Source organism: Lycium barbarum, chromosome 1 (assembly GCF_019175385.1).
Source record: "Lycium barbarum isolate Lr01 chromosome 1, ASM1917538v2, whole genome shotgun sequence".
NCBI lineage: Eukaryota > Viridiplantae > Streptophyta > Magnoliopsida > Solanales > Solanaceae > Lycium > Lycium barbarum.
Window position 1 is genome coordinate 125,024,909 of NC_083337.1, and position 72,089 is coordinate 125,096,997.

At 37.6% G+C, this 72,089-nt stretch overlaps 2 protein-coding genes, 1 long non-coding RNA gene and 1 pseudogene across 3 annotated transcripts in view; 1 reads left to right on the plus strand and 3 right to left on the minus strand.

The window, feature by feature from the left end:
* Positions 1 to 14,796: 14,796 nt before the first annotated feature.
* Positions 14,797 to 22,659, minus strand: LOC132613692 (pentatricopeptide repeat-containing protein At5g02860-like; annotated as a pseudogene).
* Positions 22,660 to 50,382: 27,723 nt separating this feature from the next.
* LOC132613699 (uncharacterized) lies at positions 50,383 to 53,433 on the minus strand. The gene is made up of 2 exons (XM_060327879.1): positions 50,977 to 53,433; positions 50,383 to 50,868 (listed from the first exon to the last, which is right to left on the minus strand). The coding sequence occupies exons 1-2, from the start codon at positions 53,431 to 53,433 to the stop codon at positions 50,383 to 50,385; spliced, it is 2,943 nt and encodes a 980-aa protein (XP_060183862.1).
* Positions 53,434 to 57,822: 4,389 nt separating this feature from the next.
* On the minus strand, positions 57,823 to 59,417 carry LOC132637429 (beta-D-glucosyl crocetin beta-1,6-glucosyltransferase-like). The gene has a single exon (XM_060354519.1). The coding sequence runs from the start codon at positions 59,335 to 59,337 to the stop codon at positions 57,973 to 57,975; it is 1,365 nt and encodes a 454-aa protein (XP_060210502.1). The 5' UTR covers positions 59,338 to 59,417; the 3' UTR covers positions 57,823 to 57,972.
* Positions 59,418 to 71,903: 12,486 nt separating this feature from the next.
* The window catches only part of LOC132598908 (uncharacterized), a 1,762-nt gene continuing 1,576 nt past the window's right edge, over positions 71,904 to 72,089 (plus strand). The window contains exon 1 of the long non-coding RNA XR_009566735.1: positions 71,904 to 72,089. This exon is cut by the window's right edge and continues 455 nt beyond it. This is a non-coding gene — a long non-coding RNA (uncharacterized LOC132598908).

A 72,089-nucleotide genomic window follows, 5' to 3' on the forward strand; every position in this document is an offset into this window, starting at 1 on the left:
CTTAGTAGCACCAGGACTGGCGGGTTGAACATACCTTTTAATTGTGTCGAATGCCTCTTGGCATTCCTCCATCCATTTTGTAGGAACGTCTTTTTTTAAAAGCTTGAGAATGGGCTCCACAATGATGGTGGATTGAGCTATGAACCGCCCGATGTAATTTAGCCTTTCCAGGAAACTCATGACCTCTTTCTTAGTTTTGGGAGGAGGCAACTCTTGGATTGCTTTGATCTTTGCTGGGTCTAGCTCTATGCCCCTTCGGCTGACTATGAATCCCAGTAATTTTCCAGCCTATACTCCAAACGCACATTTGGCCCGGTTCAATTTCAAATTAAACTTTCGGAGTTTGTTGAAGAATTTCCTCAAATGTGTGGTATGCTCCAAACTTTCTCTTGACTTGATAATAACGCCGTCCATATAGACTTCAATCTCTCTATGGATCATGTCGTGGAAAATGGTAGTCATTGCGTTGACATTTTTTAGAATGAAGGGCATTACCCTGTAATGGTACACTCCCCATGGGGTGATGAAAGTTGTCTTCTCGGCGTTCTCTCTATCCATTAAGATCTGGTGGTAGCCGGCAAAACGATCTACAAATGATTGTAGCTCATGCTTGGTACAATTATATATGAGTATAAGGATGTTCGGGAGTGAAAAATTGTCCTTAGGGATAGCCTTATTTAGATCTCGATAATCCACGCAGATTCTTACTTTACCGTCTTTTTGGCACTGGGACTATATTGGCTAGCCATGTGGGGTAGGATTTCACTTCCACTACTCCATACTCAATCTGTTTTTCCACCTCATCTTTGATTCGAATACTAAGATCCGGTTTGAATTTTTGGGTTTTCTACTTTATTGGAGCAAAACCCTCATTGATGGGCAGCCTGTGAGACACTATGCTGATACTTAGCCCTGGCATGTCGGCGTATGACCATGCGAAGACGTCCACGTACTCCCTTAGCAAACTTATCAATTCCTCTTTGAGAGGGGTATCTAGGTATGCACTTATCGTCGTCTCTTTGACATCCTCTTCATCACCTAGATTTACGGCTTCTGTTTCGTCCATGTTCGGCTTCTGCTCATTCTCTAATTGTTATACTTTCTCTGTGAGACCCTCGGGTAGAATTGTTGTTTCGTCGTATTCCTCATATTCTTCTTCATTTACGCTGTCCGACTCATTCGTTTCGCAACATGTCATGATGTTTAAGGTTACTTTATTATTTTTATTACTGAAAATAAATTCAAGGTGAGCTTCACTGTTTGTTCCAGCTGGGGCATGAGCTTCCTCCAATACCTTCATCAGATCCAAGGGGTGTTGAGGTGAACTTTGCAGCAATGCCAGCATCGATATTTAGGCCGGCGTTTTCTTTAGATGCTCAACAATGGAGTATTCTTTCGGCTGCCTTCTGCTCCAAAAATCTTCGGCTTCACCTTCAATGATAGTCCTTTTCTGGTTACCCTCCCTTCGGGGGGCCACTTGGGCTAGGTCTTCAGGAGTATAGCATCTCCCTAATCTTGTAATACCACGCGCGGCGGCCACTTGGACTACAAACTCCTTTCGAGGCGACGTCGGAGTTACCTGAGCAATGTGTGTTGTCACTAGTGCAGGGATCAATACCTTGAATTGCGAGCATTCCTATAGGGACAGTGATGCTACTATACGTTCAAGTTCTTTCACAGAATCGCGGATTAGGGGTCTTCCTATGACCCAGTCTTCTTCTCCCTCAATTATGTGAATTACATTGTTGCCATGGTTCTGTAACGGATTGGTGTTCATATTCGGAGGGGCCGTTTAGAGCACAATTTCTTTCCGGTTAATCAGATCCTGTATTTTGTACTTGAGATTAATGCAATATTCAGTACTGTGCCCTATGCCATTGGAGTGATAGGCACATGTTTGGTCATCTCGATAAAATCGGTTCTTTGGATCAACTGCCTTTGGCGGAAGTACTTGAATCATTCCAGTCGCGCTTAACCTTTTGAAAAAATTGATCCGAGATTTCATTAGTGGAGTGAACACCCAAGGGGGTTTCTTCTCAAAATTTGGTCGTGGCGCATTATAGGCATTTGGTGGGGGTTGATTCTGGTAGGCATTGGGCTAGTTATTTTATGGGGTACAGTAGATGGGTGGGGGAGTCTGATAATTTGGCTGTGGAGCTTGGTAATTTGGTGGGGGTGATTGGAAGGCATTCGGTGGAGCTTGGTAGTTTTGGGGTGGTGATTTGAGGGTTAATTGCGCGTAATATATGGGCACCGTGTTGTATGGGGTGGGTACGTAGGTATTTGGAGGAGGTGAAGCATATGCTTCCATCGGGAAATCTTCCCTTCTTTTGGGCTTAGGGGTATGGGATATGCTAGCCACGTCTTCTTTCTTCTTGCACATAAACCCGGTTGAACCTGAACCAACGGATTTTCCAGTCATGCTTATGATTCGGCCAGTTTTAAAAACGTCTTCTATGGCCTCGCCCATTTTGACCAATTCAAAGAAAGGTCTCCCTGCCATTGAAAGCATTCTATCATAGAAGTCTGTCTCTTGCGACAGGAAAAAATCTGACATAAGTTCTTCTATGCCTATAGGAGGTTGTACTCGGGCGGCCTCCGTTCTCCACCTGCTTGCATATTCACGAAAGTTCTCGGTGGATTTTTGTTTCGCTTTCTCCAGATAATACCTATCTGGCACTGTCTCGATATTAAAACGAAATCTTTCCATGAAAGTAGTGGCCATGTCTTCCCATGTGACCCAACGACGTATATCTTGTGCTGTGAATCATTCAGAGGCTTCCCCGATCAAAATCCGGCTGAACAATCTTATGATGAGCACTTGATTGTCTCGGACACTGACCAACTGGTCGCAGTAGGCCCGCAGGTGCACTTTAGGATTGCCCGTCCTGTTGAACAATTCGAATCGGGGTACTTTGAAGCCTTCGGGTAAATTCAAATTGGGATGTATGCATAAATACTAATAGCTAGACCTGTCCCAGTGAGTGTAGTCTTCATAGATCGTTCTAACATTGCGGTCATCTTCCGCTCAAGCCTTTCTTCCTGTTTTTCCTGTTCGGCCTTCCACGCCTTTTCCATCTCTTCAGAGTGGACAATTTCTTGCTCAGGCGAGAAGGTACCCAGTGTGACAGACGTGTGGAAATAAACAACAGGACGAATTCAGGTAATCAGGGTGCTTTTGTCAGTGGAGAGTGGGGTGATACTTAGTTGTATAGTGATACCGGGGTGGGTATCTTGTGGTGCTGGGGAAGAGGGGATAGAGTGGACGGTCCCGGGAATTTGGTTGGTGTTAAGTGGTGGTGGGATATGGCTTGAAGCACCAATGTGTCCATCAATCAGGGTAAATGGCATGATGGTCACAGCGGACCTAGTGGGAGAGTGGTCTGGTAATGGTGAATTCAGAGATGTAAAAAATGGTGGAGGCCTTCTTTCCTCAGCAGGGGGCCTCTTTGCTTCGTGCCACCTCCTCTTGAAGGTGGGCGACCTTTTCAAACATCATTTTCCTGACGTCTTCAGTAGGTGATGACTCAGGTAACTCTCGCAGAGGTGATTCTCTGAGAGTGATATCAGTAGGGGTAGTTTCGTTCCCTGAAGTACCAGTCATTTTCTCTTTGCCTTTGTTTTATAGGGATAAGGATGCTATTGCAGCTTTAGACCTTGTGAAGTATGCCAGTGTGAACATGAATCAACTTCTCTTTCTATAAGAAAAGAATCACAAAAAGGCAAAAAAAGTTAGTTTCGTCAGAACAAAAGAAAGAAAAGCAAGATATCACATATAAATGGCAGTTTAAACACTTAGCACAGAAAGGATCATATGTTTGATTCAAATGCTCAATTGATCTCTTGTACTGAGTTTGGGGGTACTTGGGCTTTTGTTTGAGTGAGGGGATATAATATTTATAATATATAGGGATCGAGTCTTACGTAGACTGCCTACGTATCCCTCCGTGGGAAATCAAGCCCTTCCGTAGTTCGGCTTACATCCAAATAATCCTAAACCTACACTTGATCAGGTATGATAGAGGCTTCTTGCGTATCACTCCTTGGGACATCAGGTTGGCGCATTTCCATTTACACAAAATAGGGGGGACAAATCCGTGTTAAATACAAAAAATGGGATCCCCTAAAACTACCCAAAAAGCGACCTTTCTTCTGAGGTCAATATAGGTTGTTTATCTGTTCAGCCTTTCCCTAGCCCTAAGGCTCCCAAATCCTAATATTGAGAAGGGAGTACCAACCAAAGGGCGCCCTTGTGGACCAAATTTTTTAACTCAAATTTGAACGCATCACATTTTTCTATGTCATTCTCTAAAGCTCCAGAATGGTGCAGACACATTTTGTGGCGGCCAACTCCTTCAGTTTGGGCTCTTCTGGTTTTGATGGGGCGAATCTTCCCAATACTGACCAATTTCTGGAAGATGCTAGCATAAGAATCTCTGAATATAGTGAAATCGTAAGGCCAAATACAAGTGTTCCGAGTAATCCTTTCCGTTGGGATGATGTTGTCATGGATCAATAGTGAATACGAGCCCCACATCTTGGTGATACTTTTCTCATCTATCAGTCTGATGAGTCTCCTTTTGAAGGTTAAACACTGATTGAGGGTATGCCCTACCTGCTCCTGATGATAAGGGCATCTCTTATGTGCGAAAGTCGGAGGGAAAGATGGAAACCTATTGAAGCAGACGCTGACTATTCCTTTGCTTCGGAATTTGATCATCATCTCCTCATTCGTGACCTACTGAGGCGAGACTCGGTAGGGACAATCCAACACTTTGATCGCAATATCCCACCATTCAGGTGAAGCTGGCCAAGCATACTCTATTTCCTCTATGGGCTCCTCCCTAGGGCTTGATAACGCAACAGAAGCTCCTTCTCCTTTAGGGCTTGAAGGTGCAACAGAGGTTTCTTCACTTTTTATGCTGGAAGGCGCAGCGGAGGCAGCCCCCTTTGATGGCCATGCGGGCTCCTGTGGGTCTGACTCCATTTCTCCCTTCTCAAACTCTTCCATTATCGGGTTGTAGTCGTGAAGAATCCCTTTTCCTTTGTTAAGGACGTTTTCTCCCTGAGCTTCGACAGATTTTTCGAGCGAGCTTTCCACCGAATCTAACAATTCATCCGCCTTCTTGATTTTGGACTTTACTATACGGATCTGCTTCTTAAGATCTTGAATCTTTCATCGGAGCGAAATCTCATTCGTTTTCATGACCTCGAGCTCGGGCGCAGTCTTGTTGTTCATTTTCAGATTTTGAGAAAATTGTTAGGCTTAGCGCAGGTATTTTGTTCATTATTTTTCTTTGGGAGAGAGGACAGTTTTCGAGATCAATTGAGCATTTAATAAGAAACATATGGAAGCAAATAGAGTCAAACAAAACAATTTATAAGATTACTACGCGCGTTCTTAAGCATACTAAACGTTTGAAACATAAATGTGCCATTTGAATTAAACCATTGCCCCATAATCATTAATAATAATATTCTTCCCTGCAGGGGTATAAAAGATAAAGTAAAGACAGTGCACAAAAATAAATCAGCAAAAATGTCCTCCAGTAGTGGATGATGAAGCTCAATCTCTATCAGTCTTGGCTTTATTTACCTTTCGGAGGGTAGTCTGGATGTGAAGATGGGCTGACGTCAAAGTCGCCTCCATAAGAAACCCTTTCTGTGGGAAGGTCAGTGGAGCAATGATGTGGCGTGATTTTACGCCACAAATCGATGCTTTTCTGCTATAAGTTTTACTTGTTTTTAAGCAAGTCTATATGATTTTACGTGGTTTTTAGTGTTTTTCAGGAAACGGAACAGATTTGGAATGAAAACAGTTGAAAGTGCAGAAGTGGTCGTAAACTCAGTTTACGGTCTGTATTCTAAAATATGGGTCGTATTCCATGGGCGTATTAAAGAATAACAGAACCAGAACGGCAGGCTGAGGACATGGTGATTTACGAACTCAGTTTACGGACCGTATTTCAGTGTACAGTCCGTATTTCACAGCGTATTTAACCATTCGAGCATTTGGCAGAAAGTCGGAGTTTTGGAAGTTGAAAGACAACTGGTCAGTTTACGGGCCGTAAACCACTTTACGGTCCGTATTTCAAAAGGTTGAAGTTGCTCACAACTGGAAGGACGACTTGGTCGTAAACTGGTTTACGGTCCGTATTTTACTTTACGGACCGTATTTCGTATCGACGGGACCACAGTGCAAATCTGCAACTTTCACGTTTTCAAAACCTATAAATAGTCATTGTAGGGTTTTAATAGTCAGCAGTTATTATACTTTTGTCTCTTGACTTAGAACATAAAATACTCTAGTTTTTGAAGGTTCAAACATCAATTCAAGTATTATCAATTCCTCTTTTCTTCCAAAGTAAGCAATTATGAATTCTTTAATTTCTTATTTCTTGTTCTTTGTCATGAGTAGCTAAATTCCCTTACTAGGGTTGTGAACCCAATGATGGGTCTTTTGTGATTGGGTTTGTGATTGATATACACATAATGGATTATTAGGGTTTAGTTATTCTTCATTCTTCATTCATAATTAATGGTTGAAAACATTGATTAAAGCCATAAACCTTGATTTATTTGGGAAAATAATTAGGGTTGGTAAGAATAACTAACAAGGACTCAAAGATTTAAACTATGTTTAATAAATTCACTTAGGAATATGAACAATTTACTTGGCATGATTAATCGTTCTTCATAGTTACTTTCTTATATTTGGGAAAATCATAGAAAGACATAATCTTTATTTATTGGGAAATAGTAGAGATTCATATAGAGATTAAGTGCATTCATATAATAATCCATTAGAAGTATATCAAGATCAATACCCATGATCATACACCCTATCTAACGGGGACACAACCTTAGTTTCTTTTACCATAAATTTCCACCAAAGCAAGTAGATAGCAATTAGTTATAGAAAAACCAACTATTACCAAAATCATCGGATTAAGAAATTAGACCTAAGCTTAGCATCCTACGACTTTAGTAACCTTTTCACACCATATTCCCAGTGGGATTCGACCCCAACCTTGTTGGGTTACTATATTTGACAACGTCCGCGTTATACCATTAATAGGTGTAATTTGAGCGTATCAAGCAACATCGTCTAGAATTTTCTTCATTCGGTCGTCTAACTCAACCAAACAATCATTGGTAAGCTCCAACTCATGCCTCAGAATCTTTATGACGGCCTTATCATGCTCAATTTTCTCCAAATATTTAGCATCTCTGTCGTCAGCTCTTCTCTGAATCAGATGGGATCGGATCTCGGCTTGCGAATCCTTCTCTTGAACACAGCTATAGAGAATAGGCCTAGGAGGAAGTGTGCCTTGCAAGTCGGCCCTCAACCAATCCTTATATTCTACGACACAACCCGAGCGGAACCTATCTTCAGCTAAGGTACCGGGACCCCAAATCATGCGACCCTTCCATTCTCGGACATAATCCAATGCCCTTGGTGGTCTATCAATGTCGTAGTCGATGATGAAATCTCCCATGCCTCCAATCTGGGGTACGACTTGGATTCTCCCAAACTGTCTTAGAACCCGGGCAGAAGCATAAGGGCGAATCCCTCGAGTTCCCATAAACGGCACAAATGGACACTTTCTTCCTTTAACTATAACGTCGGTGGATACGAATTCATGGAACATCCATTGAATGCTTTCTTCCTTTAAACTAGAGAAGGTGAATGTCCAACTTTGCCTGTTTTGTTCTACCAAGTTCAGGCGAAAATCCTGAAGACTGTCCCTTCAGCAGGCCTACTCAGGTATTGTTCACCCCTAACCTTGACCATATGCTTGAGTATCCACCATTGCAAGAGTATATTACAACCTTGGAACTATTTGTAATGATTCCAGCAGAGACTCGGGGCTCGATACAAATCGGCTAATATGATTGGAGTTATGTCAAAGTATTTGGTTTTTTTCTATTTGAGTTATGTCGTAAAAGATGGCATGAGTGACTGAAATGACTCGGGTATCTATGGCTAAGGACCAATACTTAGGAAAGACCATAGTTCCCAAAAAGCAAATGACGAAGACCAAGGGTTTGGTCGCCAAGTTTTGAATTCTCCGGGATGTTCCACAAATCCATCCGGACTTCCAAACCTTCTGTACAACTCTCTAAAGGGTATGGTGGGGCCATGGGCCCAATTGGCGTAATTTAGGAAAAGCATCCTACAAATTTGGGAGTAGATAGGTTTTTCTAGGATCAAAGCATTTTGGTCGGGTTTCTTTCTTTTTTTCAACCCTGAGCCCACGCTAGTTAACACGTCCCTAAACTCTTTCAATGTTGGTGTCATTTCAATGTCATCCCCAAATCTGAAAACCATCCGGTCTTTGTCTTAAAATCCGATAATTACTTCTATCAAATCCTTACAACCGGTCATAGTCAGGATGGATGTCAAATTTCCTAAACGGCATGAGATTCCTCTTTTCTCTTCCGAGGACATTTGGCCCCACCAAATCCGTAGCAGCTCAGGTGTGGTCAGAACCATATCAAAGTTCAAATTGATTGACATCTACAAAATAAAATCCAATTTTAATCCCCCCCCCCCCCCCCCCACTAGGCAATGGTTTCATTCATAGGCATATTTAACGTTTCCAAATAGCACATAATATGATATGCGGTGTTTTTCGAGTTGTAGACCGTCATTGACATGGGGTAGTCTCCTTATCGGGTTTGGATACGTCTAAAATATCCAAACCACCCAGTATACTTCTCATTTGGATTTGTTTTAGCTCTAACCTAGGCTTATGCAAGAGTAGGTTTTTCGAATCGACCTTGGACCTAAACGGAGTACTCGGGGTGAACCGTTGTCGGCCATTGGGTGACCACACACCAACTTAACGTTCAACATGTTCCAAAAGGAAGGGTATGTCGAATTTTTTAGTGAATATTGGACCGCGATCCCGCGTGTTCCCTTTGAAACTATGCTTTTTGCCAAAAGTGGCGGAGTTTTATGATATGATGCATGCTAATTTAAATTGTGTAAAGTAACACATAAATAGATATTTGTAACATAAACCTTATTATAGTAAACCCTTATGGTTAGAACCTAGATTATCCCCAGCAGAGTCGCCATCTGTTACGGTTCGCTTTTATGCGGCCCAATTGGAATATACCCCTCTCAATCCCAAAACATGCTACTTTGGTCAAATTTTAGCAGACTTCCGGGTCTTAATCAGTGTTAACACAATTTTGCTCCTTATTTTCAAGTGGGGTTTTATTAACATGCTGCTTCTCCTTTTTTTTTTTATCACTTCTTTAGATTGGGTTTGCTCATAAAAATTTACCAGATTCTATGATGACCAAATTGTATGAAAAGCCGCGTTTTTAAATTTTAACAACTTAATGTTTTAAAATATCATGGCTATCCCGCATAAAATCAGTCCATTACTTGATCCAAAATCCACCTTTTTCTTAAATACATGTCTAATTTTTCGTAAAATTGGTTTAAACTCAAAAGTTTTGAAAAGCTTTTCACTTCTTTTATCTTAACTACCAAATTAACTAGGTGATAATCCTAGTATCTACATCCCATAGGGTTCCACTAATAATGAAGTTTAACTTTACAAGAAATTAAACATAAAAGTAAGTAAACATAGGAGAAAAGGGAGAAGAATTTAGAATACTAATGGGCTACCCGCCCCATTAGTGCTATTTTTACCCATAGCTGGGCCTTCAGTAAATATTTGCTTCCATTTCCAATACATGAAAATCAAACCCAAAACAGAGTTAGGACTGGACCTTGGCCCTGTCCTTATGCTTGATGCAGGGGAGTCCAAATGCAAAGGGTGTATCATCACAAAAGAAAAATAAGGATTAATATCTCATATAGGCCCATTTTCAAAAATACACAAACTTGATAATTCCGTTCATGACAAGAATTGGTTAAGGCCCAGTAACAGAGCAGTTTCAAAATTCAAAACAAACAAATGGCTTGTGTATACTTCATGTATATTTTGAGTATACCTCGTGCATATACATCCACAAGGATATTTGGAGGGTTAATTTTGGAAAGTTTTTACCCTCGTCTTCCCGATGTTGCAAAAGTTCCAAGGGATTTCCAAGCATGGCTAACATCGGGGAGGGTTTAAACTTGATCCATAATAACCCAACTAACCTCCCCACAAGTGTACTAACCAAAGCATACTCTAGATATACACATGTATACATAATCAAGACACAGTATGCTCGCAACCCAACCAAACAAGCAAAGAAGCCAAACATCATAACTAAACATGGTGATCTAAACAAACGAATAGGACCAGCTAACATTTCTAATTAGCGTGGCGAACTTGAACTGAGCCATTTAACACTGTAATCAAACAAGATGATCCAAAACTAAACCCATAAATAAGAGTCTAAATCACCATATACTAAACATGATAGGATATATCTTTCACAGAACAAAGAAGCTCAGAACTCAAAAGTCCTGTTGAATAGAGACAGTGCATCAAATCCCTTTCACTGGGCAAAACAAACTAATCGAACAAGAAACCAGAGATCAAGTATCATGAATAACAGGAAAAACTCAAATTAAACCAAAAAGGGAAACAAAACATGATAGCAGCCGAGCCTAAACAGGGAATAAGCACTTGAAGATCATAACTAGCATGATGACACTAACTACATACAACATCAAATACCACAATTAGCAGGGTAAGACTGGCCAAACGAGAAAGGGAAATCAAACACCAATGTTGAACATAATGTTAACTAAAATAGGAATTTGAGTACTGTCACTAACAAGATGGCACTAAACTACGCAAACATCAAAACACCACAACCAACAAGGTAGGATCAACTAAACAAGAAAGGGAAATCAAACAACATTGTTGATCATAGTATCAGCTAGACAGGAAACAAAAAATTTAGGCCTATAACTAATAGGGTGACACAAAACTCAACAGACCAACAAGGGTAAAACTAGCTAAACAAGCAAGAGGGAAAATCAAACACTAATAATGAATAGAAATTTGGGTACTATAACTAACTAAACAAAAATTAACACCATAAGAAAATAAGAGAACCAAACAATATGAAAACAAAGAGGCTATGAAATACATAAAAAAAAAAAGGATATGGGATTACCTCTTTTGAGTGCAGCCCTTAGTCGAGATTTGAACTCGAAGAACCTTTTCTTCCTCATTTCCCAACTCAGTCAACACAAAAGAAAATCAAACACTTAAAATTTTTAAACTAAACCTAAAATTAAAGGTCTCGAGTGTAAAACACTTAAAAACCCGTAGGTATTCATTTTTTTTTTTGCAAGTGAGATTCAGTTCTTCAGTGCCTAACAAATGAAAATAGAGACCCTATTTGTAGAATCCCCCAGGTTTCCCAAACCCTAGAGTTTCGATGTGGGATGAACCTCAAATTTGAGGTTCCCTTCTCACAATTCCATATTGTAGGGTTGAGATTTCATTAAAAAAACATCAACGGTCCAGTTTGAGTCAACAATAGATCGATCCAAAGGTTTTACCAAGAACCAAGGTATGTCTCTCTTTTGAAAATTGGTTTTGGATGAATGTCTCTTTTAAAAATCTCTTTATTGAATAAAAAGGTGAACTTTTCACGAATTGAAACTTTACTTCTTGCTTTAATTAAGGTTAATGTGTGTGAGGGGAAAAGCCCACATTAAACCTAGTTTGTATCATATTCTAAGTGCACATACAATTTTATACACGTTTTCTTCTATAAGAGATGATCAATAATGATCGCTAAGGATTGATAATAATATTTTCATGTTGAATTATGACATTGAAATCTTGGTTAAAGAAGTATAAACGTTTTCAAGACATTCTTTGAAATGATTTATCTTTACGATATGGCATAATGAGCTTTAATGCTAATTGATGATGTGACTACCTTGAGACAAATTTTGAATCGGCTTCTATGTTATGAACTTTATTGTTGTGTTGTCCTAGCTACTCGAGACGAAAGGTAGTTATTATGGATACTAGTGTGGTAATTCCTAGATATTCGGGAAGAAGAGTGGCCACTGCCGGGTTCGCCACCCGGAGTGCGGTTAATGCCTAGCTATTCGGGAGGAAGGATAGCCATAGGGAATCACATATTTCGGTGTGGTGCGCTGTGATTAGGGAACCTCTACGGTCATCCCTTTGATGTGATTGATTCTTGGGCTTGTATTGGCAAGTGTGATATTCCTTATTCTTTCTTGGAATTGTTATTGACAATCATGATCAAATTGAAATGCATATTTGAAAGTTGTAACTTAACAAGAGGCTTTATAATCAGTTTTGATAATTCTTACTGAGATACAGAAGTTGAATAACTGCTTTTACATTGATTTCACATGGTTTTCAGAACTGATTTCTTTAAGCATCATTGCACTTGATTTTCTTATTACTTGTTGTCTCCGAGGCACTCAATGAGTATGAAGTACTCAGGCATACCATTGTTGTTTTTTATGGTATGTTAGGAAATGGAGAAAGAGCAGGTTCTTGATACTTCAGGCTCTTAAAAAGGATTTGTTGTTGCTGCTGACTTGGTGAGCCCACATGTTCATTCGTGGGACACCCCTTAGCATATTCATTTATTATTCTATTCTTAGCGTGCTCCGTCCCGATGTGTCAGACAGTTACTATTTATCTTAGAAGCTCCATAGCATACATTCTTGTGGATAGATATTGAGTTTTGTTTAACTCTTGGGCATGTGACACGCTTGATTAAGGTTTATGTTATTAAAGACTTCCGCTGATTTAATTCATGTATCATGCTTTCGTTTGAATTTATTCTATAAACTGTTGGAGGTGAATATTGAACCTAGCAAGTTCAATTGTTATTATTGCATATCTTAGGTTCTTCCAATTTTGTTCATGACGTCGGATGCCGGTCACATCTAGGGTGGGTTTTAGGGTATGACACCCAAGCCCAGTCCCTTTCATGTTGGTAGCTCCATTCGTGTATAGGGTCCAAATCCCTGAGGTTCTACTTGAGGTTAAAATAAATTCTTTCTCTACCTCGGGCACCATTGCAGGGGTAAAATCTGCTACAAAGTTTGCCAAAATCTGAGTCTTTATAGTCATTCATTCGGGGCTTATGTTCGATATCATATCCGCTGACTTTGACTGCCCACTTGCCCAACCTACCGGATAATTTTGGTTTGTGCATAACATTTTTAACGGATATGTCGTTACCACACATATACGATGACATTGAAAGTAAAGCTTTAACTTCTTAGATGCACTCAATAAAGCTAGGGCCAGTTTTTCTAGGTGGGGGTAGCGTCTCTCCGCATCCTCTAAATTTCTACTAACATAATAAATTGAAAATTGCGTACCTTGTTCTTCTCGGACCAGCATTCCGCTTACCGCGACTTCGAACACTGCCAGATATAGGTACAACTGCTCGTCTGCCTTCGGGCAATACAATAGAGGTGGGCTCGATAAATACTTTTTCAATTCTTCTAGGGCCAGCTGACACTCCAGTGTCCATACGAAGTCTTTTTTCTTAAGCAACGAGAAAAAGTGGTGGCTTTTATCTAAAGACCGAGAAATGAAATTTGCTTAAGGCTGCAATTCTTCCGGTCAACCTCTGCACACTTTTTACATTCTCACTACCCGGATATCCTCAATGGCCTTGATCTTATCTGGGTTGATTTTGATGCCTCGATTCGACACCATGAAACCCAGGAACTTACCCGAACCTACTCTGAAGGCGCACTTCTCCGAGTTAAGCTTTATGTTGCATTTGTGTAGTTTGTCGAAGGTCTCCTGCAAATGCTTCAAAAGGTCTCTGTTTCCAGGGACTTAACTAGCATATCATCAATATAAACTTCCATTGTTTTACCTACTTATTTTTTGAACATTTTGTTTACTAGGCATTGGTAGCTAGCACCGGCATTTTTTAACCCGAAAGGAATTACATTATAACAGTAAGTTCCGTGCTTGGTTGTGTTTGGTTATGAAAGAAGTCTTTTCCTGATTTTCCGGGTTCATCCGAATTTGGTTGTACCCAAAATAAGCGACAAGAAAACTTAATATTGTGTGGCCAGTCATCGCATCAATCATGCGATCAATGTTAGGCAAAGGAAAAGAATCCTTTGGGCATGCTTTATTCAAATCTTTGTAGTCTACACACATTCTAAATTTGTTACCCTTTTTGGGTACAACCACTACGTTAGCTAACCAATCCGGGTACTTAACCTTCCGGATGGATCCTATTTTTAATAACTTTGTTACCTCTTCCTTGACGAATTTATGTTTGACCTCGGCCATTAGTCTCTGCTTTTGCTTTACCGGGGCAAATTTCTAATCAAGGCTCAACCAGTGAGTGGTGACCTCGAGCAGAATACCTATCATATCTAAATGGGACCATGCAAAACAATCAGCATTTGCTTGAAGAAATTTGATTAATTTACTCCTGAGCCCCGAGGTTAACCCCGTGCCCAGGTATACCTTTCTGTCCGGTAGATGGATAAACAGAATGACTTGTTCAAGCTCTTCCACCGTTGACTTTTTTTGCGTCCGAGTCATCGGGTAATACACACGACCTAGGAACACCGAAGTCGTCTTCTACCATGTCTATCTTTCCTTCCCCTTCGAATTCGGCCAGAACTACGTCTTGTGATTGATATTTGGCATCTTCCATTTCATTTGTGTTCTCAACGTCCTCATGCATGGCTTTTTTAGGTGTTTGAGAATCTCCTTCAACCACGAACATCTCCTTTGCCGCAGGTTGTTCTCCATGAATGATTTTTACTCCTTCTGAGGTTGGGAATTTTAGCATTTGGTGCAAGGTCGAAGGCACCACCCTCATGATGTGTAATCACGGTCTTCCGATCCAAGAATTGTATCTCATTTCTCCGTCAATGACATAGAACTTTGTGTGTTGGATTATACCAGTTGCATTCACTGCTAGTGTAATCTCGCCTTTTGTAGTTTCGCACGCCATGTTAAATCCGTTTAGGACATGGGCAACTGGTACAATATGATCCAACAGTTCCAACTGCTCCACTACCTTCCATCGACTAATGTTGGCTGAGCTACCTGGATCAATCAAAATATGTTTCACATGAGTTTTATTTATAAGGACAGAAATTACCAAAGCATCATTGTGGGGCTGAATAATGCCCTCCGCATCTTCGTCATTGAAGGAGATAAATCTATCCGGTACATAGTCCCTGGTTCTCTTTTCTCGAGTGATTGAGAACTTTGTCTTCTTCATCACTGGACCTCAGGGTATTTCTACTCCCCAAATAATCATGTTGATCACATGTTGAGGTTGCTCCGGTTCGTTCTTCTTGCTGGGTTCCCGATTCTTGAAATGATCCTTTGCTCGCTCACTCAGGAATTCTCGGAGATGACCGTTCTTTAGTAGCCATGCCACTTCATCCCTAAGCCCTTTACAATCGACGGTTCGGCGTCCATGAGTATCGTGGTACTCGCATATCAGTTTGGGATCCCATTGTAAGGGGTCTGTTCATAATGGCCTTGGCCATCTCACACCTTTGATGCGACCTTTCGCGGCTACAATGGCTGCTGAGTCGATGTTGAAGTTGTATTCAGATAACCTCGGACTTTCACCGATGTCGGACCCCCCAATGGAGCTGTTTCTGCACTGTAAACCCCTACTTCCCGAACCGCGATCACTTCGTTTGTCACTTCTCACTGTATTGGAGTTGGGACCACTTCTTCCCTTATCCGATCTGAAGATGGATGATATCTATCTCTTGGTGGTTGAAATTTCATATCTGTTATCCTCCTTAGTCTGTCCGAATTTTTTATTCGATTAATCGGACCTAGAAGAAGCCTGAGCTGATCATCCTCAACCCGTATCTTGGATTCATACCTATTATGGACATCAACCCAAGTGATAGCTCCGAACTCCAATAGGTTTTCTTTAAGTTTGAGGGAAGCGTTGGAACTTTGGGGATTAAGCCCTTTCGTGAAGCCTGAGCCGCCCACTCGTCGGGAACTGGGGGAAGCAACATCCTTTCCTTCTGGAATCTTGTCACGAACTCTCTGAGCCGTTCTTCGTCCTTTTGGAAGGTCTTAACTATGTCGGCCTTCCTCGCCTCCACCTTTCGGGCCCCGATGTGAGCTTTTACGAAGGCATCTACGAGCAACTCGAAGGATGGACTAGAGTGATGGGGCAGCGTGCAATACCACTACATGGCTCCTTTAGTCAATGTCTCACCAAACCTTTTTAGCATTACCGACTCAATTTCATCGTCTTCCAGATCATTTCCTATTATGGCACAGGTGTAGGCAGTTAGTTATATGTTCTTGTGGATCCGTTGTCCCATCATATTTCGGGATATCGGGCATCTTAAACCTTTTTGGTATTAGTTTTGGAACCGCACTCGGTGGGAAAGGCCTTCGGACAATATACTTCATCTCCGGTCCTGTCAGAATCGGTGGTGCACCCAGAATCCGATCCACTCAGGAATTATAGTCTTCCACCTTCTTTTCATTAAAGTCGATCTGTTAGACAACACCCCCAACATCCTTATCACCTCGGAAATGTCACACCCTAACCTTGGGGTGTGTGGCCGGCACCAGGCACTAGAAGGGGCCGAGCTAACCAACTGTGATATCTGAACTCTGTAACATAAATCATAGGCCGACAAGGCCGCTAAATAACAATTATAAGAAGAATATCATGACAACCTGCAAGCATAAAATGCCCAATAACACACATATGCATAACTAGGGCCGACAAGGCCACAACCAAGAAAGACAACTAGTCAGAAGGCCAGCAAGGCCAAAACAACACATGTACACTGACTGATAGTCTGCAAGCCTCTAAGAGCACTAATATGCATCAACTGGTCGGGACAGTGGCCTTGACGTACCCATAGCCATACTCATAATATATATATATATACATGCATCCTATTTGATGACTCTGACCAGCAACTTCGGAGAATGGAATGCGAACATCCCTGTTGAATCTCTGGTATCCTACTGAGAAAGGTACACCAATCCGTCTACCGTACCTGTGGGCATGATCACAGCGCACAAAAATGCGTCAGTACAAAATATGTACCAAGTATGTAAGGCGGTAAGTGTAAACATAACATAAGCATAAGAGATATAGATAACATGGGAAGAGATGTAGAGACAACCTGAAATTCTGAACGAGGCCACTGAGGGCGACCATATATATATATATATATATATATATATATATATATATATAATTTCAATGCAAGACCGACCTCAGAAGGGATATCATATGAAGAGTCGGAGTGACCTATCGTCGTTACCCTCCGACTATCGTTATTGTTGCTACGTTCTTTACCTTTCAATTCAAGAGACAACAACATGGAGAACATGTAAGATACTTGGTATGAGTTACACATGAAGTAGAGTTCAACTAGTTTGGATGGTATATGATCAATCCAAGTTTAGCGGAAACATTCCAATTCGGTGGCCCAAAGAGATGTGGAAGCATGAAAGGCGTTTGATGCAATCATATATGAAATAAAGATTAGTCCATCACAAGGAAGCATGTTCATCTCATGTTTAGTGGAAACTTATATCAATGGAAGGTCCGTCATCTTTAAGTGATGGACAAGAAAGATAAGGGTGCCGGAATACACTTTAATACAAGCTATGTGAGAGAAGAGGTAAACTTAACCATTTCGGGATACGGCCGACTCAAGTTTTATGAAAATGTTTCAACCAATAACCAAAGAAACATGAAAATATGGACAGTACTTTAATATAAGTCATGTATGAAGTAGAGGGCTTCTCAAGTATAAGAATATGATTGACTTATGTTTTCACGGAATGGATGTATCAATGAAACGCTCGTCGAGTTCTGGTCATGCCACAAAAGAGAAGAGAAAGCCCTGCATACCTCATCGATGGAGTTTTATATGTTTCCCGAGTCCTCGAACGCCTTACATTCCTATATAATACAGACTATTCAAGATCAAAACCAAGTTCATAGCTTATAGAAATCTTCATTTAGACATTTAATCGAGCAACTCATGCGCATGAATTTATAGGCCCTTTTGTAGCATAATTTTCCCGTAAAATCCTACCAAATTATACTTTTCTACTTCTCCTCTTCAATATGATCCTATACATATTACCACAACTCCAAAAAACACAACAAAACCATATAAAACAGCCCATCAAATAACCTAAGTTCATGAAAGTTTCATAAGAATATAGAAGAGCTTGTTCTATGGGGTTTTTCACTAATTTCTACGATCAATTACTTGTGAAGTTCAAACAGATCAAAGGGAAGTTAAAATATACCTTAGATCATGAAAATCACTTCAAACCCCAAGTTACTTCAGAGCAAGGTTTTCCTCCGAAAGGTGAAATAGTGAAGAAATCACAATTTCGAAGTTGCCATGTTGTTCTTCATGTTAAAGTTGATAGATTTGCTCTTGGTTTGGATTGATATTAATGGACAATTAATTGGAGAGGGTTTGAGGGCTTTCCAGGTCGTGGATGGTGAAAAAAATGAAAAACTATTCGTGCAAGCGGTCTTTTATATGACCTAAAGTGAGCAGCCACCGACCTTGCTCGCTGTTCCCGCGGCCGTTTGCGTCCTTGGACGAAAATGCGAATATCTCTCTACTCCGATGTCATATCGATGAACAGTAAAATGCGCTGGAAACTAGACTCGTAGACCTTTGATTTGATAGGTAGATCATTCCGTAAATCCTAGTAGATTGAGAGAAAAGCTCTTCGACATCTGACCCATATTTCAGTGAAATTTACAAACGTAACTTGCGACGACCTTTGTCGACTTTCGTATCACAACTCGTTTGACTTCAAATATTAACATACGACTATCATACGATTCAAATACTTCATATAATTACTTTCTTAGCATGTGAAGCACTCCTAATCTAACCCAAAAGTACAAGTTATCGTATTCCCAACTTGCCGACTTTTGACGAAACTCATCCTTCTTTGATTCATTCACCCTCCAAACCTTCCGCCACTTATAATCTCATTTATAGACCCTTATAACCATTTATATTAATAAGCTCAATCCCTTTTAACCTCAAAAATAATTTCTTTTTGAACTTACGTCGACAAACTCATAATACGAGTTTATCGTACGAAAATCCACGGTGTAATAGGAAGATCCACCCTTAAGAACATTCGTCCTCGAATGTTAAGGGATATTCTAACTCTCGAGATTTCCAAAAATTTCGGCAGAGTTTTCTCTGTAAATAGGACTATCCAAAACTTTTCAAACAGCCCAAACTAATGTCCAAAGCCACACAGGGCCACACAATAGCATAACAATATCATTTTGGCCCCTCACGACCGTCTATTTGTACAAAAATCATAATAGGTTAGCCATAACTTACCTCAACCGTCCTTTGCTAAAGTCTGCAGCATACTAACCATAGCTGTCTCAACAATAAAATCTAACAAGATACATAAAAAATCAATATATATATATATATATATATATATATATATATATATATATATATATATATATATATATATATATATATATATATAACTGGAAAGGAGGTATCGTGTCATACGAGTGTCGGTCTAAATCTGAGGTCTGAAGAAAATTGTGAGTATCCAACCTTCACATCTTCCCTTGGGCATTGTAGGCCGTGATCATGGTAGCAAATGTGATGTAGTCTGGTTTACATTTTCTGACCTTCATTTCGAAGAACAATGCCAGCATCCTCTCTATATCACCAGCTTGGCCATAAGCACTGATGATGCAATAAAAAAATATCCAGAACTACATCCGAATTCTCAACTTGCCTCATGATTGAATCAACTTTTTCCAGAAGTCCAGCTCTACTATAAGCACTGACAAGAGAGCAATAAGTGAATGAAGTTGGCTTCACCCCTTCGTGCTTTATCTGTAGGAAAAATTGTTCCATGTTCTTAATATGGACAGCCTTCCCAAATGTCTCAATGATAACATTGTAAGTCACAAATGTTGTGGAATAGAACCGATTTCTCATAAAATGAAGTATCGACTCCATTTTCTGATACATGCTAGCTCTTCCATATGACTTGATTATAATGTTAATGCCATAACATCTGGCTTTATTCCCATTAACTGAAATTCTTTAAACCACTTCTCCACTTTCTCAAGTTTCCCGCAGCTACCATAGGACCCAATTACTAAATTCAAGGTGAAAACATTTGGAACAGCAGTCTCACTTTCGATCATATTTGTCAAGGAGCTTTCCATCAGCTCAAACAGCTTAGCTTTACCATAGCCATCAATTATGGTGTTGTATGTCACAGAAGTACATTCAATTCCCAAATACACCATTTCAGCTAAAATATTTTCAATCATATCAAAACGACAAAATTTAATGCAACACTTAATAAGGATCAAGTAAGTATACACATCAGGCTTGCAATTAGTAACTGATTTCATATCATCAATGGTTTGCAGCGCCTCACCAAGGAGTCCACTAAGGCCATATACACTTACAAGTGCAGTGTAAACATCTACTATTGGTTAAATTCCATCCGCTACCATAATCTCCAAAAGCAAACTAGCTTGATTTGGCTACTTGCACTTGGCTATGTATTTGTTCTCCAAGATATAGAGCGCCAACAGATGTAGAAATTCTCAATATACTGGGCTATGTGTATTGATTCGGTTGTAGCCCTTTAAACTGCATCTGTGAAAAGATTTGGAATGATTCATCCAAATCACCCATCTGCCCATAACCCACGAGCATCACATTCCAAAGAACAATGTTTTCCATCTAGCTTCCGAGAAAAAAATTTATAGGTGGTTTCAATGTCAGAACACTTTAACATAAAGGTCAAGTAAAGAACCTTCAATTATGCTATCTGAGCATAGCCGTGCCTTTGTTGCATAAGATTGCAATTGTCTTCCCTTCTGAAATGCTCCTAATGATGCACAAGCACACAAGAGGCTTGCAATTGTAACACGGTCAGTTTTTAACAAACTGAATTGTATTTTCTCGAATAATTGTAGAGCCTTATCACTGAATCCTTTCAAAGAGAGACCAGAGATTAGAGAATTATAGGTAATTCCATCCTTCTGCGGCATTTCAACAAATATTTTTTTTCTGCCAAGGTGAAGTATCCACAACGAGAATACAATGTAACAAGGGCATTACAAACAAAAACATTAGATAAAAATCCCCACTTATAAATACTAGCATGGAGCTGTTCTCCCAAATTAAATGCTTTTATCTTTGTGGATGCACTTATTACACTCGAGAAAACATATAGAGTCGGAATTACTCCAAATTTACGCATATCCTTATATAGGAGAATAGCATCTTCTTCTCGTTTGTTCTTACAAAAACCAGATAGCATAGTAACCCAAGACGAACTATCTCTTACCACCATATCCTCGAAGACTTTCTTAATAAAATCTACAAATTCATTTTTTTAGAATACAAATCAATCAAACAGTTTGAAACAATGAGCTGCAAGCCAAGACCATAGTGCATAATCAAAGCATGAATCTGTTCAACACCCCCAAAAACAAAATGCAGCCTTCTTATCACTGCAGGCTGGAAAAACTTCAAAAAATGTACACTCATCTGGAGTAACATCTTCTCTTATCATTCGAGAAAATAAATTAATAACTGCGTCATTTCTTTTCATTCGTGAAAACCAGACAATAATATATTCCAGCAAGAAACATTTCTAATCCCACTTGGAAAATTATCAAATATTTGCAATGCACTAGATAAATCTTCACAAGCAACATAAATATCAAGAAACCTAGCACCAATCCTAAAATCAGCTCCAAATCCCAATATCAACAATTTCCCATGTAGTTTCTTGGCATATAAAATTGACCTTTCACTCAAGCAACTATCTAGTAAGCTTAAATAGAAAAAATGATCGAACTACCCATCATTACTCATGGATGAACAATAGATGGATAATATTCATTTTCTTCATCTGAACAATCATCAAGAACCAGTGAATTTACACTTGCACAACTTGTAAACAATTGTTAGAGGAAAACCTATAGTCAAACTGAGAATCGCAGCGGAAGTTCAATTCTTCAATCTAATTGGTTTTCGATATACAAAATGCCAAATTTCCTTGTGAAGACAATCAGAAGACTAAAAAAAGGAATGAATAATTCTCTTTGATACCATGAAGATATAAATAGAGGGAATGAAGACCAATTAGCAACTCCTTTGTCTCAACTAAATTGCTCTATTCTGGTCACCCACTATATTCGTCTTTTGTTAACCTAATTGAACTCCAATTCCATTTTTCTCCTCTTCTTTGTGGTATCGGAGTAAATGTTCTAGACAAATTTTTTGAGCAAAATTTAAGATGAAAAATCTTTAGTTGCATGTAATATGAAAAACTCTTTAGTTGCAAGTCAAATCCACAAACAAAAGCCACCTTGAATTTTTTGAAACCAAACTCAAACTATGTAGGTTGAAATTGACACTTCAGAATTTGAATTTGCACAAGATAGGGGAAGCTCTGAACCTCAAGGCATTCATTTGATTTTTTATTTTTTTTACCTCCATAGAGGGGTCCTTTTCCATGAACGAATCCTTTTCCATCGATGGGTCTCCTTCATAGAATAACTCATGTTCCTTTCTGGTGTCATTTCAGTTCTAGGATTCATATCAGAGAGTGGAAAACAACTAATACCTTCTCCAGTGTCCCTGTTCAATTCTCTACCAGCTATACCTTTCTTCCATATCAGCATTACTGAAAAGAAAAACAAGGCGAGAAATAGAAGTTTAAATACTTATGACTCCACTCTAACCGCACGATCTAGATTTCAAGAAAGGTAACAACCTAAATGTCCTAGCAGCCCTCTGATTATAAATGTGGCGTGCTACACATTCATAATCAAGACTCTACTAGACACGGCTTACATACATCCCTAGGACAGACCTGCTCTTATACCAAGTTTGTCACATCCCAACCTTGGGGGGTGTGGCCGGCACCCGACACCGAAAGGGGCTGAGCGAACCAACTGTGATATCTGAACTCTGTAACATAAATCATAGGCCGACAAGGCCGCTGAATAGCAATTGTAAGAAGTATATCATGACAATCTGCAAACAGAAAAGGCCCAACAACACATACATGCATAACTAGGGCCGACAAGGCCACAACCAAGAAAGACAACTAGTCAGAAGGTCGGCAAGGCCAAACACAACTCCAGTACACTGACTGATAGTCTGCAAGCCTCTAAGAGCACTAATATGCATTAACTGGTTGGGACAGTAGCCCCGATGTACCCATAGCCATACTCATAATATATATATATATATATATATATATATATATATATATATATATATATATATATATATATATATATATATATATATATATATATATATATATATGCATGCATCCTATTTGATGACATTGACCAGCAACTCCGGAGAATGGAATGCGAACATCCCTACTACTGAGAAAGCTACACCAATCCGTCTACCGTACCTGTGGGCATGATCACAGCGCACAAAAAATGCGTCAGTACGAAATATGTACTGAGTATGTAATGCGGTAAGTGTAAATATAACATAAGCATAAGAGATATAGATAACATAGGAAGAGATGTAGAGACAATCTGAAATTCTGAACGAGGCCACAGAGAGAGACCATAACCATGACAGGAATATACATGTATGCTCGTAAAAATCATTCTTCAAAATGGAGGCTTATATCATATCATATCATATCATATCATATCATATCATATCATATAATAATATATATCCCTCTGTGGGGTGAGCTCATCATCATATTCTCTGCCCAACTGATCAGTGGCAATGCACAGCTACGTGCCTACTCAGCCACCTACAACATGGCTCAATAAAGAAAGAAATACATCTAGGTGCATAGCTATGTGCCTACCCGTCCGCATACAACACGGCTCGGTAAAGAAAGAAACATGTTTAGGTGCACATGTAAGTGCCTAACCAGCCGACTATAGCGTGGCTTGGTAATGAAAATAAATACATACATACACACACACACACACACACACACACACACATATATATATATATATATATATAAGTGCAATGCAAGACCGACCTCAGAAGGGATATCATATGAAGAGTCGGAGTGACCTATCGTCGTTACCCTCCGACTATCGTTATTGTTGCTACGTTCTTTACCTTTCAATTCAAGAGACAACAACATGGAGAACATGTAAGATACTTGGTATGAGTTACACATGAAGTAGAGTTCAACTAGTTTGGATGGTATATGATCAATCCAAATTTAGCGGAAACATTCCAATTCAGTGGCCCAAAGAGATATGGAAGCATGAAAGGCGTTTGGTGCAATCGTATATGAAATAAAGATTAGTCCATCACAAGGAAGCGTGTTCATCTCATGTTTAGTGAAACCTTATATCAATAGAAGGTCCGTCATCTTTAAGTGATGCACAAGAAAGATAAGGGTGCGGGAATACACTTTAATACAAGCTATTTCAGAGAAGAGGTAAACTTAACCATTTCGGGATACGGCCGACTCAAGTTTTATGAAAACGTTTCAATCAATAACCAAAGAAACATGGAAATATGGATAGTACTTTAATATAAGTCATGTATGAAGTAGAGGGTTGCTCAAATATAAGAATATGATTGACTTATGTTTTCACAGAATGAATATATCAATGAAACGTTCGTCGAGTTCTAGTCATGCCACAAAAGAGAAAAGAAAGCCCTGCATACCTCGTCAATGGAGTTTTATATGTTTCCTGAGTCCTCGAACGCCTTACATTCCTACATAATACAGACTATTCAAGATCAAAACCAAGGTCATAGCTTATAGAAATCTTCATTTAGATATTTAATCGAGCAACTCATGGACGTGAATTTATAGGCCTTTTTGTAGCGTAATTTTCTCGTAAAACGCTACCAAATTCTACTTTTCTACTTCTCCTCTTCAATATGATCCTATACATATCACCACAACTCCAAACAACACAACAAAACCATATAAAACAGCCCAACAAATAAGCTAAGTTCATGAAAGTTTCATAAGAATATAGAAGAGCTTGTTCTATGGGGTTTTTCACTAATTTCTATGATCAATTACTTGTAGAAGTTCAAAGAGATCAAAGGGAAGTTAAAATATACCTTAGATCATGAAAATCACTTCAAACCCCAAGTTACTTCGGAGCAAGGTTTTCCTCCGAAAGGTAAAATAGTGAAGAAATCACAATTTCGAAGTTGCCATGTTGTTCTTCATGTTAAAGTTGATAGATTTGCTCTTGGTTTGGATTGAGATTGATGGAGGATTAATTGGAGAGGGTTTGAGGGCTTTCCATGTCGCGGATGGTGAAAAAAATGAAAAACTATTCGTGCAAGGGGTCTTTTATATGACCTAAAGTGAGCGACCACCGACCTTGCTCGCTGTTCCTGCGGCAGTTTGTGTCCTTGTACGAAAATGCGAATATCTCTCTACTCCAATGTCATATCAACGAACGGTAAAATGCGCTGGAAACTAGACTCGTAGACCTTCGATTTGATAGGTAGATCACTACGTAAATCCAAGTAGATTGATAGAAAAGCTCTTCGACATCTGACCTAAATTTCAGTGAAATTTACAAACGTAACTTGGGACGACCTTTGTCGACTTTCGTATCACAACTCGTTTGACTTCAAAAATTAACATACAACTATCATACGATTCAAATAATTCATATCATTACTTTCTTAGCATGTGAAGAACTCCTAATCTTACCCAAAAATACATGTTATCGTATTCCCAACTTGCCGACTTTTGACGAAACTCATCCTTCTTTGATTCATTAACCCTCCAGACCTTCCGCCACTTACTAATCTTATTTATAGACCCTTATAACCATTTATATTAATAAGCTCAATCCATTTTAGCCTCAAGATAATTTCTTTTTGAACTTACGTCGACTAACTCATAATACTCGTTTAACGTACGAAAATTCGGGGTGTAACAGGAAGATCCATCAGGCATCGACCGTTCCCGATCGCTGCTTACCTTAATTTCCTACGGGCTGGTGCGGGCCTTCTATTTGGTTCCGCTACCCTGACCTCGTTGTTGTTCCTTTGGAGTTGGGAAATAGTTGCCTGGTGCTGCATCATGGTTACCTGCTGTTCCTATAATAAATCATAAATCACACGTAAGTTAATCTCATCTCCCTCCTCTCTGTTTGCCCTTTGAGCAGTTCCCCTATCGGCGGGCGTGTCTCCGCTGTTGTGAACGGCTACATTTGAATGGGCAACACTCGCGTAAGCGGGAGGGTTTTTCGTTCGGATCACCCAGTGGCATGATGTTCAATAGTATCCCATTGTTGGGGTTATCATCGTGGTTGTCGTTATTCACATTGTTTACATTCGACATGTCAAAGTTAACCTAAAATCAAAGTTAAACGGCAAAAGAAGAAGTGAAAGCCGATTTGCGAACAAATCACCGCTATTATCCTTAGCCCCACGGTGGGCGCCAAACTGTTTACTCCTTAAAAAGGTAACAATTGAATTTGTATGTGGTTTAAAGGATATGCGAGTTGATTCGTTTATTTGAACAAAAAATAACAATAATGAAATAGAGATTGTGACTAAAAGAATAAGAAATAGCCTTGGAATTGGATGCAATAAACAGCTTGTTCTAAGGCCTGTGTTACTCGGACCAAACTGTAGGAATTCTTATTATTTTGATGCTTGACAGAACTTTGGGAACAAGTTAGTGATACAAGATGGAATAATTTATCCCTCCTACCACACGAATATGAACTAAAAAAGTTTCCGTGATTGAGCTGATCACGGCCGAACGAAAAGTACAATTAAAGACTTTGAAAGAAAAATTAGAGAACATCAACAAGAGGAAGGGAAAGAACAAATTGCACAGAAAGCAAAAAAACAAAAGAAAATAGTGAACAGGGTGAAAGAAGAAACTAACACAATAGTTTATGTGTTATATCTATACTCTAAATTAAATGACAATTCAGAAGGGAAGTAAAAAACAAAAGAGAAAGAATCAGGTCCGACACTAATAAAGATCTTTATCCCCCAAACTCATTTTTTGTCCACTCTAAAAAGAATGATGAATTCGATTAAATTTTTTAGTTTCAATATTATAATCAATTTGTTTTAAGCATGCTAATATTTTTTACAAATTTATTTGTGCTTGACAAGTTTACCAGTGACATAGAAAGTATGAAGGCAACGGACTCTTTTTGTGCAGTACACATGGACTAATAAATCTCTTCCAGCAAAGTCTCTCCAGGAAACCAAAAAGAAAGTCTAAAGAAGCACTTAACAATAGTGTGGAAGGATTAACTGATAACCAACCATATACTATTTCAAAGCATTCAATTCACTACAAGAAAGGAGATATTTGGTAACAAAAATTTTTTGTTGCCATAGATAGATTATTGTTATAAAAAGTACTTTTGGCAATAACATTTTTTTTAGTTGCATAAATTTTTCTCAATGGTTGTTATTGCAACGACGTGCAATAACATTTTTTTTAGTTGCCAAAAGTACTTTTTGCAATAATAGTCAATACTATATCACAAAAAAATAATTTTTTGGCAACAAAAAAAAGTTCATTTTGAAAAGATTCATCATATATGCCAACAATAAAACTAACCTGTTGCCAAATATTGACTTTTGCCAACTATATTATTTTTGTTGCTAAAAGAGCCGTTGCAATTTCTATACTTTCTTGTAGTGATTATTGAGTTGTATATACTGAGAGATATGATTACATATAAATATTTATGCTTTCAATGTATATAAATTAAATTCATATGCGATATGATTATGTAAATATCATCTTTATACCGCATAGAACGTAAACTTTCCTCATATATTTCTGTTATATATAAGTGCCAAAGAAGGGCCAACACAGCATTAACAAATTGTACATAGAGCATTCCGTGTTGTCCTAATCTATTTCTATTATATTTTTCTATATTTAATAAGTGTCAAAGGAGGACCAACACAACATTAACAAATTGTACAGAGAGCATTCCATGTTGTACCAATCTATTTCTATTATATTCTATTCTATATTATATATATATATATCTTTCTAATTTTGATTTCTTTGTAACAATTCTTTTTTTCTATAATTGTTAATATAAAAAATTATAATGTAACTAATTTACCCCTTATTAACATATTTTTAATTAATTTAATAAAAAAAAATTATTAGTTTTGCTTTTAAAAAATCCAATATATACAGCAATGGTTCTTATGTTTAGATCTGAACAGTTTAATTGCGATGGATATCAACCTGTCGGTATACATATAAGATATTAAAGAATTTAAAAGAAAAAAATCTAGAATTAAAAATTAATTTTCCCTCATATTCTTACTAATTTTCTTTTTTTCACATCGATGAACAACTATCATTGTCATGACAATGAGAAAAAAGTCCGACTTTTTTCATCTCAAAGACTTAATTCCATCATATGTTTTTAATTTTAAAACTCTATTTTTTTAATTATAACTAGAGTGATGGTACGTAAAATACATCTTGTATATGTTGCTATATATAATAACAATTAAAATGTTATTAAAAGTTATTTACAAAATACAAATCTTAAAGGCTAACTAATTAAAGTGAATAAACATATTGGGCTCATGCATCGCATGGGCATTTTTTCTAGTCTATATTCTAATATAATCAATGGACGCCTGTTTTCTGAAGTTCTAGATTCTTCCATTTGGGTTGTTAAACAATAATAGGTGCACAGCAAATTGCTCAACTATATTAATTTCTTAACCATGGCAGTAGTAAAAGCCCATATGAAAAAAAGTACTATGTTGACCAAAAAAATATGTATGTACTATGCTTTAAGGCTAGTTTACTTTCTAGGTTAGAGACTTAGAGTTCCTAAGATGTCATAATTAACCATTACAATGAGTTCAACTTTTATACACCATCAACTGTAAATAATATTTTATACTATTAGATTATTTAAATGATATCTAGAGATCACCCTCCTAAATTATGAATTTAAAATTATGAAAGTAAAATATGTTACCTGTTATAATAGGTAAAGATTATCTGAAAAAAGTAAAAATTGTTTATGTTGAAAACGTTTATTAATAAACTCCTATATTTATTAGCATCAGAGGACACAGTAAAAAAATTATGCTTTGATAGTTATTAAAAAAAAAAAAAATGTATGTGCAGAACCTCAATCTTAGGCTCTTAGCATTCGAATTAGGTTTAAGTGGTGCAGTTAACATCTGATATAGAAAGTTTTCCACATTTTCTTTTTATTTGGCGACACATTATTTCAGAAATGCAAAAATATTCTGAAATAATGTATTTACAAACAAAGGTAGGGGTGAGATTTTTGTACAGCAATCCACACTTCCTACACCCTACTTGTTAGATCATCGAGTTTATTGTTATTGTTGTTGACTTCTTGTACTGCTTAATAAGATGCTTGCCTTTGTATCTCGACTATCTCCCAAATAAATAATATTTAATACGTAAAATAATTAATAAAAGTATCTATTATGAATTTTTGGTTTTTACCAACTCATATGAATATAATATATATAATTTATAAGCTATTGCATTAAAAAATATAGGTATAAACTTTGAAGATATTAACTCTCGTGATAATTAAAGGTGCTAACTATTCAAAATAAACGTTCCATCCGCTTCACTTATTTGATTGTACTACTTGATCGAGGATGGAGTTTAAGATATTAATTAAAGTCAAAATAGTCAAGACTAAATTTTTGACGTTCGTGATTGTTGCATAGAAAATTAGAAATAAAGAATGCTAAGTTTTATTTTTTTCCTTAAATGGCTTATTAATGGAAACTATGTGACAATGGACAGATTATATATATAGAGAGAGAGAGTTGGATTTCTTACTACCAAATTCGAGATCTAGCCGTATAATTGTATTAAGACACTTTCCCATGTGATTCGTTGGATCAGTGTTTTAGATTTTGTGAGTTCATGTTTAGTAATTGATGACGCAGAACGCATGGGAAGTTCCCAACAGTGGCAAATGGTATTGAATTGATAACGTTGTTGCAGTGTGCATGAATTTCTTACTATTTTTATGGGCCCCAACTTCTGCAAGTGTTCGATTTACATATTGCAGTTGAATTGTTGGAAGTTACTTAGCCTTTTAATTTTAGCAACTTATTAGTTTTATGGCATATTTAAGATCATAAGATTAAAGAGCATTTGATAGATTCTACAGGCTGATCTATGGAAAGGCATCCCACTTGCCAAGCATAAAGCATACTGCGTTATGAAATATTTCAACCTAGACATGGAGTTAGCAGGTAAGAGGAGGATGTTCCAGTTGCATGAACCTGATGAATTTCAACTGCAGGCCTACAAAAATGTTAAATCGTACAAGGAGACAAAAAGATGGCATGATAAGGCACATCCAGGAGAGTTCCTTTGAGCCTAGCCAGTTGGCATTGTCATTCAATTCGAGACTTAAGCTAATCCCTGGAAAGTTAAAGTCTAAATGGTCAGGGCCCTTTGAGGTTCTGAGGATGACAAGGCATGGAGCTATTGAACTATGAACGGCCAGATTCAAGGGAACTTTCTTGATGAATGGACAAAGAGTGAAGCACTATCGGGCTGAAGACATGGACAGGCACAAGACCTTAGTTGAGCTGTCCAATAACTATTGGAGGTGACGTCGAGCCCCGACATAAACTAAGGCACTTCTTGGGAGGTAACTCATGCCTGCATCATGACGCGATGTTAAATCAAGAGCTGCTGAAGAGGCAACCCGAGGATTGTAATAGGAAAAACACCAAAAAGAAAAAGAAAAAAAAAGACCAAAATCAGAAAAAATACAAAAAGGTGTCGTGCCATGGCCTAACTAAGGCACTTGTTGGGAGGCAACCCAACCTTGTAATTGTTGTTCGTAGTTTTGATTTTTGTTCAGGCTAACCGACCGTGTTGAGGGTGTATTGAGCAGGTACAATGCTAAAACGGAGTCACGGGAGAAAAGGACACAAGATAGGACGAAATTAGACTAAGGCACGGGTTGCATGAGCAACTTGCCAAGCGAGGGCCAAAGCAAGAGGCAACCTCGCTTTGGAGCTCGCTGAGCGAAGCCCATAATAAGGTCTTGCCTCTCTTTGGAGTTCACCTCGAGCAAGGTAAGTCGCCCAAAAATTTCTTTTTGTCACGTGGGTCAACCCGACCTGCTCCCCTATTCCACAATTTAAATCCACTCCCTCAACCCCTATTTCACTCGTCCCACATACACCCACCTCTCCATTCTCTCTCTCAAACCACCTCACACACCTCTCCATTGCACTGAGCTCCAAATTATGTTTCGATTAAATCTTTAGATTAGTACCATGATTTCGGAATCATAGAAACAAGAATCATTAAATTCTGAAAGAGTATGACTATTTCAGCATAGGATTTTATTGTTGGGTTTGACTAGTCTGGTGCCCAGCAATTGTGAAGTTAGGTCCGTAGTTGCGATGCCTCAAATGTGACAAAATGTCCACAAAAGTGAACTTTCAGCAATTGCGATGACCCTAATGTATCAAAGTTGGTAGATTTGAGCTGGGAGCTTGGATTGAGGAAATTTTCAAAGCGATTTATTTGTACAAACGTTTGGTAAGTGATTCTAGAGAAAAGGACCAAAATCATCCATAATGTTTGGGTTTGGATCAAAATCATACATATTCTTTCACATGGTTCACTAATAGTACATTATGTTTGCATAAGTGGTGCACTTTTAGTCACAATCCCAAATAAATTTAACGGAAAAGAACAAAAATGTCCCTGAACTTTTAGAAAAGATATAAAAATACCCTTTATTCATCTATTTTGCTAAAACTACCCCTCAATTCAACTTTTTGAGAATTTATTCCCCTTGACTAACAGACAACACTAATTTTTTTTAAAAAAAAAAAAAATTAAATTGCACATGACATTTTATTACTGAAAAATTGATTTATTCTTTTAAAAAGAAATCTGAAAAATCGTTATTTGTAGAATAAGGAAAAATAATTTTTCAACATCCATTTCTTTAAAAAAACAAGTGTAGTAAGCCTTTTATATATATATATATATATATAAAAAAAACAGAATTGGATTTTCATTAAAACATGTGGAATTTTTTTAAGTTTGGAAAAAAAAAATTAACGGGTGGAAACCCCATTTTTTTTTTTTTAGAAAATTCAATTTTTAAATCTGAAAAACTGATTGTTTTTTTAAGTAAAATGTGCAAAACTAATACTCCATAATTTTCTTCTAGATTTAAAAAAAGATAGTTTTCTGGTTTTTTTTTTAAACACAGTTTTTCCATAAAAAATTTAATTTTTTCAGATTTTTATAAAAATCCAATTTTTCACATTTTGAAAAGAAAAAAAATTAGTGTTGTCCGTTAGTCAAGGTTTTACCCGTTAAAAAAAAGTTTTCCAAATTTAAAAAAATTCCAAGGTTTCAGATTTCTTTTTAAAAGAATAAATCAATTTTTCAGTAATAAAATATCATGTGCAATTTATTTATTTATTTTAAAAAAAATTAGTGTTGTCTGTTAGTCAAGGGGAATAAATGAGCCAAAAAGTTGAATTGAGGGGTAGTTTTAGCAAAATAGATGAATAAAGGGTATTTTTATACCTTTTCTAAAAGTTCAGGGGCATTTTTGTTCTTTTCCGTTAAATTTATTTGGGATTGTGACTAAAAGTGCACCACTTATGCAAACATAATGTACTATTAGTGCACCATGTGAAAGGATATGTATGATTTTGATCCAAACCCAAACATTATGGATGATTTTGGTCCTTTTCTCAGTGATTCTACCTCAGGTTTGATCATTTTGCAAGAATACCATTGTATTTCATGCTTAGATTAATATATTTGAATGTTAAAGTTGAGATTTTAGCCCTAGGTTTAAAGAGTATAAATTTTGAGGATTTAAAGGACAATATTGTATCAAAATTGAGTTTGAGCACAGTTTTAGAGTCGTATGAGTATGGGTGACGTGTTTATGAAATAAAGTTATGTTTTGACTCTGAGGCTTGAGTTTGAATTTTTGTGATTCATTTTATATACAATATGGGTATCATTATCTACATCTAATCTTTTAGAGTAATATTTTGAATAGATTGGACTCATTTGATGGATTTTTGACATGATAAAGTTTCTGGGATCAATAAAGCTTAGGTCTAATCAAGGTAAGTTAAGAATTTGACCTTCGATGAGGGATGTTTTCCCAGTTAACTGACCAGCGTCTAGAAGTACATAATTTAGATACATCCCCTCATATTTGGTGCTCTTTTCTTGTGTATAAGTTCATTTCGTGCACTTTATTCTTAATATTTGTACTTTGTATGTGCAGGATATGATTTGATAAAAAGCCAACTATTTAATGCAAAAAGAGATGAACAAATGGCTTTGAAGTCTCCATAGAAGTCATTCCCTAGTATTCGGATCGAGCTACGGAATCGATGGCCAAGTACCCATAAAAAGAAGTTGAAAATGTCGTTTCACAGAAAATGACTTGGCGTGACAACATGGTTTGGGACCCTGTGCACTGCACGTGCGCAATTATCAACAAAATCTACAGATTTTTTACTCTCTCAATATTTGGCTTGATGTGTCGTTCACCCTAATACCCTATGCAGCCCACCTATGTAATTTTTTGTCAATCCAGGTCAGTTTTGTACTGGACGAAGTATTTCGGCCAAGGTTAATTTTCCACACTATAAATATATCTTAAACACATTTTTGAGAGGAGATTCAGACTTTGGATAGAAGAACATCACAAGGATGGCTAGAGCATCACGGAGTGGAGATTCGCGCAATTTATCTTTACTTTTTTCTAGTTTTATGGTTGAATGATTATGAATTTGTAGTCGTCACGAACATGAGTGACTATTTTAATATCATTCTAGGGTTGAAGAATTATCCGTGAACATTGTAATTTGAAACTTTATGTTAGATTATTTTTTATTGTCACTGATTTTAGTTGGTTTAAATAGTTTACTTATGTTATCCTGCGCTTAATTATATGATTGTTTGATTGTGCGCTAGACAGAGGATGTCTAATTTGGATTATAGAATAAGATAAGGAAAATTTCCAACCCAGCCATTCATCTAGCATGGATTATTGGATAGGATAGACATTATACTAATCGCCTTTCTTAGTCAGATACATAAGATGCAACTATACATTCTTATTGCTTGTAATACCATAGACATACAAGTATTTCAATAGTTTGGATAGGCGATGGAGTATCAGACATGAACTTCGTAGTGTCATATCAACTGTGTGACTAGATTTTCAAATAGCTAACTAAGATGAGTCCACAACGGAATTGGAGAAATCGTCCTGTAACCCTGGAATATCTCTCTTCTGAATTCTCAAAAGCATATTAGCTTAGTTTATATTTTGTCTTAGATTATTATACTTTACATCTTTTGATAAGCTCTTGGATACTTGTTACTGTTTAATCTATCTGAAAGTCAATCGGCAAGTCCTCGTTGGGAACTATACTCTATTTATTACTTGTTGACCACATTCCCTTGCATGTTAGTAGGACACGACCAAGTTTTGGGCGTTGTTATCGGAGACTTCAGTATTAACTTTCTTGTTAAATTAGACAGTTTTTATTTATTCAAAATTTAACATTCATTTCTCACTTGGTGCTGCACTATAGTGACCCAGGAAAACGTTAGGGACAAAGAACTTGTAGAACCATACGCTTATCCTGAAAAGACACTTTGTAGGAAACTATGAGATATATCTTTGGGCGATAAGGCTAAGGAAACTAAGAAGTTGGCATCTATAATCTGAACAATTTTCCCTTAGTCATCATCGATGAACAAGCACCACCAGTGATGGCACAGATCGCGGAAGGAGCGGTGATAAAGGGGGATAGACCTAGTTTGGAGAATATGAGCCAACACATTACTAAGCCTACTATCACTGGATACATTAAGCAGAAACAAACTATGGAGTAGTTGGTCCAATCGCAGGGCCAGTTTCTAGATAAACCGCATGAAGACCCACGTCAGCATATACATAACTTTCTAAAGATCACTAATACCTACAATTTCATGGACTGACTCTATCAGATTATATCAGGCTGGCTTTGTTCCCTTTCTCCTTGTTGGGAGAAATAAAGCATGATTGCATATGGACCCCGTGAATTCCATTCCTACATGGGATGATCTTGCTTGAAAATTATTGATAAAGTTCTTTTTATCTAGGAAAAATAAGTCGCTGAGAAGAGAGATAGTAGGGTTTCAATAGAAGACAGGGAAGACATCGTATGAAGCATGAGAGTTATCCAAACAACTGCTCAAAGATTGTTGTTCATTGCGGGCAGTCTAATCACATCTTGGGCCACACTTTTATGGAGATCTTACATGATGATACGAAGATGCTTCTCAATACTTTTGAAGGGCGCTGCATGGAGAAAAAATCTGACAAGCTTAAGGCACTGCTCGGCACTGTCACATCAAAAAATTAGAGTTGATAGGACGATTTAATCAGGTATGTCATTTCCAGAAAAGCAGGAATTATCGAGGTGGATGTTATAACTGCGTTAAAAGACAGTGTCTTTACTTACTAACCAAGTTGGTAAAATTCTTGTGACCGCACTAGCTATGAAAGCAACACCTATTCAGCAGGTACAACTGGGGTTGTTCACGATTTTGGTTAAAATCAAAATCAAATCAAAAATTTAACTAAACCGAATAAAAAAACCGACATTTGGTTTGGTTTTAAATTTTAAAAATCGATAATATTTGATTTGGTTATGGTTATATTAAAAAATAACCGATTAAATAACCGAACCAAACCGATAAATTATATACATAAATAATTATTTATATGTATAATATTAGTTTTTCATAAATAATTATAAATATTTTATACTTTTTAATCATTAATTTGATTTTTGGTCTACTTATTTCACATGATTGTTTAAGGCCCATGTTTTTAAGAATATGTCTAAGCCCATGTCTTTAAGTCTTTTAACTCTTTAAGTGTTAAGTGTAAACCTACTAACAGAAGCTCACGTTAGAGTCTAATGTCTTTAACTTAAATTTTTAGTCTTTCTTTGTAAGCCATTTGATTTTAGGTTGTTTCTTCTTTTTTTCCCGAATTTATACCTTTCTTTTTTCTTGTCTGAATGGGTCTTAAACTTCTAATATTTTTCATATGAAAAGGACAAAGGTTGTAGATTTGGAGGTTCCTATAGAAGATACTTCAGTAACATCAGCATTTGCTGCAACTCAAACCCATGGTAATGCCCTAATACTTCTTCCATGAGTAATCCTCCTAAAGGCAGAAAAGAACAACTCTTTGTAGTCGAGACCCTAGCCCTGGGGATAATGATAGAAAAACATATGAAGTTTGGGATCATTACACAAAGTATTTTTAATAAAATGGGAGAATTGAGGACAAAATGCAAGTATTTCCCCAAAGTTTGGGATCATTACACAAAGTTTTTTTTATTTCATATATTTTCATTTTAATTTTAGGTAGTCTTTATGTTTAATTAATATGTATGTTTGTAACAACAACTAAAAGCTCCTATGCTCTACTTTATTTCCAGGTATGTGTATTAAGATGACAAAAATGGTGCAGCCACTACTTAATTAGTTTTTAGCTCTATATGTAATAATTTAGCAACTTTGGGTAACTTGAGTATGACACGATCACTAATAGTGAAAATATTTCTATGATGTATGTTCCACCTTAAACGATAAATAAAAGTTACCGTTTGAACAAAAAAAAAGACATGTCTTTTTCAACTTTTTAATGTTTTATTGATAAGTCTCATAGCTGCTAGTCATAAACCGAAAAATCCAACCAAACCGAACCAAACCGACAATAACCAAATCGGTGGTTATTATTTTATTTGGTTTGGTTATGGTTTTAGACATTTAAAAACCGACTAAATTGGTTTGGTTATAGTTTTAATCAATAACCGCCCCAAACCGAATCATGAACACCCCTAGGTACAACAAGTGATAACTATGTTGACAACGGAATTATCGATTAACAATTGGAAATGGGAAATCGAATTGAGAGAAAAATAGAGAGAGAAATTTGGTATTGTTCATTAGCCAAAAATATGTATTACATAATGAATGGGCCATTTCTTTTATATGTGGACCCAATGCTTATACCATTACAATAAAACAATGTGGGCCAAGCCCTGTACAAAAATAAACACAGAAAGCATAAAATGTTTGTAACTAATCCGGATGAGGTGGAATAGGTCCAACACCCCCCCCCCCCCTCAAGTTGGAGGGGGAAAGCACTCCCAACTTGTGAAGAAAATCATGATGAGCAGCACCTGGGAGGGACTTGGTGAAAAGGTCAGCTAGCTGTGTAGACGATGAAGTGTGATGTAAAGAAAGCAGACCTTCGGTAAGCTTGGACCGAACCAAATGACAATCAAGCTCAATATGCTTAGTCCGTTCATGGAAGACAGGATTCTTAGCAATATGTATAGCAGCCTGGCTGTCACAGTAAAGAGGAATAGGAGAGCAACAAGAAACATCTAAATCACCAAGGAGCCGAGATAACCAAGTAAGATCAGCAGCAGCCTTGCTCATGGCTCTGTATTCAGCTTTAGCAGACGACATGGAAACAACCTGTTGTTTCTTCGCTTTCCAACCAATGAGACTGCCACCAAGAAGCACACAATATCCAGTGACAGATCGCCTAGAATCAGGGTAGGATGCCCAGTCACTATCATAGTAAGCAGCCAAAGAGAGATCAGCAGCATTGGTGAAGAAAAGACCATGAGAAGGAGTGCCTTTCAGATATCTCAGAAGGTGCAGCCCAGCATGTAAGTGAGGAAGACAAGGAGACTGCATAAACTGACTGAGTTTCTGGACAGCAAAGCTAATATCAGGCCTGGTGTGTGTTAAAAAATTAAGTTTTCCAACCAAGGATCTGTATTGTTCTGGATGAGGAAGGGGATCACCCTCAGTAGCCTTGAGTTTAGTAGTTAGCTCAAGAGGACAAATGACAGAGGACACATCAGAGCAGTGGAATTCAGAAAGCAAATCAGCTACAAACTTCCTTTGATGCAAAAGAACACCAGTGGAGGAGTAAAGGAGCTCAATACCCAAAAAATAGTTTAAATGACCCAGGTCTTTAATCTTGAATTGGGTATGAAGATAGGCTTTGAGAGAAGAAATCTCATGTAAGTCAGTTCCAGTCAAGATAATGTCATCGACGTAGACAGCTAAGACCACTATAGAATCCCCAGAAATGCGAGTAAATAAGGAGTAATCATTGAGAGAGGGGGTGTAACCTCTGGAGGAGAGAGCCTGGGACAGTTTGGCATACCACTGCCTGGAGGCCTGCCGCAGACCATAAAGAGACTTTCGTAACTTGCAAACCAAAGTAGAAGAAGAGGAAGGAGGGGTGTAGCCAGGAGGTAGCTTCATATAAACCTCTTCATCTAACTCACCATGCAAAAACGCATTGTTGACATCTAATTGAAACATGGGCCAGTGCTTCTTAACAGCAACAGCAATCACAGTCTTGACAGTGGACATTTTGACGACCGGTGAAAATGTTTCATGGAAGTCAATCCCCTCAGTTTGGGTATCACCCCGCACCACCAATCTAGCCTTATATCTCTCTATATGACCATCAGCCTTGTATTTGACCTTAAAAACCCATTTACACCCAATGGGCTTCTTGCCAGGTGGCAAGTCAACAACAACCCAGGTCTGGTTAGCCTCTAAGGCCTCAAACTCCTTGGCCATGGCATCTTGCCATTCAAGTGAAGAAGCAGCCTGAGAGTATGTGCGAGGCTCCAGCACAGGCTGAGCACAAGTAGAGGTAAGGGAAACAGCAGTACTGGGTCCAGAACAAGAAGGAGGAAGAGAGAGGTGGTAGTCATTAAGGTAAGGAGGAAGGGTATGAGGTCTAAAAGATTTTCTGGTGGGAAGGGAAGAAGTGGGGGGAGGAGAAGGAGAATTGGAAGTTGGTGGAGGAAAGGGAGAGGCAGGGGAAGGGGAAGAAACATGAGGGTAAGGGGGAGATGGAGGAGGAGAGGAAGGGACAGAAGGAATGGGTGGAGAAGAAGGGGAAATAGGGGAACACAGATCAGATATGGTGGAAGAGAGCTCAACAGGTGAAGGAAAAACAGGCAAAGGAGAGGAAGAAGGAGAGGAAAAAGGAAAGATGTGTTCATAAAAAACAACATCCCTGGAAATGAAAGTAGACTTGGAAAGGAGGTTGTATAGTTTATAACCCTTCTTGGCAAAGGGATATCCCAGAAAAATGCAAGGAACAGATCTGGGATCAAATTTATGCCTATGGACTCTTGATGTGGTAGCATAACATAGACACCCCAAAGTTCTAAGGTGAGAGTAGAAAGGGGCAGAACCATATAGAACTTCAAAATGACTTTTATTTTTTAGTATAGAGGTAGGAAACCTGTTGATGAGGTAGGTGGCAGTCAAAAGACAGTCACCCCAAAAAGAATGGGGCAAGTGAGACTGGTAAAGCAAGGCCCTAGCAGTCTCAAGGAGATGTCTATGTTTCCTTTCCACAACTCCATTTTGTTGTGGAGTGTGAGGGCAAGAAGTTTGATGAATGATGCCCTTAGAGGAAAAGAAGGAAGAACCTGCTAAGCTAGAGCCTAGTTCCAAAGCATTGTCACTCCTTACAGTTTTAACCTTGGAATTAGATTGAGTTTCAACCGTTGCAACAAAAGCCTTGAGTAAGTCAAAAGCATTACTCTTAGCACCCATTAAATGAGTCCAAGTGGCTCTAGAATAGTCATCTACTATGGTTAAAAAATATCTAGCTCCATGGGAAGTAGGGGAGTGGTAAGGACCCCATGTGTCTATGTGGATTAATTGAAAAAGAGAGGTAGTTTTAATTTCACTAGAGGGAAAAGAAAGTCTAGTATGTCTTGCTAAAGGACACACAGAACAAAGAAAAGATTGAGAAGAAGATAAAGAGAAATTAATGGCATGTATTCCCTTCATTCTAGAAAAAGGGATATGACCAAGTCTAAAATGCCATAGAACATCCATTTTATTCAAATTTGCAGAAAAACAATGGGAAACAGGATCACAAGCAATAGGCAATGCAGAATCAGATACAGTGGAAACAGGATCACAAGCAATCGGTAATGCAGAATCAGATACAGTAGAAAAACTAGAACTAGAAGCAGTTGCTGAATCACAGACAGTAGAGACAGCAGGGTCTACAGGGGATGTAGGAGTGTGAACCAACTTGTATAGTCCATTGATCAGTATACCAAGTACCAGTGGCTTCTTCAAAGAAGGGCCCTGAAACATACACACAGTACTGGAAAACTGAGCAGAGCCATTAAATTGAGAAACTAAATGATAGACAGAAATAAGATTGTATTGGAAAGAGGGAACATAAAGAACATTATGCAGAATAATATCAGGAGAGAGGGATAAGGAACCAGTGTTGGTGACTTTGACCTTATAGCCATTTGGAAGAGAAACAAGACAAGGAACTAACAAAGGTTTGATGTTGAAAAGAAGAGAGATTTGAGAGGTCATATGATCAGAAGCTCCAGAATCTATAATCCATTCACAACTCTTTACTTGTGAAAATACACAAGGTTTAAGAAGAACACTATGTGTGGCAACCCTACCAGCAAAATGTGCAGAAGCCAAGAGAGAATGAGCTGAGCTTGGTGGTGTAAGATGAGACTTATGCAACAGGTGTTGCAGTTGAGATTCCTCATCTGCAGTCAAACCAGAGGTTGAACCATAATTCTGAGTAGGACCAGCAAGTGAGTCATTGTGATAGGAAGGATGTTCTGTATGTGGTGCAGATGGATTAAGTGCAGCAGTAGCAGCAACCCTTTTGGAAGCAGGGTTCTTTGTGAATTTAAAGTTTGGTGGATAGCCATGGAGTTTGTGGCATTTGTCAATGAGATGTCCAGATGTTTTTGCAATATTTGCAGAAGAGAGGTTGTTGCTGAGTGTCATGATGTATTTTGGAAGAATGGTGTTGCTGGTGCCTGGAAAAGGAACCAGAACCAGCAGAAGAAGCACCTTTGTGAAATGAGGCATGGAAAGAGGCAAATTCAGATGAGAATTGGGAATTGTTGGATACTTGTCTCTGCTTTTCATCACTTAACAAGATGCTATAGGTAGTGTCTATGCTTGGAAGTGGTTTCATCATCAGTACATTACTTCTAACCTGAGCATAGGTGTCGTTTAAGCCCATGAGGAACTGATATACCCTCTGCTCATCCTCAAATTGCATACCATTAGGACAACTACACTTATTTCTAGATATAGAAGACAACTCATCCCATAATTGTTTGATCTTAGTGAAATACGAAGCAATGTCGAGTGAACCTTGAGAAATATGAGCTATCTCTTTTTTCAGTTCAAAAACCCTTGCCCCATCAGCCTTTCCATACCTATTTTCTAGTTCCCTCCAAATGTCTTTAGCAAACTCAGAATACACCACAGACTTATGAATTTCCTTTGTTACAGAGTTACTCATCCAAGCAACTACTAAGTCATTGCATCTTTGCCATTGTCGAAATAAAGGAGAGCCGGCAGAAGGCTTTTCATATGTTCCATGAATGAAATCAAGTTTATTTCGAACAGACAAGGCAACTAAAACAGATCTACGCCAACTACTATAGCACGTTCCATCGAAAAGTTCAGAAACTAGGGATGATGCTAGTAAATCAGATGGATGGAGATAAAGCGGATGACATGGATGCGTGTAGTCATCAGGGTGAAATAGAATTCGAGATGCGGTAGAATTCGAGTTTGTAGAGTTCGTGCCCCCATTTGAGGGAATATTCTCAACGCTATCAGCTATGTCCGTAACAGCCATCAAGTAATGTGCAACTTTACACAGTAAACCACCAATACAAGGAAAATCGAAGCAGATTAAAGACAAATCAGACAAATCTCCTAAAACTTGTTCAAAATTCCAGTCAATTCACTACATTAACGCAAACAAACTCTAGGCAATTCAGAACCCTAACACGTATTGATGTAGGTTACGAAAACCCTAGAAATCAAAACAAATCTAAGATGATATTCAAGATGTAAAAGGAACGAGGTTACCAATCTAGTCTTGCAACTGAAAAAGGAGCACAGTCTTCGTGAAAACCCTAAGAAGCTACACTTCAGCAAAGCAAACCCCAAACTCCATCGAAATCAAAACTCGAAATGAGATAGAACAATGAAACTAACACTTATAGGATTGGAAACTATGACGGACCCGGAATTCGCGACATTCCGGGCTCCGATACCATGTTGACAGCGGAATTATCGATTAACAATTGGAAATGGGAAATCGAATTGAGAGAAAAATAGAGAGAGAAATTTGGTATTGTTCATTAGCCAAAAATCTGTATTACATAATGAATGGGCCATTTCTTTTATATGTGGACCCAATGCTTATACCATTACAATAAAACAATGTGGGCCAAGCCCAGTACAAAAATAAACACAGAAAGCATAAAATGTTTGTAACTAATCCGGATGATGTAACTAATCCGGATGAGGTGGAATAGGTCCAACAAACTACTTGTGAGATCTGTAGAGATCATCACACGAGTGACAATTGCCAACTCAATCTTGGGTCGGTATTCTATGTGGGGCAGTAAAACCTGAGGCAGATGAATTAGAATATGAATACAGTAACACATACAATCCTAATTGGAAGAATCATCTTACCTTTGTTTGGAGTTGTAGACAATAAAATTCGCGTCGAGAAAATAATAATCAAGACAGGAAAATATCGCAACAATCTTTGTATTTGATTTCAGAATATGAGTGTTACAATCTCTATTATTCCTCTGATTCGTCTTTTCAACAATAATTTCAAGGGCTTTTGAGCTTATTCTTGAACTTGATGGATTTGATCTTGACTTGTACTTGAATTCAATGGCTTTTGAGCTTGATCTTGAACTTGTACTTGGATTCAAGGGCTTGAAGCTTGATCTTGAATCTTCGTCTGGATCTCTAGAACTTCTAGAGAAATACTTGAATGCTTTTAGCTTGAAGAGAAATCTGCAGCGTTTGATCCGCGAGCTCTCTCTTGCTTCTTGTTAGAATTTCTGTCCCTTCTATGAATTATGAGACCCCTATTTATAGTTGTAGGATGGAGGAGTTGTGATAAGGACAGACTTCTTTCGACCAATCAGATTTAAGCTGACATGGCGATATTTGATTGGCCGGAACATGTCACTTGTACACGTGGCGCATCTTCATTGGCTTTTGATTTGACTAGCCATGCTGCATCATTTTGACGCGTGGCATGACCCTATAGGCTTCTTTGTTTGACTTGGCATGCCACGTCATTTGACACGTGGCACTAAAGTGGGCCTCTAGGAAGATGACATTTTGGGCTTAGCAAAGTGGGCTCATTATTTATAGCCCAATGCATTTGGACATTTTTAATTAAATCCATATTTATTGGACTTAAATAATTAATCCAATTACATTAGCCCACAATTTATTTGTGCTAATATATCTTGAATTTAATACAATCCAAATTATTGTACGGTCTTGAATTTAATAAAATTTACACCACTACAAATGCCCCCTGCTTCAAGTCTTGTCGAAGTGTAATCTTTTAAAGACTAGATTTGAAGTATTAATTGGCAATTCGCTTTTTTTTTTTTTTTTTGTGCGTGTAAATATCAAAATTGAGACAACTTATAGCTTTAGACCATGTCTTTTGGCTATTATTACTTCAAGAGCTGCACTTCAAAGAAGTCATTTCTTTTGCTCGTTGAACTCAGCATCTGCATGTGACACTTTTGCATTTGAAGTTCATTAATTATTTCACATGTCTTTGTATGCACAACATCTTTAAGTGAAATTACACTTATTAATACAATGTGGATTATTGGGACATTCCAAACCGATCAGGAATCAAAAAGCTCCAGTAGACTTTTGTTTGAACTTGGATTTGTCCAGCCGCCTAATTGATAGAAAATTACTTGCCGCCTCTAACAATTTATCCCATATCGAGAACGCATGCTTCCAGTGCAATTTTTTCACCAACTATATAAACCCCTCCGTTGTATGAGTTGAGCACCAATCGAGGAACGTGTTTATTTCACAAGCTAACACAAAGGTGGTTTTCTCCCTCCTTTTCTTTTGCGTGTTCTTTTGTGTTCTCCTTCTCCTTTTTTTTTTTAGGTCCAAATTACAATGATGAGTTCTTGTTCAAGAGAATGACCCATGCATGAAGAAGATAATTTTGAGGCGCAAAGGGATGGATTCTCGTCCCCGCCTTAAGAACGGTAAGGTAATCTTACGGCGCAAAGGGATGGTTACTCGTCCCCGCCCTAAGAACGGTAAGGTAATCTTACGGCGCAAAGGGATGGTTACTCGTCCCCGCCCTAAGAACGGTAAGGTAATCTTACGGCGCAAAGGGATGGTTTCTCGTCCCCGCACTAAGAACGGTAAGGTAATCTTACGGCGCAAAGGGATGGACACTCGTCCCCGCCCTAAGAACGGTAAGGTAATCTTACGGCGCAAAGGGACGAGACGCCCTAAGAATGGTAAGGTAATCTTACGGCGCAAAGGGATGGTTACTCGTCCCCGCCCTAAGAACGGTAAGGTAATCTTACGCACAAAGGGATGGTTACTCGTCCCCGCCCTAAGAACGGTAAGGTAATCTTACGGCGCAAAGGGATGGACACTCGTCCCCGCCCTAAGAATGGTAAGGTAATCTTACGGTGCACAGAGATGGATACTCGTCCCCGCCTTAAGAATTTAGGGAGTTCATTTGTCAAGGTCTTTGTACCTATGGATATACGTCCAAGTCTGCTACTAATAACTTCTCTTGTCCTTTGCAGCTTGAAGAGATGGTTTACTTCAGACACTACACTTCCCCATCCACCAAACTAAGGTATCTCGTAGTTGAGACTGAAGATGGCACAGACCAAACTAGATTCTTGACTCATACCATACTAGCTGGGCGATATGCTAGTCCATGGCCTTCTTTGAGGAATCCGCTTCATATGGCAAATTGGACGTCGGAGAAAACCCAAAATTCTAATCGATCATCCAAGATGTGGTCACTCCAAACACCAAACCATCATCATGCCAACATTGCGTCTGCACTACCATGCTTAGCTCGTCGTATAATTCAAGGAGAGGTATGCTGGGGAGGCACCGTAACGATTGAGGGAGAGTATCGTCACATTCCAGGGTATTGGGAATGGGCTGAAGATATACTTGGGAGGAGTCAAGAAATCTTGGGCATGGCTCAAATTTATGACGCGGTTTACGCTTTACTTTTCACTTACGATCGTAATTCAGATATTCTGCAAGCATTTTGTGAAGCTTGGTGCCCCAAGACGAATACACTCCTTACATCTGTTGGCGAATTATCCATTTCCCTTTGGGACTTACATGTTCTTGGAGGCTTACCTATCTGGGGTTCTCTTTATGAAGAAGTGGTTCCTGAGGCCAAGGAACTTACAGGATTAGACCAGAGAAGAACAAGATATGTTTCTCGAGCTTATGAATATCTATTCGCAGCCTTCCATCATCTCCGGGGTGTCGACCAAGAAGTCTCATTGAGCAAGTGGATAAAATTTTGGTGCAAGAAACCTTTAAGGTATGAACCTGCTCCACCAAGGAAGGAAAAGAAATCTGCTCATCTCAAATCGACACATAATCCTTCTGGGACTGTACCCGATACGACAACATGGTCAAACACAGAAGACACGGTATTTTCCAAGCTTGGGGTGACTTATGACAAAAGAGACGATACATATCTGGCAGCTTTGTTGTCCTGTTGGTTATGCATTTTCGTCTTCCCAAATAAGAAAGGTGATTTCATTCGTCCATGGACTTTCAAGATGGCAAGCATGATGGCGAGTGGACGGAAGGTCGGCCTTCCTATTCCAGTTTTGGCAAGTATCTACAATGGCTTGAATAAGATTTCATCTTCCTCACAACTTGATCAAATTAAAGTTTGCTTCCTATTCATTATGTTTATGGCTGGCTTGCCCATTATTTTAAAACTCATTATCCACTTACCCGTGGACCATCTATTCCCAAGATGGCCTACTCAGAGGAAGGTGGTGCCAAGTATTTTGACAAAAGTGACGCGAGAAGACGCATTCATATTGGGGAAAGCGCGATTTGGACACCAACCATGCTAAATAATTCTCACCCTTACTATTATGTAGATGGTGGTAGAGCGCCAGAGCTGGAGTCAAGTTATTTTATGAATATCCGTTTTAACTATCTCCCTCGGCGGTGCGATAATTCATTCATCATTGAGCCATATAGTCCACATCGCTTCAGTCGTCAATTTGGGTTTTATCAAAACAAGCCTGGTATTTTGGGGAATGATGTCCGCGATGTATCTTTAGATGAAGGGCTCATGTTTTGGAGGATTTTCACGATGGATCTGTCTATGTCACGAGTAGTTTTTCCTTCAATCACTTCCAATGTAAAGAAACTCTCTTCAGCTGACTACCAGACCTGGTGGAAGAAGACGCACGGGGATTTCCTTGACAAACACCTGCAGACTTTAATGAATGTTGTTGGGCCAATTGCTGCCGCACTCTTGGAAGAATCAGATGAAGTATGTGCAAATGAAGTCCCCAATACTGACATCCCTTGTGCTTCAAATGCTAAGTTGTCTGGGCAGCACCAAGGAAAGGAAGCTCAATTGCCTTAAAATGTTTTAGGAGAAGAGTGTCCTGCTCAAGTCATCTATTCTTCCAAAAGACTATCCCAAGAAAGGAGCGAGAGTAGCAATGGAGATCGTAACTTTAAGAGAGTGAAAGCACGTCCAAGCAGCTTGGAAGATACTAAAACTCCTGTGGTTGAAATCTCTGACAACATTGGTAGCCCTTTGAAGACTATAACAGCTCCCATTAAAGAGGTATGATAAGATAAACTTTTAGTTTACCAGGTATACCTCAGTGACCTTTACTAATTTCTCGTCTTTCTTGCGCAGCCAAGTGGTCTCAGAGTATTGCAAAGAGAAGGGTCACAAGATAGTACTGAGTCTGTATCTGGTCCGGACTTAATGCAACCACCTTTTACAGCCAGAGTAGGAAAAGATTCAACCTCCCTTCCTCGTGATGAAGTTAGAGAAAGATTGAGTTCTGATATACACAAGCGTCCAGCAGTTTCGGTGTCCGTGTTCGATGGAAAGAAGGTTGTCCTAAACCATCGAAAGAAGTTTATCTCTACTCTTTGGGATGTGATTCAGGGTAAGCTCTCGAGAAGTGATGTAGATTGCGCTTCGTCCCTTGAAGATGAGATCCGAGTGATCCTCGAAGAGATGGATGGCAAGGATGTGGATGTTTCACCTTTGATAGAATTATTGAACTCCTTCTTTGAGTTTGCTGCTTCATATGACCAGGCACGATCAACTCTGCATGATAAGGATGTGGAAGCTGCAAGAAAAGAGTCGTTTATAGCAGCTGGAGATCGTCTTTCGAATGCCATGCTTGAAGAGTACGAAAAGGTTGCAGCAGTATCCTCTATCCATCAATCCCTAGATAAGGTGAAGGAGAAGATAGAGAAGCTGCGAAAAAAGGAGAGAGATTTAGAAGCCCTCTTAGAAGTCACCGAGAAAGAAGTTGAAGAAGCCAAATTAGGAGCCTCGACTGCTAGCAATGAGTTCGATGCATGCTTTGACGTAGACTTATCGAGTGCTGACGACTTGATTGATTTGGAGCAGAAGAAGGAGCGTCTAGAAGCGATGCGCCAAGACTTAATCAATTATAAATTGTGTTTAGATTAGTCTATAGGAACATTTTTTTTTTCTCTCCTTTTATTTTCCTGCCTTTGATTAGTTGATGTTCTCGATAGTAATAAAAGCTTCTTGCGTTTTGGTTTATGCTGCAGTTCTCATTGATATCTCTTTCGTGCTTAAACATCAAGGACCATTTACTTGTTTCATTGCAGATTGCTATTGTATTGGGATTTGCTTTATCTTTGTTGTTCATGTCTCGAAGTTCTTGCGGGCGGCTTTAGATGCTGAAACGCCGATTGTTTCAGATTCGCACAGTTTTGCCAAGAACAAATTCATATCTCGATGTAGGAGCGTTGAAACCATGAGCCGCAAAATTCTCAAGAAACTAGACTTAGGAATCTATCATGTATCCAAAAATCAAAGTCAACGAACATATAGATCATCCCAGATAAATCCAAGAATTTGGCTCTACATGCTGAAACGCCAATATTTCTCAGATTCGAGCAGTCTCGCCAAAAAATTCATATCTCGACGTAGGGGCGTTGAAATCACGAGCCGTAAAATTCTCAAGAAACTAGACTCATAAATATAGCATGTACCCAAAAATAAAAGTCAACAAACATATATATCATCCCAGATAAATCCAAGAATTTGGCTCTACATGCTGAAACGCCAATATTTCTCAGATTCGAGCAGTCTGGCCAAATAAATCATATGTCGATGTAGGGGCGCTGAAATCACGAGCCGCAAAATTCTCAAGAAACTAGACTCATACATCTAGCATGATTCCAAAAATAAATTTCAAAAAACATATATATCATCCCAGATAAATCCAAGAATTTGGCTCTATATGCTGAAACGCTAGTATTTCTCAGATTCGAGCAGTCTCGCCAAAAAATTCATATCTCGACGTAGGAACATCAAAATCATGAGCCTCTAAATTCTCAGGAAACTAGACTTATTAATCTAATATGTATCCAAAAAATCAAAGTTGGAAACCCTCTGGATCATCCCAGATAAATTCGGGAAATCCACCTTAGATTTTTTATTCCAACTTGAAGACTTGACGGATTTGAAGGATTGAATTTGAAGGCTTGCTGGATTCTAAGACTTCAACTTGCAGCTATGATGAATTTAAAACTTTAGCTTGAAGACTAACATATTGGAAGGCTTCGCCGTGCAGTTGCGAAGGCTTTGGACTCCAACTCAAAGAGTTGCCAGATTTGAGGCCTTCAATTTGGAGACCAATGATTTTGCAGACTTTAACTCCTTGATTTAACCACTTGCTAAGAGATTACAGTCATTCCATTGGAGAAACCCATTTGTCATGGAGATTTGCCTTCGTTGGACTACTGATATTTAGTGAAAGTTCAAACCGAAGCAAAAGGATGCTTGTATGTACGATCTCCATGCGCCTGATTAGGCGAACTTCATTTTGAGCAACGCATAGGGGATGCGTTTTTTTTTTTTTTTTTTTGACTCATGCGACTGAACTTAGAATAAAACTCTAAGCGCCTACGTACCTCGGTGAAGAGGATCAAGTCATACCGTAGTTCAGAAAAATGAGTTATTTCTTTTTTTTTTTTTACTCGTGCGACTGAACTTAGAATAAAACTCTAAGCGCCTACGTACCTCAGTGAAGAGGATCAAGTCATACCGTAGTTCAGGAAAATGAGTTTTTTTTTTCTTGTGTCCTAACTTTTGCCTAGGCCGCCTCTTGCGAGATTTTCAACCTAGCGGACATTTTCTTGGGCCGTGCACAGTTTATACTCTTGCGGGCCAGGAGTTGCATGCAGTTTATGCTCGTGCCTTAAGGAGCGTCATCTCGCTTCAAGGATAGTACTTTTTCAAGAACTTTGCGTTGATAGGACCGATCCTCAAGCCATCCGCATCAACAAGCTTGTAAGCGCCACTTGAATATGCTTCTTGTACGACATATGGTCCATCCCATTTTGAGGTGAATTTGCCCCCAGACTTATGGGAAACTATAATGGGTCTTCTTACTGCAAGGACTTGATCTCCCACTTGGAAGGACCTCAAGTGAACCTTTTTGTTGAAGGCACGAGATAGACGGGCTTGATAACATTCAAGATTTTGTTGAGCCTCCAGCCTTTTCTCATCAAGTGCTTATAACTCTGCAAGACGCAATCGAGCATTTTCCTTTTCGGTGAGTCCTTCTTGAATAGCAAGTCGTAAAGAAGGTATTTGGCGCTCGAGTGGTAGGACTGCTTCAACTCCATAAGCAAGCGAGTACAGGGTTGCTTGCATTGGTGTGCGGTAAGTTGTCCTATATGCCCACAAGGTTTCTTCCATTCGTTCATGCCAATCCCTTTTGGACTTGGAGACAACCTTCTTCAATAAGTTACACAAAGTCTTATTGAACGCTTCAGCTAGACCGTTGGCGGCAGCATGATACATAGAAGATTTACGCTGCTTGAAGCCGAAGAGATCACAAATCTTGTTCATCAATTTGTTATCAAATGGCTTGCCATTGTCCGTTATTATGTAACGAGGAATGCCGAAGCGGTAGATGATGTTTACTCGGATGAAGTTCGCAACATTCTCCTTCTTCACTTCTTTAAGAGCGACAGCTTCGGCCCATTTTGAGAATTAATCAGTTGCAGCCAAGATGTACAAGTGTCCACTAGAATATTTCGGCAACAGACCAACGACATCCAACCCCCAAGCGTCAAATGGCCAAGATGCGACGGTCGGGTGTAATGCTTCGGGCGGCTGATGTATAAAATTCGCATGAAACTGACAAGCCTTGCATCTTCAAGCATAGTCCAAGCAATCTTTCACCATCGTTGGCCAATAATGTCCCATCCTTTTTATGTGGAAGTGGAGCTTTGGTCCAAATTGATGTGATCCACAAACTCCTGAATGTGCTTCTTGCAAAGCTTGGACTGCTTCATCCTCCCCCAAACATCGCAAGAGTATCCCCTCAAAAGATCTTCTATATAAGGTATCCTTGTAGTAAAGGAATCGAGGTGCACGACGATGAATCTCAGTTCTTCTTTTTGAGTCTTCTGGCAGTATCCCATAATTTAGGTAATCAATGATGGGTTGTCTCCAGTCTTCGTTTGCAGCTTCAGAAACAGCTACGAGATGCTCAAGCTCACTTTCCGCGCCTTCGTCCTCATTTGGTGGAGGTACTACCCATTTTTGGCAGATAGTCACTTGAATTTGATCTGGCAGAGTTAGTGTTGAAGCTAGAGCAGCTAAAGCATCGGCTTTCTTATTTTCCCTCCTAAGAACATGCTGAAGAGCCACATCACCAAGCTATCCTATCAATTTCTGAGCATAACCATGATAAGGGAGTAATTCAGGCTTCTTGACTTCGTAGCTTCCCAAGAGTTGATTGATCACCAACTGAGAGTCACCAAAGACTTGCAACTGCAACTGCTTCATGTCGACGGCCATTTCAAGTCCAAGTATTAGTGCTTGATATTCAACGACATTGTTGGAGCAACGTTGTGTCAAAGTAAAGGAGTATGGTAGAACTTCTCCCTGTGGAGTAACAAACACCACACCAGCACCAGCTCCATCACGATGTGCAGCACCATCAAAGTACATTTTCCACGGAGGTTGAATTTCAACGACCATTGCATCTTCGTCGGGAAGTTCATCGGTTAGCTCCCAGTCATCAGGTATCGGGTGATCTGCTAGGAAGTCTGCCAATGCATGTCCTTTTACAGCCTTTTGAGGGATGTATGTAATTTCAAGTTGTTGAAACTGGAGGTACCACCTTGCTAGTCGATCACTGAGGACTGGTTTTGACATCACAAACTTGATGGGATTTGCTCTGGAAATGAGGTTAACACTATGAGCTTGAAAGTAGTGCTTCAGCTTTTGAATCGAGAAGACTAGTGCCAAACACAACTTTTCAATTGGCGTGTAATTCAGCTCATTAGGTGTCATCATTCTGCTCAAGTAGTAAAGAGAATTTTCTTTCCCTTCGCTATTCTCTTGGGCCAACAACGCTCCAACTGACCTTTCTTGTGCTGAAATGTACAGTATCAATGGTTTTCCAGGTACAGGGGCTACTAGAACTGGAGGCTTCATTAAATATGACTTGATATTCTCGAAGACATTAGTACATGCTTCGTCCCACTTGAAAGGGGCGCCCTTCTTCATGAGACGACTGAATGGTTGGCACCTCCCAGCTAAATTCGAAATGAATCTCCTAATATAAGCTAGCTTCCCTTGCAGACTTTTTAACTCATGAATATTTCGAGGCTCGGGCATTTTCAAAATCGCATCAACTTTGGCTTGATCAATTTCGATTCCTCGATGTCGAACAATGAAACCAAGGAATTTTCCAGAAGTAACTCCAAAGGCACATTTCAATGGATTCATTCGAAGTTGATATCTCCGAAGTCGCTCGAACACCATTCTCAGGTCTGGCAAGTGGTCGCTCCTCTTTCTTGATTTTACCACCAAGTCATCCACATAACATTCAACATTTTTGTGGAGAAAATCATCAAAGATATTCTGCATAGCCCTTTGATATGTGGCACCAGCATTTTTTAAACCAAAAGGCATCACTTTGTAACAATAAATACCCTTGGGTGTACGAAATGCAGTAAGCTCTTCATCTTTTGGTGCCATGCGAATTTGGTTATAGCCGGATGAACCATCCATGAAAGACATCGCCTCGTAACCAGTGGTAGCATCAATCATCAATTCTAGGATGGGAAGCGGGAAATCATCTTTAGGGCATGCGTTGTTAAGATCCCTGAAGTCAACACAAACTCGAATTTGGCCAGTCTTCTTTTTTACGGGAACGATACTCGAAATCCATGTAGGATATTTAACTTCACGAATAAATCCAGCTTCAATGAGTTTGTTGACTTCATTTTCGATTGAAGGAACCAAATCTGGTCTGAAATACCTTTGGGCCTGCTTAACAGGACGGGCACCATTCTTGACCGCCAGATGATGGACTGCTACTTTGGGATCTAATCCAGGCATATCTTTATAACTCCAAGCAAAAACATCCCTATATTCTTTGAGTATTTCCATGTAAGTGTCTTCCTCATCACCTGTTAGAAAAGCACTTAGGTAGGTGGGCCTTGGGTCTTCATCAGTACCAAGATTAACTTCTTTCAAAGAGTCTACTGTGGTCTTCACCCCTTCTTCAAGTTCTGGAGGAGCATCTCTGGCATCTTCATCCTCTCGAGGATCTCCATCATTGAAAGATATGTGGTAACACGAGGAGATGTCCTCCAACTTCTCGGCAACCTCTATCTGAAATGAAGTATCTTGATCACTTTGTGCAGTAATATGATATGAAGAATCTACACTCTCCTCATCTTCGTCACGCTCCTTGGTATACACTACAGTGTGAGACTTTTCTTTTAGCACCTTTCCACATGAAACCACAAGCTTTGTTTGTCGTCTCATTCTAGAAGGAATCAAACTCTGTATATCCCTCTGGGTTCCAGGCAAAGCAAGCGCTTTCACGCTTTGATAATCTCTGTGGAACTTGTTCTTCCTTTTCTTCTTCAGTTTTAACGGCCCTAATCTCTCAAAAACAGAAGCTTTTGTGGCCAACTTTCCAAGACGATCAAACACTGAAGGCCTTTTGTTGGAAGCAACAGACTCATCTTCCACAGTGACATAGTTGATACTTGCCCTTCTTATGGATATGCGAACTGGCAGAGGTTGTTTGTATCCCAAACCTTCACGTGATTGCATCATGATAGCTCCTGATGGAAGTTTCCCTAACTTTGACGGCTCATTAGGGTTGTACCCAGCCTTGACAAATAACTTGTAAGCATTTGGATCAAAGCCTTCATTTGTACATTTTGTAGGGAGTGCCATATTTTGTGGCGGATTCCGAGCCAGGAAGTCTCCAAGTAACTTTGAGGACAAATTTATCGTATCAATTCGTCTGATGGGAGGAGTTAGCCCTCCTAGCGTATTTTCTTGAGCTTCAGATGGTTGACCTTCCTTTTTCTTCAACTTTGGGACATAGAGAGCACGGGGGTTGTCTTCTTCTTTTTCAAAGACACGATGTTCCCTTTATTGGGACTAGAGTGCGACACCTCAGCACCAACTTCAACTTTTCCAATAGTCTCATCAGCTCTTTCAGTTGCAATCTTATCACTCTTGGTCGTTGCGATGTCATCGACTTTTACTTCTCTCACCATGTAGTTCTTCAAGTAGAACTTCGCATCGACGAAGTGTGACTCTGCTTCAGTAAATGGCTTATCATCAGCAACTATCTTCTTTTCGACCCTGCCTTCAAGATACTTCAAACACTGATAGTAGGAGGATGGGACAACTTTGTTCTCGTGTATCCATGGCCTGCCAAGCAACATATTATACGAAGTCTTCGCGTCGATGACATGCATCCATGCACTTGATCGCAAATCTTCGATGGTGATATCTACTTTGACAGCACCTATGGCTCGTTGCCCCCCTTGATTGAACCATTGTATCATCAAGCGGCTTTCAGAAAGTTCTTCAGTTGTAATGCCAAGTTCCTTCATTGTACGAATAGGAAGAATGTTAACTTCAGATCCATCATCTATCAATATTCTGTTTATCCTCTTCTCGAGGGCATAACCCACCATATACAATGGGCGATTATATAGTGTTTCACCAAGTAGAAGATCGCCATCTGTGAATGTGATTCTTGTATCACATGTGTGTACCTCTTTCGAAGAAGATTCAACAGGCTTTTCAGATGATGACAGAGACAATGTTGATAGGTTTTCATCATTTGCTTCCTCTTTATCAGTATTGAAGCATGATGCCTCAATGTTGTCTCGAGCAGTCTTATTGTGGAACCAGCTTGGTAGGAATTCCCCCAAAGTCACAGGACGTCGTGGTTCTTGGTGGTAGTTCTCCTCCACTTTTGCTTTCCTCGGACGCTCAACTGATTTCTGCTTCCTTGGTCTTCTAACCATCCTTTTCCTTGTTGGTTGTTTAGATGATTCTTTTCGTGGACTTGTTTTACAGCGTCTCCGCCTAGTCACCAGAATCCAACCTTCATCATTGGCTTCATCAACTTGGGTTCTATTTTCCTTCAATGGTCCTCCCTCATGTCCTTCAAAGTTGTATATCTGGACCGGATCGAAAGAGCCAAAGGTGATAGAGACCTGATTCGAACTTGCCTTCTCATCATCAAGCAGAATCTTGTTTTCATTAGCCAACTGCATAACTTTGTCCTTGAAGACAAAGCACTTCTCAAGAGGGTGACCCACAAGTCGATGATACTTGCAATAGTTCGGGTCGTTTGTTCTTCCAACTTCATTGGGCCGCTTCATCTCTGGTAACTCAATGAGCTTCAACTCAAGTATTTCATCAAAAATTTCAGGGACATCAGAATCCAGGAAGGGGTATTCTCTTTCTTGCATCTCCTTCAAGGTAGACTTTCGGCTTTTGTTGTCTTGGAAGGAAGTTGCTTTCATACTTTGCTTCTTGCTCACCTTCGTAGTAAACTTTATAGGCGCGGCGTTGACGTTCATGGATTCTTTATTATCACTCTTAGGGACGAACTTGCTCCATTTCTTGGGTTCCTGCTTGTCCTTTCCTTTGCGAGGGTCGTAGACAGGCATTCTTTCATTCCCAATGGAAGACATGCTCAACTCCATGTCATGAGCACGAGTAGCTAGTTCTTCAAAAGACTTTGGCTTAATTCCTTGCAATATGTAGTGAAGCCCCCAATGCATTCCTTGGATACACATCTCTATCGCAGAAGCTTCGCTGAGCCTATCTTTGCAGTTTAGACTCGCATTTCTCCATCGGTTGACGAAATCGATAACTGGTTCGCCCTTCCTCTGGCGAGTGCTTGTAAGCTCGACCATGCTCACGGTACGCCTTGTGCTATAAAAGCGATTGAGGAACTCCTGCTCTAGTTGCTCCCAACTATCGATAGAATTAGGCTCAAGATCAGTGTACCAGTCGAAGGCATTCCCTTTGAGAGAGCGGACGAACTGCTTGACAAGATAGTCTCCATAAGTCCCAGCGTTGTTACATGTTTCAACAAAATGTGCAACATGTTGCTTTGGATTTCCCTTGCCTTCAAATTGTTGAAATTTGGGAGGTTGATAACCGGTGGGCATCTTGAAGCTATCAATTCTTGTAGTGTACGGCTTTCCGTAAGTAAACGAAGACTTGCCAGCAACTTCGTACTTATCCTTGATAGTACCTTCGATGAACTCCTTTAGTCGGTCAAGCGGAATCATTCCTTCAGAAGAAATAGGAATTTCCTTGGTAGGTGGTACTTGCTTTGCACGAGGTTCAGTCTCTTGTACTTCTGGACCCTTCCCAGGTGCGTGGCTGGATTCTCCTTCCATTAATCCATCCATCTTGTCCATCAACTTCTCAATCCGAGCGTCTTGATTTTGCACATGCTTGGCCAAGCCATCAATCACCTTTTCCAAATTTGCCAGTGTCTCCTCCATTGACGAAGTGTTGGTTACCATTGCTTGCATGATTGTTGGGGATGTTGGAGAATAGCATGGATTATCGCATAAGTTGATCTTTGACTGGCCTACTTCATGTGGTGTGAGTGGAGAGGATCCGTCACTTGAAGTATCATCATCTTCCTTCGTAGCTGAGTTCTTGGATCCAGAGAGATCAAGTAGGGCTAAAGTCTTCTTAATCTTTTCAGCAATGTTGCTTCCTTCCTCCAATGCATCAGTAGAGGATCTCGCTCCTTTAGGAGATGAAGATCCAAAAACAGGAGTTGTTACGGATGAGACTTGGAGTGCTTGTTGTCCCAACATGCTTGCTTTGCTCCTCGTAACTGGTCCAATGCTACCAAAGGTAATGTCGAAGATGCTTTCCACATCAGCAGAGAACTTGGAGCTAGCGACCTTGGAGGAAATTGATCTTCTTTGAAGTCATCTCGATGTTGTTAAACTTTGATGATTGAAAAGTTGAGATGAAAGGTAGAGATTGTCCCACTGGGCGTGCCAGAATTTGTAGACAATAAAATTCGCGTCGAGAAAATAATAATCAAGACAGGAAAATATCGCAACAATCTTTGTATTTGATTTCAGAATATGAGTGTTACAATCTCTATTATTCCTCTGATTCGTCTTTTCAACAATAATTTCAAGGGCTTTTGAGCTTATTCTTGAACTTGATGGATTTGATCTTGACTTGTACTTGAATTCAAGGGCTTTTGAGCTTGATCTTGAACTTGTACTTGGATTCAAGGGCTTGAAGCTTGATCTTGAATCTTCGTCTGGATCTCTAGAACTTCTAGAGAAATACTTGAATGCTTTTAGCTTGAAGAGAAATCTGCAGCGTTTGATCCGCGAGCTCTCTCTTGCTTCTTGTTAGAATTTCTGTCCCTTCTATGAATTATGAGACCCCTATTTATAGTTGTAGGATGGAGGAGTTGTGATAAGGACAGACTTCTTTCGACCAATCAGATTTAAGCTGACATGACGATATTTGATTGGCCGGAACATGTCACTTGTACACGTGGCACATCTTCATTGGCTTTTGATTTGACTAGCCATGCTGCATCATTTTGACGCGTGGCATGACCCTATAGGCTTCTTTGTTTGACTTGGCATGCCACGTCATTTGACACGTGGCACTAAAGTGGGCCTCTAGGAAGATGACATTTTGGGCTTAGCAAAGTGGGCTCATTATTTATAGCCCAATGCATTTGGACATTTTTAATTAAATCCATATTTATTGGACTTAAATAATTAATCCAATTACATTAGCCCACAATTTATTTGTGCTAATATATCTTGAATTTAATACAATCCAAATTATTGTACGGTCTTGAATTTAATAAAATTTACACCACTACTAACCAATTAGATTTTCTTTTCGCGGTTGTTTCAACTCAGATTTAGGAAATGGCTTTTTTCTTCCTCTTTGTTTATTTCTTCTCCTAGTGATAGTACCGATTTACGTCTTCTAAACCCCAAAACCAATATATATGAAAATTTGACATAAGATCATACTGGGATTAGGATTTGACCCTGAATTCTTTGGTTTTGAGATGTCAACCTTAACAGTTAGATAAATTTTTAAAACAGAAACATGTCTTTGGAGGGGAAATTGACCATTACATTAAATAAATAAAAGTAAAATCTTGATTTGGCCGAAAAATTTGAGTCATATTGGATTCCTACTAATTCATGTTTATTTGAGCCCGATATATGTTAAACAAATCAGATCAAATGTGCTCCAAGTAATTCCATAGTTGAACGCTTGCAAGAGATCTCGATGAACTGCATGCACAAATTGTCAACTCGATTCTAGAATTGAATTATTTAGTAACAACGCACCATGTCATAAAATGACTTGCAATAAAAGTAATGCTTCTGATTTTCAAAGAGAGACAGAGAGCGCACATTAATTTACTGATCCGATTTGCAAATACTAGCTAGAAGAATTAATGCACGTGCTATTTTTGCAAAGTTGTATTAGCTCTTCAACGACGACATCCATCTCCTCTTGTCTCATGGACTTCAAATTCTCACTAATGTCCTTAACTTTCTCTCTTAAATTTTTCCCTGTTTCCTTACAAATTACACTTTTGATAACTTGTGCCACCTCTTCTCTGTGAACCTTCCCTTCAGCATCTCTATCAATCTCTACAGCCACTCCAAGTTCTACCATTAACCTAGCATTAAATGGCTGATCCAAGTGCATGGGCATGGGTATGATTGGCACACCAAAATCTATGCTTTCCATCACAGAATTCCAACCACAATGACTTACAAATCCTCCAGTACTTGGATGGCTTAGGATTCTTGGTTGTGGTGCCCATCCACTCACAACCCTTCCCCTGTTTTCAATTCTTTCAAGAAAACCTTGTGGTAGTGCTTCTTCAAGTTTGACTTCTTCCCCCTTTGGAAACCTTACAACCCATATGAAATTAATATTGCTAAGCTCTAATCCATAAGCTATCTCTTCCATGTCTTCCTTTGTCAAGAAATACTCGCTCCCAAAGGAGACATATACAGTTGAATGCTCATCTTTCTTTCCTAGCCAATCGATGAGGTCCATATCCCCATCATCCTCATTCATGGGTTCTTGGACTGGAGGACCAACTGAAACATATTTTGATTGGGTCAATTCGGTCAGATAATCGATGTATTTGGCCTCGGTTGCTGAGGAACTCATCAGCAATATGATTCTCGTAGGGTCTTCAGCAAAAGGGTCCTCATCATCATCAGGATCCTTATCTTTAGCAACATTTTTCATCATTTCTTGCAATCTTTGTTGTTCTATTTTCCTCAAATAAATAGCTGGGTAACGGAAGTCGATCCCTGGCTTTTTCATTTGATGAATAAAGTATGAAATAACAGCTGCACCAAAAGTTATGAGTGGGATTGCTGGAATGTTGTGTGAATTGGCAACTCCCTTAGCCCATGGTTGTACTACATCATGGATTAGCAAATCAGGTTTCAAGTTTTCTAAGATTCTTGAAAATTCAGGTTTGGACATTTTGGCTGCCCTTTTGAGTGTGGCGTTGAGATGGGGTGGGAGGCCATTAGTTGTATGGTAACTTGGAGGAAGCTCAGGCAATTCTGGTAAATGGAGTTCAACTAGCTGAATAGAAAGAGAATAATTTTGGAGGATCCTTTTCTTGATAAAATTGAGATTAACCGGAGTAGAACAAAGATAGACATACCATCCTCTGTCTGCAAGTTTCTTGGACACAGTTAAATAAGGAGAGATGTGTCCATGAGCCAACCATGGAAACATTAATACCTTCAAAGTACTGCCTTCTGTACCCATGGAAACAGAGAAGGATATGAAGAAAAAAGAGAGAGATGAGGAAGGGACGTTTGTGGAGTTCTTAATATTGCAGGCTTGGCTTTAATAGACAAAGGAATATATATGATTGCTAAAAAGGAAAAGAAAATTAAAGCTACGTTTTATTTTTTAAAGTTAATTTGAATCTTGTTTTCTTGCAAACGTGATCATGTAGTTATTGCTGCATGATGGGGAAAAATATTCCTAAAAAAATTGGTTTGTGAAAGTGATTTGCAGAGCTAGAACACGACATCAAAGTGATTGGTCGTTTGATTTAGGAAATTCTTAACTTATGATATCTATTCAAAGTCGGCAAATGAAAACATATACTATATTCAAAGTCGGCAAATGAAAACATATACTATGTCATATTATATTATTCTCTCTGTTTTCACTTCACGTGGTGTTATTTGATTAATCACTAACTTTAAAAATAAAAAAAAAAGACATTTGAAACTTAGTTAATGCTATTTGTGACTACAAATTTTCTCACTAATAACAAGATAAAAGGACAAATAAGGAAGTATGATATCATAAAAATTGAAAAAGAGGAAGTGGTAAAGGTGGATAAACTTTCAACTCTTTCTAGAAGACGATTACGGAAGCAAGTAACATAGCTAGAAGGTATGAAGGTAACAAACTCTTTTAGTGCAGTACACATGGACTAAAATCTCTTCTATTGCTGTAAAAATTAGAAGAACAGAGTCTCTCAAGGTAAAAAAAAGTCTAAACAAGAATTTAACAATAGTCTGGAAGGATTGACTGATAGTAATAACCAAAGATATACTATTTCAAAGCATGCAATTATGTTTTCATAACAATTGAAGTTATATACACGGGAGTATAAAGATTTTTTTCACAATATTAATGAATTTTAGCATACAGATTTTTTTACAATATTAATGAATTTTAATATGTAATACTTCCTCCGTCTTAATTTAAGTGTATTATTTTCCTTTTTAGTTTATCCCAAAAAGAGTGTCTCTTTCTAATAATTAGTAAGTTGACAATTTAAACATCCCAAATGACAAGTTTAAAACCACAAGATTTAAAAGACATTTTAGTACATTACACACATCAAGATTTAAAAGTCTCATTTTAATCCTTAAACTTTATGCTCAATCAAACTAATACAATTAAACCGGGACAGAGGGAGTACCATATTAGTTACTCCCTCCGTTTCAATTTATGTGAACTCATTTGACTAGGCACGACATTAAGAAAGAATGAAGACTTTTGAAACTTGTGGTTCAAAATAAGTCTAGAATATTTGTGTGGCTGTAAATCATTTCATAAAGTGAATTTGTTTCCAAATTAGGAAAGAGGTCATTCATTTTGGCACGGACTACAAAGGAAATAGGTTCACATAAATTGAAACACAGGGAGTATTATTTTTGTCAGATTACCGATTATTCCCTCTATTTTTATTTTTTTGGCTTGATTGGGAGTACAAGGGTCAAACTAACTAATGTTCAGCGTGAATTCTGAGATAAAATCTTCAATTATTTCGAAATAAAATTTCATATTTAGAAGCTACATAAAAAGTACTATAAGTCACAGTAAATTAACAATTAAAAATATTTAAAAATAATTTGAAAAAATTATGATCAAATAAAGTATATTTTGATTGTTCAAATAGTACTCCCCCTCTGTCTAAAAAGGATTGTCATAATTCAGATTACGATGATTAAACTAACAAATGTTCGGTGTGAATTCTGATATTGGATCTTTAATTTTTTTTTTTTAATGGCATAGTTAGAAACTACATACAAAGAACTATAAGTCATAATAGTTAACAATTCAAAATATTTGAAAAGTATTTGAAAAAATTATGATCAAATTAAAAAAAATATCATTTGACCGTCCAAATAGTAACTAAGAGAATCTTTTGAAGCGGAGGGAGTAACTAATGTTATGTTTGTGGGCCTGATCGACTGCGGGGGTTGCAGGGGGAACCCCCTGCGTTGGAAGAAGCAAAGGGGCTATATATACATGCTTTTTGCATAATTATACATCTTGTAAATATGTCTTTTATTGAGAAACAAGAGTTGGTCATAACCGCGGTTTTCTTCCCCTTGAGAGTTTCCACATAAAATCTTGTGTTCTTCTATTTAGTTATCATTGCCTTAGTTCTCGTTGTCTTGCTATTTACAACTAAGACAAACAAATTGAAACGGATAGAGTAATATCTATCAATAGATTTATCTGAAATTATCCAATAAGAATATTCAGCAACAACTACATAGCCAGTTTAATCTCACATGCAGTGGCGGAGCCAAGATTTTAACTTAGGGGGTTCAAAATATAAAGAAGTAGACAAAAAAAAAAAAGCCAAGGGGATTTAACATCCACTATATATACATAAAAAATAATTTTCACCTTGTATATACAGTGTAAACTTTTGCCGAAGGGGGTTCATCCGAACCCCTTGGCCCTTACTGGCTCCGCCCGTGCTCACATGTGGGCTCTACAGAAAATAGTGTATACGCAGAGCTTATCCCTACCTCGGGAGGGGTTGTTTCCGATAGACCCTAGGCTTAAGGAAAAATATCTCAAGGCAATTCGAAAAAAGAATTAACGAAAGTGAAGAAGTCATGGCAAAATACTAAAGAAACAGTAACTACAACAAGATTATACTATAATCGAAGTATAAGAAACAACATATAGCTCCAATAAAAATATGATCATATTTTTGTCGCGCATAAAAATTAAACCTTTTCTCATAGTGTCTCTATTCGTTAATCAACTGAACGCGTGTTCTCTGACATTCTAGATTGTTTCATTGGTTTGTTAAACAATAATAGGTGTAAGATTGACAGAAAAATACTCAACTTGTTCCTTCGAATATTGTTTTTTTAGCAATGGCAGTAGTAAGCAAGGGCGGAGCCCATGCTTGCTCCGCGGTAAAATTTTGTAGCAACTTGACCATCCTTGTTGACCATCACAAGGATGGTCAACATTTTTCGCCAGAAAATTATATTGGATATATAGGTAAAATTTTGTAATATTGGATTAAATACTATGTAATGAACACTCTTGAACCATTTGTGAGCTGCAGCTCAGAGTGAGGCTTGCTCCGCGGGTTCGATTCCGAGAACAAACATTTGTGCCAGTTTTTTTTATTTTTTTGATTAATCGAATACGTCTTATATATATATATATATATATATATATATAATAGGAAAAAAGTGCAAATATACCCCTCAACTTTGCGATTTAGAGTAGATATATCTCTCGTTACAATAGCGGTATTTATATACACCTGCCGTTACAAAATAGTGCAAATATACCCCTACCGTTATAAAATGATGCAAATATACCCTTTTCGCTAACGGAATGTTTTTAAAAATAATTTAGGTTTCTTTTTAATTAAGAAAATGCCACGTGACTTTAAAAAAAAGTCATCCTATTTTTTTTTCAGAAGACATTTTTCTAAAGCCACATGGTAATTTTTTTTTCTGGTGGATCGGGTCTGGTTCGTTTAAAAATATCTGCGTGACTTTAAAAAAATAAGCCTACCCATTTTTTTAAATGAACCAGACCCGATCCACCAGGAAAAAAATTACTATGTGGCTTTAGAAAAGTATGTCTACTTAAAAAAAAAAATTGGTAGACTTTTTTAAAGTCACGTGACATTTTTTTCAATTAAAAAATAACCTAAATGAATTTTTTTTAAAAAAAAAATCTGTTAGCAAAAAGGGTATATTTGCACCCTTTTGTAATGGCAGGGGTATATTTACACCATTTTATAATTGCAGGGGTATATATATACCACTTTTGTAACGAGGGATATATCTGCTCTAAATCGCAAAGTTGAGAGTTATATTTACACCTTTGCCCTTTTATAAATAATTAATTTATTTTCTTACTTTTTCCTTTCTGGCTTCGATTTCTGTAACTTCAATTGTTCAAATTGGTATCATTTAAAATTTTAGAAAAACATATGAGTAGAACCTTCCTAATTTATTAGAGAACGTAAAAAGATGGAATTGGCAACATAAATTTTCCTTTGAATTGAAAACTTTGATGGTATTCCAAATAAAATGCAATCTTGCCAAAAAGGCTTAAATTTTCCTTTGAGTTGAAAACTTTGATGGTATTCCAAATAAAATGCAATCTTGCCAAAAAGGTTTTGCTTTCGAGTAATAAAAAAGCTGGCACAAATGACGCCTTAGTTACTTTGTAATTATATTAAATAGGGCAAAGGTGTAAATATACCCCTCAACTTTGCGATTTATAGCAAATATATCTTTCGTTACAAAAGTGGTGTATATATACCCCTGCAGTTACAAAATGGTGCAAATATACCCCTGCCGTTACAAAAGGGTGCAAATATACCCTTTTTGCTAACGGAATTTTAAAAAAATAAATTCATTTAGGTTATTTTTTAATTGAAAAAAATGTCACGTGACTTTAAAAAAAAAAAGTCTACCCATTTTTTTAAGTAGACATACTTTTCTAAAGCCACATAGTAATTTTTTTTTCCTGTTGGGTCGGGTCTGGTTCGTTTAAAAAAATGAGTAGACTTATTTTTTTAAAGTCACGCAGATATTTTTTAAACGAACCAGACCCGACCCACCAGCAAAAAATTACCATGTGGCTTTAGAAAAATGTCTTCTAAAAGAAAATACGATGACTTTTTTTAAAGTCACGTGACATTTTTTTAATTAAAAAGAAATCTAAATTATTATTTTTTTAAATCCTGTCAACGAAAAGGGTATATTTGCATCATTTTGTAACGGCAGGGGTATATTTGCACTATTTTGTAATGGCATGGGTATATAAACACCACTTTTGTAACGAGGGATATATCTGCTCTATACACTTTTGAGGGGTATATTTGCACCTTTTCCCTTTATATAATTAGACTAATATAGTTATGTATTTAACCTATCGGACATATATTTATAAGTGATTTCCTAAAAAAAAGATTTCCCTAATAAGGAAATTGATAATGAAAAATGCAGTTCCATATTATGTTTAAATCTAATAAAGATGTTTATATTCGTGATTTCATTAATATATTATTAATTTTTATATTTATATACTTGAAAGTGCTCAACTGAATTTGAAAAAGTATTATCTTAAATTTACTGATGTTTTCTACACCGCGTGAAGCTCAAATAATTTTACTGGTTTTTTTTTTTTTTTTTTTTAAAGTATGTTTGACTTGCTTTCTAACTCAAGAAGTTTGTGTAAAAGTTAAAACTAGGTATACCCATCAGACACGCCCAAAAGATGGTTGTTCGTTCGCCCTTCTCTAGTTATTTTTTATTCTCTTTTGCTGCAGTCCAATCTTTTGTTTTATTATTAGTGCTCGGTGATTATTTTTACTGGACTCCTTTGAGCAAATTTCTTTACTCAACTAAAATTTTCTGCGAAAACTCAAAAACACATTTCAGATTTACTATTTGGATAATGCTCTGAGGACAAACTACGAGAAAAATGGCAAATTTAAATATTATGTGGTTTGATTTAAAATTTGTGACGCACACACACTCATTAAAAAAATATATATATATTTAGGTTATAAATTTGAACACTCTTAGTCAGATTCCTGGCACCGTCACTGGTAGTAAGCCCATATGAAAAAAGTATTACTCCCCTCGTCTCAATTTAAGTGTCTTGTTTTTTTTTTAATGTAATTTTTTTTAATATTTAGTAAGTTTTTCTATTCCAACTTTTACATGTCAAGTTTTAACCACAAGGTTTAAAGGACTAAACACTTTTTTAAAAACCACAATTATAAAATATCTCATTTTATTTCTTAAACTCCATACCCATTCAAACTAAGATGCTTACCTTAAGAAGAATGGATTGTAGTATGCTAACAATAACGAAAAAGGAAAAAAAAAATACTCTCTCTGTTTCAATTTATGTGAACCTATTTTCTTTTTAGTCCGTGCCCAAATGAATGACCTCTTTCCTAATTTGGAAACAAATTCACTTTATGAATGATTTACAGTCACACAAATATTCAACTTATTTTGAACCACAAGTTTCAAAAGTTTTCCCTCTTTCTTAAATGTCATGTCCAGTCAAATGAGTTCACATAAATTGAAACGGAGGGAGTATATCCTTTCTAGGTTGGGGTCCCAAAAATGTCAAAAGTTACCATTATAATGAGTTTAAGTAGGTGTTTGGACATGAACTTGAAATTATTGATTTGAGTGAAGATTGAATTAAAGTTGAAATTGTGTAAACAAATTGTACTTTTCCTCATAACTTAAAAACCAACAATTTGTAAAGAGTACTATCAAAACATCCTCCAATTCTGTCTTACCAAACAAGTAGATTAACCTAGCTACCTAAATTATGGGCCAAGTTTTAAATTTTATAAGATATGAAATCACAAATTTGAAGTTGAAATTCTACCTTTTAGGTGAATTTAGGACTTGAAATCAAAATTTCATATTGAAGTTGAAGTTTTATTCAAAATGTGATAAACAAGCACAGGTTAAAATCACAATTTCCAAATATGATTTGATATCACATGCCCAAACAACAGCTATCTTATACACACCATCTAGTGTAACCAATATTTTATACCATTAGATTATTTAAATGATATCTATAGGTTATCGGCCCTCTTTAAAATGTGAATTCATAATCTTGATATAAAATATGTTATCTGTTACAATAGATATTATCTGATAGTGTAAAAATTATTTACGTTCAAGATGAAAATTAGTTGAACTCACATGCTTATTAGCATTGGAGGACACAAAAAATAAAACTAATTAAGAAGAAGAATAAAAAGATCTCTGCAGTCCTTTTAGTTTAATGTTCATTCAAAGGGCTGAGGAAGCAAAGTTCACGAAACTAGAGATGTTTCTTTTTAATTCACAAAATGCAAGAATATTCTGAAAGCATAGGAATATATAGAAGTCGTAACCACTTGTTCATCTTGTACTACTTAACAAGATGCTTGTCTTGCATCTTGACTATATTCCAAATAAATAATATCTTAGCTTAAATTAATTAATATAAGTTTTATTTATGAATTTCAATTTTTTAGCAACTCATATGAATATAATATAAAATTTATGATTTGTTGCAATTTTTTTATAAAAAGAAGATAGGCATGAATTTAGAAGGTATTTTTTCATGATAAATATTTATGTTAATGAATAGAAAATAAAGCTAGTAAATACAAAAGTGTATTTAACAATTAAGAAAAATAAAAAAGGAAGAAACTACCCACTCTCACCTCTCCTTGAGAATGGGGAGAATGTAATTGCTCCCCTCAATTACATGCAATTTCATATTGAAAAATTAGTTATTTAGTTGTCAAACTGTATAATTACATTCCATTATTCAGAAGCTCAATTTTAATTTTCTAATGTTGCATAGAAATAAAATGATGTCACATTTTAAATACCTTAAAATGAAAGAAAAAAAGTGTGATATAAATTAGAATATAATGGACAGACGTAGTTTTCTAAGTACCAAATTCGGGATCTAGCCGTATAATTGTAGTAAGACGCTTTCCCATGTGATATTCGCTGGATCGGTGTTTTAGATTTTGTGAATTCCTGTTTCGTAATTGATGACGTAGAGCACATGGGAAGTTACCAATAGTGACAAACTGTATTTGATGAATTACAACGTTGGTTCTGTCAGCATGAATTTCTTATTGTTGTCGTATGACCCATTGTTTTAAAAGGCAGTGTCAGGACTCATAAAATGTCCTGGAGCTAACGTACGGGGCTTAATTCCTATGAGGCTTACGTCCTAAGCGCCCAACCGTACGCCCTAAACACGCCTAACGCCCAACGCCCAGGGCTCGCCTAACAGTTCTTACACAAATTATATTTTAAATTCCTTAATTAAAATCATTCACCCTCATAATTGTTTAACAAAATAATGATACTTAATAGTTTTTCATATATAGAAATAGAAGATTGGGTGTAACTCATATAACAAGTCGTAGTATTGAATATTTACTATTTGAGAACGTCGTGAAGGTGAATATCACTTAATTTTTTTTTAAAAAACACATATGTCCTATGTATCAGAATTATCATAGAATTTTATTTTTTGTTCATGAAGAAGTTATGTTTTAATTGTAATATTGATAAATTTTATTGATTATTTGCTTATAGGGAGATAAAATGAATAGTATGATAATAATAGTGTTTTAAGAAACTGTGTTTTTTTCCGTGTTTGAAAGTTAAAATGTTAGAATTGTTTTGCATTTCATAATAGCTTTTATTTCATTGTATTGTTTATACTTGTAAAATTATGTTATATATAATTACAAGTTCTAAGCGGTGTATAATGAATTGCTTTGATCATTTTTTTGTGAGGATCAAGCGCGCGCGCGCTCACACACACACACATATACATACATATATATATATATATATATATATATTTCATTTATTTACAGTTTTCTTTTATTTTTTTATGTAATTTTACCTATTTAAAAATATTTATTGTAATTATATTATTTTAAGAAATACTAAAAATTAAATACCCATGGGGCTTACGCCCCGTGCCTCGAGGCTTACGCCTCGTCGAGGCATATGCAAAACGCCCCGCCTTATGCCCCGCCTTTTAAAACACTGGTATGGCCCAAGTTTTTGGTGAGTACTCCACTTGCACGCACTTCTATAAAGGATTTTGATGATTTTATAATGTTTACTTCATTATGTTGAAGTTGAATTGCTGAAAGTTACTTCAGTTTTTGGTTAAGTAAATAAATTTAATTCCTGACAATTTTTTTTCTTAAGCAGAATAGAAAAATAAAAAAGTGTCACGTGAAAATGATATATATAGACACACACAGAGAGATATATAGAAACTTGCTTGGCATTGTTATCAAGTTGAATAATTTTTTATCCTCCTAATAGTGTCGGTCCGCCCCTTTATGCACGTAGGGGCGGCTCAACGAAATTGCTGCCTTAAAGTCGCCTTAAGAAAATGCCTTAAATTTAATAGTGAAAACATTTATATATGTTTATTTGATGTCTTTTCTTTTTGTTTTCTAATGATGGTGTATGGTTTATCTTGTATATATCTTGACCATACTCGACTACCTGCTAGCTCCCTCCATTAAAAGTATCTGATAACTCTACTCACCATGTTTTTGACAATATTTTTATTAGAAACATCCACAATTAACATAATATTTAATTTATAAGTTATCTTCATCTAATGATCTCAATTTTATACCACAAGTAGATGTTAAAAGAACTTCATACATCTGAAATAGTTCAAGTCTATTTTAAATTGGAAAAATGGCTTGATCCACTCTTTATAAGAAATAATTAACTCTTAAAAGATACTATAAAAGACTTTATTTTTATCTTCTTATTATTAACATCGTCATCAATTATTCATATTGCATGTTTCTTATGAACTGTAAGTATTTACTAAAATAGCATCTATTTTTTTTTTCAGAATACCCTCTATCATTTCCCAAAAAAAAAAAAAAACAAGAATAAATTAGTATCTTTCTATAATATTTTTTTTATAATATATGCTAAATAATAATAAAAACTTAATGCCTTTAATTTGAGGGGCTAAAGCAATTGCTTCAATTCCTCCCCCCTTGACCCGGCCTTGATGCCAGGGCCGAATCTATTAAGGCCTGTGGGAATGCCATGCCACCCGCAAGCTTTGCGCCATGTTGTCATAGTTATTGCATTTTTTTTCTTTCGATCGGTCTATATAAATTATAAAAGAAGAATAACCTGAAGCCAAACCAAAAGTTGATCAAGTTGGTCAGTATGACACCTAGAACGTCCAAATTCTGGATCCGCCTCTACTTGATGCTACGCCAGCTTGTTATAAGTTCTTCTGTTCTCTTGACAAGAATCTATTGAGTATTGAATTCTTCTTTCTTGGCCATCGAGAAATGTGGTGTGGGATAATAAAGGGATGAATGGAATATCTCAATCCTTAATCAGGGGTGCAGTGGTTCAAGGTTCAGAAATGGAAGAACTAATTGATAGGGAATTGTTTTATTCTTTACTAAACCTTATGCAACACGAATCTGAATTAAGGTACAGTGAGTATTGAATACCAACAACAACAACAACCCAGTGAAATTCCACATCGTAGGGTCTGGGGAGGGTAGAGTGTACGCAGACCTGACTCCTACCAAGGTAGGACGACTGTTTCCGAAAGACCCCCGGCTCAATAAAAGCAAGAGTATTGAATACCAAATGGTTATAAAAAAGAATTGCTTTCTTTTAGGTTGGGTCTATTCAATAAAAAATAGAGAACGAAATCCTACTTCCTTTCTCTTAAAAGTTCATTGTTTACTCCCCCCCCCCCCCTTTTTCCTCCTAAAAAGTGTAGAGAAAATGCAATAGAGGTACAAATCCTATGAATAATTGACAAAAATTGTTAACTTTTTCATTATGCGCAAGATCAGTTCCACATTGATATTTTAAAATAAAACTTGGCAACTTATAGCCAAACGCAAAAATCCTAAAAAGGGAGAAAAATTTGTCTCTCTCTCTAGTTTACTTCGTGCCGAACACCCTCATCCATTTTTATTTTGAGGCAGAAACGCACGTAAAAAAAATTAACTTGTAAATACCATACCATAATATAATTTAACAAACTTAACATGTCAATAGAGAATCTGGTTGAAATAAGTTTTAAGGTTTTGTTGGAATTTGGATCGTGGGTCGCTCTATATGAGCTGATCCGATCCGTATAAAAGGATAAGGATAAGAGCAGTTAAAAAAAACTTCCCTGTAGAGAAGTTACTGCTCCACACGTTGATTTTTTTCTTTTTAAGTGTAAGCACATCAATTTACAGTTAGTGGCGGACACAGAAAATTAAACAAGTGGGTTCAATCAGCGACAAAATTGTAGCAATAGTTGATACTAACAACGACCTTAGACACTATAAATGAGTACCATTAAAATAGTAAATGTGCTTTTAATTTTCATGCTAATCATCATATTTGGTTTTACAATGTGGTCTAACACCAATGTAGTTTTTAGTTTATGCTTATATTACTAGCGGATCAACAAAGCGACAAAGATATTACACCACTTTTCAAAAAAGAAAAATGCATGTTACAAGTTATAAACTTCTTAAATCAAATTATTAGTTTAAATAGTTTCACAATGCGTATATTCTCAAATACATAAATATTCAATAAAAATTCATTAAGTTTCAGTCATTATGCATCTTCATATTTTATATTATATTTTTAAGCATTCAATTCTGAGATTTATAATTTGATATTGTTTTTAATTAATCACAAAATTTAACAGCTTAAAGCACAAAATTAGAACAATAATAATGAATGCTCAATTTTGAAACAAGAAGTAACCTAACCTTATCTTATTTTTTAAAGCGAAAAGTAATATATCAAAAGTAATGTCAAAAACAAAGATTCAGGTAATTATGTATGAGTATCAAAAAATGGCATCGAAAATTCTATGTTAAGCAACCTTCACTGAGAATCGAACATGCGACCAACCACAAAAGGACTTTGAACCCACTTGCACCGCTGCACTACAACTTCCGCTTGCATCGAGTGGGTTCATTGTTTTTACATAGCTTAAAATTTCGTTTTGTCAGCCAAATTAGCATGTCAAAATAATATTTTTTCCGAACGAAGTGGGTTCAACTGAACCCTCTTGCAACAAGGTGGGTCCGCCTCTGTTTACAGTGGTGTGGGAAAATTCTTCCTCTTTCCGAAGAAAACCAACGTTCCTTTCCTCTTTCTAAGAGAAAGAATTCTTCTCTTGTTCCTCCAAAAACACACAAAAGGAAAAGACATTTAGTTTGTGGTAATTAAACTTCGTTTCCTATTGAGTCAAAGTTCTGTTAGATAGTTTGTAATATATATGAAGTGGGATTGTCCCACAACATAAGGCAAAAAGAGCTTGAAGACATTATATATTAAAAATCTTGGTTTTTTTTTCATATTTTATTTAAAATCTGAATTTAAATGGACATGTATGTTCATGAAAAGTCATGACTATTCACAATAGTCATTTTTCTAACTCTATAAATAAGGCCTTCCTTCATGAAGTAGCAACGAAAAATCTGCAGGTATAATCTGGACTTAATTGTATCCTGAAGGGAATTACTTGTATTTTCCCAATCTGTATACAGGCAATATCTCTTTAAAGAAAGTCGATTCTTCCATGCCTCATAGCCACTTCTTCTTCGATTATGTTTTTCTATTTTTCTAACAAGCTCGACTTGGGGTAACTTTTCGGTGGTGAGTACAATCTTCTGCTGAGCTAAAGGTATGCAATGTTGTTCTTGCCCCATGATTTATTCTAACAATGGCATCAGAGGCGTGAGGTTGTCTTCCTGTATTGCATCTTTTCTGTCAAAGATAGTTTTACTTTTGGGACTGGTACCGCAATTTTTTTTGCTGACTGTAGCAATTTAATAATAATAAAAAATTAAAATAGTTATTTGATCTCGAAAAATCATGGCACCGTAAAAGTTGTTTGATTACAACTGTTGGAGTACTGCCGTTTCATTTGTTATATTAGTTAGTGTTGATGGGTTAGCTCAGAGAGAAGAAAGTTATTTTTTTTAGATAAAAAAGTTACTCTTTTCAAAAAAAAGGAAGTCACGTTTTTCTTCTAAAAAAGGTCCCTTTTTTTTCCAGAAAAATGTGACTCTAAAAGTTGTGTGTGTTACGAAAAGCTTCTTTGAACAAATGTGCATGTTGCGAACAGACTCTTAAGGTAATTATATTTACCTGGTATTGCTTCAAAAGTAAGACCTAATTTACAAATTT

Excerpts from the sequence above, each read along its gene's own strand:
- LOC132613699 (XM_060327879.1), bottom strand. The coding sequence starts at position 53,433 with ATGGCACTCCCTACAAAATGTACAAATGAAGGCTTTGATCCAAATGCT. Across the intron at positions 50,869-50,976 it reads TCTTTGGTGACTCTCAGTTG|CATGTTCTTAGGAGGGAAAA; the intron begins GTGATCAATCAA and ends GTGGCTCTTCAG.
- LOC132637429 (XM_060354519.1), bottom strand. The coding sequence starts at position 59,337 with ATGGGTACAGAAGGCAGTACTTTGAAGGTATTAATGTTTCCATGGTTG.